Source organism: Sorex fumeus, unplaced genomic scaffold (assembly GCF_029834395.1).
Source record: "Sorex fumeus unplaced genomic scaffold, SorFum_2.1 ptg000046l, whole genome shotgun sequence".
Lineage (NCBI taxonomy): Eukaryota > Metazoa > Chordata > Mammalia > Eulipotyphla > Soricidae > Sorex > Sorex fumeus.
Genome location: NW_026606103.1, coordinates 12,839,320 through 12,911,408, shown reverse-complemented (window position 1 = coordinate 12,911,408; position 72,089 = coordinate 12,839,320). Strand labels below are relative to the sequence as shown.

The following is a 72,089-nucleotide window of genomic DNA, read 5'->3' as shown; positions in this document are numbered from 1 at the left end:
ATATGGCTGCTTTATATGTGAGTGTCCCGCTGGTGTATGGGGGAACAAGGCCATTTGTCATGTGTCTGGAGGGACTGTTTTGTGGAGGCACAGGGAAGACCCAGGCATGCTGAGTCCATGTCCCCTCCTGTGCTCTAGAATAAGTTTAGAAGTAATTAGACTTGGGCTGAGCTCAAACTGATGTGGACAGCTCAGCCCAGATGGTCCAGCCTGAACCTTGTTGAGTGAGGCTGTCTGTGTGTACTTCTGCCATAATGCGTCCTCCCCAGAGCTGGGCTGCAAGTGACTAACTGCCACAGTCAGAGCCTGACACTTCTGCAGACTTAAACTCTCTGCTGGCTGAGCCCAGCAGCTGTCTTGGGTCAGCAGGTTGGGAGACAGGTGACTTCAGCGTAGTTACGACTCAGCTTCCTGAGTTGTTCTGGATTGTTCTCCTTTTGGTGAAGTTTGTTCTTCCATGGTCTGGCATCTCATGGTGCCGCCCCAGAAAACATTTCAGCTCTGAGGTGAAGATTGATTGAGAATTGCATACTTCCTTCACAGACAAGGGATAAATGGATGTGTGAGTCTATGTGTGAGTTTGTGAGAATGAGTGTGTGTTTCTGTGTGTGTGTGTGTGTGTGTGTGATATGTGTGGTTTTCCTGAGAAAATTCTGTGAAGGTCTGTTCCTTGAGGAGAGGTGGGTGTACTGAGGCAGAAAGAGCATCGTCAGAGCAGTTGGAGACATCAGGGCCTCTGTCCTGAGCATGATGCGCACAGGCTCTGGGACTTCTCTAGGGCGAGTCTCTGCGTGAATTCCTCCTGTGTAATGATGGTTGCAGATAATTTTCTTTCCTGGCACCTGGTTTATGACTGATGTTTATTATCCTGTATCTGCCTCTGGGATAAAGTCTTAGATTATTTAGAAGTTGTTAACAATTTTCAATCTAACATGATCAGCAGCTCCAGAATTCTGGAAACATCCCCAAGTGTCTGACTGGTGAAATCTCTGGCCATTTTCACACCTGCTGCCATCCCTGATGGAACTCTCCCAGAACACAAGAACCCTAGCCTTAGGATCTCCACGAAGTATAACCCAGCTGGAGGGGAGGGATGGCCTTTGCCCGGGACTCAGGGCTGAGACAGGGCACACCACCTCATTCCTTTCAAAGGGCCTGCTCTAGAGATGGTTGGGCCAGTGAGGCCTTGCTCCCCCCTACACCGTCTCCCTCTCACTCCCCTCCCTCCTCTCCACAGTGTCTCCTTTGCTGCTCCCAGAGATGACCATGAACCTTGGGGTCTCCGGTTCTGCATTCCGGGTCTTGCCCTTTCTCAATCCAGGGCTCCCCCAGCCACCACCCTGGGAGCCGATCCAGATGCCCCCTCTGGTGACCTCGGCCATCGCTCCTGGCAACCCTTTGGTGCTGTCACCTTTCCCCATGATGCCTGTGGTGGCAGGAGCGGCCAGCCATGGTCCCCGAGTTCCTGAACCTTGCAAGGTCATCATGCAGGTCAGCCCAGAGGTGGGGCTTGTGGAATCAGCCCAGAACCAGCCTGTCACCCTGACACAAGCTTCACTCAACTGGGGGGGCCCAGAAGTTCCATCTGCTGTGAATGGGCATCCTGCACCCATCTACCTGGTGTCATCTGTGACAGAGACAGTATTGCCTACCCCAGCTACTACTGTCACCCAGGCTGGGACAGGAGACTATCCTCTTCAGGCTCCACTGCCAGTGGCCCAGGTGATTCCCATCATCCTCCCATCCATTGGTGGACCACTGCCCCAGTGGGTTTGTGGGGAGAGTGCTCCGGCCACCACCCGGAATCAGGCAACACCTGACACCTCCAGCAGCCCCAGGAGTGTCTATGAGAACTTTCGGCGCTGGCAGCGCTTCAAGGTCCTGACCCGGAGGTACCTTGCTCAGACTCCAGACACTGAGGCCGTTTCCTGCTTCCTCATGTAAGTCCCTCGGGTGTCCTAGACTTAATGGGAGCTTCACAGGAAGGGACTGGGGTGACGCCCATGGTAGGGTCCATGAGAGCATGACCTCAGGAATGCCATCCGGGGGTTTCGGCTCAAATCCCATAGTGACCAGTCATGCCCTAAAGCTTCAACTCAGTCCCCTCATCAGGGTTGGTCCCGACCTGTGGTCTGTAGGACAGACATTCTGTTCCTAAGACCAGACACAGCACAGATGCAACAGGGTTCAGACAGGCCATGACTGCTCGGCCATGGAATCTCATGACCTATCCCCAGAGCTGAGGGATCACACCAGCATGGCCACTGAGCTGGGGTGTGGGAGGCAGAGTCAACTCTGCGCGGGGAGACCAGGCCACCATCGGGGGTCTAGGCATGGGTGTAGGGCAGCGGGGGCTACTGGCAGATACAGACCCTGACCGAGCCTGTCCTTGCAGCCCGGTGCTGCGCACCCTGGCCCGCCTGAAGCCCACCATGAGCCTGGAGGAAGGCCTGCGCCAGGCCCTGCGGGAATGGGAGGGCACGAGCAATTTTGACCGCATGATCTACTACAACATGGCTGCCAAGTAAGTCAGTCCTGGGCAGAGAGTGGGGGTTGGGGCTAGCTGCGGGACCGGCCTTCAGGGGCTGCTCCCAGATGGCCAAGGGGTCCTTGGCATCCCCGTGAGGCCCTTCCCCTGCGGAAGATTGTCCCTCCTGGGGCCAGGACACTTCTCCCCACCCCACTCTGGGGCTCCTGACCATAGTCTGAGGGTCACAGTCCCTTATTTTCTGTGACCCTCAAAAGGCTGATGTGGGGAATCACTGGGGGCGCTGGGGTCTGTGCCCACCCATTCTCCACCCTCCTGAGGGCTTGGCCATGAGTGTTCCCTGTCCCTACCTCATCCAGTGTGGTCTAGGCCAGCCCAACTCAATGGGGTCTGTGCTCCCCATACCAGGTTCATGGAGTTTGAGGCTGAGGAAGAGATGGAAGCGCAGAAGCTGCAGTGGATGAACGGAGTACAGGGCCAGCCAACCCCTGCCCCACCCAGGCCTGAGCCTCAGGGGGCTCCAGGCCCACCACTAGGCCAGCAGCCAGGTACCGACCCTGTTCCCCAGCTAATTTTCATAGGCCCAGGAAGGTGCTAGGGTTCCTGCCCTGCCAGGGAGCCTTCACTCTCCCGGGGACACCCAGGCCTATGCTCAGTGGCCCCCCGTTCCTGGGTTTCTCCCTCTCCCTGAACACAGCACGTTGCCTGAGGGCGTCAAACTCACCTTTGAAGTGGGTTTGGATAACCTGGGGACACGGTTGACCCCTATTCCTTTTGAGGGCCCCCTCATCTTTCACGCAGTTATGGGATTCTAGTACACACAGATGTAGACACACACCTGACCTGACCCAGCCCACAGGTATCCGTCCCCATTTCTGTGCTCAGTGCTGTGTGTCTGCGGGCAATGGACGCGGGGTCCCCTCATGTCCCTCTCTCCTTCTTCCTCCTCAGCCTGTGTCCCTAAGAAATCCAGACCCCGGGCTCGGGCAGCCTGCCCCAAGACGCACAAACCACAGTGGGCCCCACAAACCAAGGCCCCCAAGGAGATCCCCCCTGAGACCGTGCAGGAGAACATGGATATCATGGACGAGCTGCTAAAGGCTCCCGACACAGTCTGCAGGGCGCCGCTTGGCCTAAGGGCAGCAGGCAGGAAGGAGCAGCTGGAGGAAACCGGGACCTGCCCTGACGTGGGGCTCCTGAGCTATGTGTATGAGCTGTGCTCCCAGGAGGCCTTTGTCACCAAGGTGGGCTTTGGGCGCTGCTGTAGGGTGGGGAGGGCGCAGGGTTGCTTCTGTCCAGGGCTTGGTAGTGACATATTTCTACTTGTGTTTGTGTGCATGTGTGCATATGTGTCTCCCTGTGTACAAACATGGCCCTAGTTTGTGAATTTCTGGGTTTGGTCGATGTGTAAACATCTCTGTGTGTCTCCATCTGTGTGCACTGTGTGGGCTCTGCGCAGAATCGTGGGGATACATGTACATGTGCCTAGAGGTGGAAGAGTGTGTGAATTTGTGTCATGTGTGTACATGACAGAGACTTTATGCAACAGTCCAAGACCCTGCACTGTGCTGAGAACGGGTGTGTTTGCATCTTAATTCCTTCCTAGTCCTTACGAGAACCCTCACACCCGCTTCCCCCTCCCAGGTAGAGGCAGTCATTCACCCCAGCTTCCTGACACACCTGCTCTCCCCAGAATCCCAGCTGGATCTCCTGGACCTGGCTGAGGAGCTCGAGGAGGAGGAAGGACTCACCCCCACACAGGTGAGGCACATAGGATCTCTGGGGTCCATGCAGGACCCAGGGGAATAATGTGAGGATTTCCTGTAAGGCAATGGTTAGCGGCTCACGGCAAACAGGAGGCATTTTGCATGTGATTGCTGGAAAAGAGAACCTGCAGGGTACACAGGGGACAGGTCCCAGGGCACTTAGAGCAGCAGGTGGGTCATGAGTCAGGGAGGGGCGCCCAGCACTGGGGCCTAGTCACTTGGTGCCCTCCCCGCCCAGGCCATGGGCAAGGGCCTCTCTCTGAGTCCTCAGGGAAGATGAGGACATGAATATGGGGTGAGAGAAGGGTTGGCGGGGGTGAGGGCCCTTAGTGGGACAGAGATCTGGGTTTTCTACTCTGGGAGGAGTCGCGGTCACTCTCTGTCCCACCCTGCACCCCCACATGCCCACACTGTCCTTCCTCCCTTCAGATTGTGGAAAAGCGTCTACGGACTGCGCCAGACAAGGAGGTCCAGAAGGCTTATCCCCAACACCAGCTGACTCCAAAGGACTCAAGTCCATCTGAGAGTGCAGCAGGTCACTGCAAACCAACCCCTACCTGGGGCCATAAGCCAGGGGCCAGCACTGAATCCTGCCCCCCTGAGACTGACTTTGGACACGCCTCAAGTCCTGTGCAGGCTGAGGCCACTGGGATGGCACCTCGAGCCTCTGTCCTCTCTTTGGGGAGCCTGGAATCTCCATCTCTTCAGGCAGAACAGGCCCCCTGTCCCGGCCTTGCTGCCCCTACTCTGGACATCAGGGTCTCCCTCATGCTGGGAGAGGCCCCTCCTGGCCAGGGGCCACATGGGGCAGCAGAGGGCTCCAGTGAGGAGGAGGAGGAGTTGCCCAGCCTGGCCTTCCTCCAGGCCTCTCAACACAGCCTTCAGCCCTGGGGCTTCCCCATGAGCCCTGGCTCAGACACTGGCCCCCGCTGCCCGAGGGCCTGGGGGGCTTCTCGGACCCAACCCACTCAAAGAAGGGCCTGCAATCCTGCTGCCCCTGCTACTGCCCCTTCCAGGAAGCGTCCTCTGTGTGGGAGCGCAGGACTGGGCACTACTGAGAAGACCCCCTTCCCTGGGGAGCACCCCAGGGTGTCTGGGGGCTCAGCCTTGACTGTGGAGCTGGTGGGCCCTTCCCTGCCCCCAAAGAGAAGGTTCTAGCCTGCTGTAGCCCAGAGGAGTACAGTACAGGATGGGTACAGCATCCAGTAGGACACCAGGGGGCTCCCTCCTGGGTCTGGCTGCCCCTAGCAGCCTTGTCTTCCACCTGATCTTCATCCAGCTAGGACTTTTGTGTATTGTTTGGCGGGCCCAGTGGTGGGGTTGTGCTGGAGCAGCCCCTTTGTGTCATTGTGTAAATAGTTAATAAATTTCATTTCATTGAAAACACTCTTGGTATCTCCTGTCACTCATGCTCCTTGGAAAATCCTGAGATGAAAACAGGTAAGGGCGTTACAGGGGTTGGGTCCTGTGAGACATTGTGATCCCTGTAGCAGGGAGGAGTCCTCCCCACCCATTGGGAGATGTGCTCAGTTTCACCAGACTCACCCAATTCTGTGGACATAGGCGTGGCTCACGTTTGCTGCCTTTTCCTTGGAATGCATCAAAAAGCACATCAAAGATTGAGGGCATCACGCTGGAAAAAATCACAGCATGGGAGAGAGCAACACAAAGGAGCTCCCACAGATGTGGGAGACAGACTCTTTCTATTTCTTCCCTGAGTTTGTGGGTCACACCCAACAGTGACTGCTCTACAGAGCTCCTTGTCCTAGGACTCACTCCTGGTATAGTTCAGGGGACAACGTGGTGCTAGACATCAGTAGAACGAGGGCTGTGCACATGCAACACAAGCACCTTAATGTGTATACAATTTTCTCAATTCTCAACATTCAATTTGATTTGTTTTAGTGTCACACAAAATGGTTCCTGGAGCTTACTCTGGCTCTGCCCAGGAAGTACTCCTTTCTGGGCTCAGGGGACCATATGGAGTTCCAGGAATCAAATCCAGGTTGGCCATGTTCAAAGCAACTGCCCCATCATCTGTACTGCTTCTTCAGCTCCAAAATACCTTTTAAAACAATTTCACCACACTTTAAAATAGAGCTCGTATCCTTAGAAGGTGTCCATAACCTCCTCCACTCAGCCATCACCCTTTCTCTCCCCATTGATCCTTGAGTCTTTAACCCCATATTCCTTTCTTCCTCTAGTTTCCCACACTCTCGCCATCTAGCGTTCTGTGGTTCTGTGGCCTCTTTCACTGAGAACAGCTTTTCCTGGTCCACCTACATCAGCTCATGTCCACAGTTCAAACGTTAACTACAGAATCATATTCCATGTGCAGAAGGGCTACATCTGGCAATTCCTTCAATGGTTGATGAACAATGAGCTTCTTTCTACTCCCTTGTGCTAGCTAACAGCAGATACGCAGACTTCAAGTGAGGTTCTCAAAGAATTTTATTGAGAACGCAAGCCTGGGAAAAACCCTCTCACTGCTGGCAGAGAACCCCAAATTTGGGATTGTGGAGTAGAGATTTTATGCACTGTGTAATGCAACCCAAGCACGAAGATTCTGATAACTGTATTAGCGATGCAAATATTTTTGTTATCCAGAGAACATTTGTCCTCTCTTGGTGTTTTCTTTACACTAAGACAAACAGCAAGGTCCTTAATCTTTCCTTCTCTGTCCCGTCTCGACTTCTGGAACTGAGCATGGTGTCCTGAACCTAAAGTTTTCTTTATCCCTGATAGCTCAGCATCTATATTGCCTTTGGTGCTCTGTTACTTTCTGCCTATTTGGAGAGAGTTCAAAATCACAGGTAGTTCCTGTCAGGAATAGGTTTTTTTTTTTGGTATGCAAAATAATTTTTTAAATTTTATTTTCATAAAGTTATTCACAATAATGGATTAGTCATTTAGTGAGTGAGTGGCTGGAGCGATAGCACAGCGGGTCGGGCGTTCACCTCACAAGCGGCCAACATGGCCGACCCGAGTTCGATTCCCTCTGCCCTTCTCGGAGAGCCCGGCAAGCTACCGAGAGTATTCGATATGCCAAACACAGTAACAACAAAGTCTCCAATGGCGACGTTACTGGGCCCGCTCGAGCAAATCGATGATCTACGGGAGGGCTTTTACTTAACTTTCTTTATACTGTAAGGGGAAAGAGGGGACTAGGAGGATGACAAGGAATCCAAGGACGATGACTGGAAGTAGAGGACTTTGAGATCTATGAGGAAACTAGGATGATGGAAGTATGATGACTGGGACTATGAGCAAAAGTACAATGATGGTTGTGCAGTACGGAGAGAGATGAGACTACATTTTGGGAGGAGAGAGAAATAAACTGGCTACTGACAAGTCTGGGGCCCAGTTCCCCTGTTCCCGCAATCCTTTGTCCATCTCTTGCTGTCATCTAGCCTGAAAGGTGGCTCTCGGCCACCAAACACTTGAGTCCCACTTGTGTGCCCGCTCCTTTATTTGGAAACTCGCACCATTCATGTATTCTTGATTGCTTTTCCCTCCCCATTGGAGATGTGTCTGAACATATCCCTAATGTTGAAATCCCAGAATATACCCCCTAACTTTTCTTCTGTGTGTTTTATGATTTTATAGACAACATTTCTCTGTATGTGTTTCTCTGTGTATTTTGACCATTTCTCAGAAATTTCCGGGAAATTTCTGACTCTGGGGGTGAGGGTTTCACTCCTTTAGCTTTAAGGGGACCTGCAGTGTTGGATAGTGACCTTTACTCCTGCATGCAGAACATATGCTCAGCACTTTGACCCAACCATCTCTCTGACCCAAGATCTTTATGTCCAGGCAATATCTTCAGACAGTTATCCCTGCCCCATGCTCTATATGATTTAGTGTCCACACAACTTTATGAGGGTTTTCTGTAAGACATCAATGCATCAGTCTGAAAAGTTAGTGGATACAATTTCTATCTTCCTGATTCTATTAAGGTATGTTTTGGGACCCAGCACATAGTCTATCTTGAAAAATGTTCCATGTGTACATTTGCACAAAAGAATGTGTATTCACATTTTGGGGGATGGAAAGGCCTGTATACATCTATTAGCTCTCTCTCTCTTCCATTTCTTCCTTCAAAGCCATTCTTCAAAGCCATTCTTCCTCCAAAGGCATTCTTCCATGTCTTCCTTCTGAGTTTTAATCTTGTTGATCTATCCAGAGGTGATAAGATGGTGTTGAATTCTCTAACTACTATTGTTTTGCTACCAATATCCTCCTTAAAGTTTCTTAGAAGTTGCTTTAAGTTTTTTGGTGGTCCCTCATTGGATGTGCATATGTTTAGGAGCATGATTTTCTTCCTGCTGTACATATTCCTTGATTATTAAAAAAATGCCCTTTGTTGTCCCCTATAATCTTTTTCAGCCTAAAATCTTTGTTGTTGGATATTAGTATGGCCACCCTGGATTCTTTGAGGGAGTTGTTTGCTTGAAGGATTGTTTTCTATCTTTTGACTTTGAGTCTGTGTTTGCTCTGGCTGTTCAGATATGTTTCCTGTAGGTAGCAGAATGTTTGGTTCAGGTTCTTAATTCATTTTGCCACTCTGTGTCTCTTAATTGACATTGAGAGAGATTATCGTATGGGGTTTTGTGCCATCTTTCTGTAGAGGTTTGTTGTGCTTGTAGGGATTTGTCTTGTCTTACAGTAGCCCCTTTAGTCCTTCTTTTAAGATTGGTTTTGAGTCTACGAAGTTCCTGAGTTGTTGTTTATTCATGAAATAGTGCATTTTTCCTTTGAGTTTATCATTTTTCTCCTTTCCTGAGGGGCTTGAATTTTGGTATCAGCTAAATAAATTCTCCCTATAATTTCATCTCCCTACCGAATTTTCTTCACATTATTTTCTAGGTTTAGCTCTAAAATAATTCTTTTTCTTTTACTTACCTTTTTATCTCTGAACTAAATATATTCTCCTGTATTTTTGTTGTCTAAAGGTATTAATTCGATGGAAGATGAGTGCTGGAAGCCAGGTGGGAGGGTAACAGGGAAGATGGTGGGTCTGTCATTGGATGGTGGAAAGGGAAGATATATTGACTGATCGGGGATTTCTATGAGAATGATGGGAGAATGGATGGATAGATGGACAAAGGTGAATGGATAACCAAGGGATAGGAAGGTGTGTGAGTGAATGTACACAAGGAGAGAGAGGCCAACGGAAGGGTGAGTGCTGATATGGAAGGTCGGGAGAAAACTGACTCATGGAGAATGAATGGATCCTGAAAGGGGAGTTGTGCTGGTGATTGGTTCTGCTCTCTGTGTTGCATGCATTGGTGGGGGAATTTGACATTTTTTGTGTTTAATAACAGGGTTGGGTATTTATTTATGGGAGGGAGATGAAAAAAATTAAGATAAGTTAGGAGGCATAGGGAAACAGGAGGAGGCTTTTCTTGCTGGTGGGTAGGGGGCTGAGGCAGTGCTGAGGCTCAGCTGGGCTGAAAAACCTTGTTCTTTGGGAGTGCTAGAGAGTGGCAGAGTGAGGTGGGGGTAACTGAAATGCCGAAAACCTCCTCTGTCCTTTGAGAGCCAGAGACTGGTAGTGAGTTGGAGGTTACAAGGACTCCTGGTGGGATTTTTAGGGAAAAGGATGATTGTCACATTCCCATTCTCCAAGATTAGCCCAGCTCTCAGGCACCAGGGAAGCTGTGACAGCTCAACTCAAAGTAGGTGACTAACATAGTGGAACTGTGTTATGATGTTTGGGTCACACCCAGCGATGAACAGGGGTTACTCCTGGCTCAGGCACTCAGGAATTACTCCTGGCAGTGTTCCTGGGACCATATGGGATGTGGGAATCAAATCTGGATTGGCAACATGCCAGGCTAATGCCCTATCCACTGTACTATTGCTCCAGTCCCTGGAAATGCATTATGATGTCGCTGGAAGTGAAAGTCTGAAATCGAGGTGCAGCCTCTGATTCCTTTAGATGGTGTATGGCACATGGTCGCTTTGGCTATTCCAGCTTCCAGATGCTGCCCCCATTCCTAGCCCAGTACCCCTTCTGGCATACTCAGTGAACAAATCTGAGTCTTCCTCTCTCACCGCATCTGTTCGCTCACCTAAGTCTCCTGCCTCCTTCAGCTGAAGGACCCTGTGATGATATAGGTCCCACTGACATGATCCAGGAACATCTCCAATTTCCCGGTCCTCAATTCCATCATGGAGTCCCTTTGCCATGATAAGTATGTGTCCCTTGTTGCAGGGATGGGGATGCTTACATTGTCACATTGTTTGCACCATCTTATTCAGGTTCTGTGCTCCGTCAAGACTGACACCCAAGGAGAGTAGATACAAGGGCCAGGAAGGATTGCTCCACAGTTGGAAACCTGCCTTGTGAGATGGGGGAGAAGGCAATTGGAATAGAGGAGGGATCAGTAGGTCAATGATGGTTGGATAGGTCGACCGGGATGCTGAAAGTAGATAAAGGACCGAATGTGATAGCCTCTCAGTATTTATATTTTAAACCATAATGCCCAGAACTAGAGAGAGAGAGAGTATGGGGGAAATTGTCTGCCAAAGAGGAAGGGAGAGGCTAGGCTCGAGGAATAATGGGGACATTGGTGGTGGAAAATGTGCACTGCTGGAGGGATGGGTGTTCGATCATTGTATGACTGAAACTCAAATATGAAAGTTTTGTAACTGTATCTCATGGTTTTGTAACTGTATCTCATTTAGAAAAGAGGCACATCCACTTCCTCCTCTCCCTTTCATCTGGAGAGCTTGCTGCCTCTTCTTGAGAACACAGAGCAGTGGGATGGCAGCCACTGATGTTCATGTCCTCATCTCTGCTCCCCTCACCCCTGCATCTTCATCTCTCCACGCCTCCACAGTGCCCCACTGCTGTGGTCTGCTCTGGGTGAACAAAGGCTCTCCACCTCAGTCTTCAAAACATGCTTTCCTTGCCAAGAACCGATGCGCAGGAACAGTGTCTGGTCTGCTGCCGCCTTCCCTCTGTCTACCTTTTTTAGGTCTCCTCCTCCTCACCCGTTGTTTCTTCGATCCCCACACCCAGTTATGTCTCCATTCTGCCCCCATCACCCTGTGGTCGGTTCCTCGACAGCTGTAATCTTGCCACTGATGAACTTTACGTAGGTGTGCATAGATCTATCCCTCTTTATGTGGCACATAAAGAGACATACTAAGGAGATAATAAATGCCAGACACTATAAAAACTAAGAACTGACTTACAGAGTGGAGTATCCTGAGTGGCAGGGGAAGAGAATCTGGGGGAGAGGAACTGACTGGGGAGAGGGGACTGGAGCCATGGCTGGGGTGGGCAGTGGGCCCTCTGGTGCTGGTGTGGTGGAGGGACACTGTGTCCATGGACATCTACCACTGTAGCAGTGAGCAGTGCTGAAAGGAGGTAAAGGGATACACATGATACCCTTTCAGTAACAGTATTGCTAACCATACCGCCTAAAAGGGAAATGAGATGGGGTGGGGGGAGACAGACAGACAGACAGACAGACAGACAGACAGGCGCTCTGATCTGGTGTGTAGGACACTGTGTCCATGGTCCCCTATCTCTGTAGCAGTGGACAGTGAGCAGTGGGCAGTGTGTGGTCTGGTGCTGGTGTGTAGGACTCTGTGTCTATGGGCCCCTATCACTATAGCAGAGGGCAGTGGGCACTCTGGTGCTGGTGTGCTAGAGGGACACTTTGTCCATGGAACCCTATCGCAAGAGCATTAGAAATCATGGTACCAAATGTTTTAGAAATATAAAGAATTGCTCATGGCGCCCCCAGATCATCTGAGCATCATATGGGTAGTCTCCCCAACCCCAAGAGAGGAACCAGTCCAGTGGTTGCACATGCATACTGAGGGGCGCAAAGGCCATGTGCTTCCGGACACACGCCCAGCCCCGCACCACTGCCAGGTTGTGTCCTGTGCTCTTGCAGGCCCAGCAGCCAACATAGCCTTCCTGGGGAACATAGCCGAGATGCCCTGGGCCTCTGCCCAGGCGCAGCACCCACAGAGGGGCAGTCCTGTATGGGGCAGCAGACAGGCACCTTCTGAGGCAATAAGGCCCCAGGAGGCCCCAGATGTCTTCCAGGGTTTAGCAGCACTGCAGGGTAAACTCACAGGCTTGGTCCCCGGCACAGTGTACGTTCACTGGAGCATTCAAGAGTGACTCCTCAGTACAGAGCCAAGAGGAGCCCAAGCACTTCTTGGTGTGTCTCAACTGAGCTAAAATTGTTTTAATATTTCTGCTTTGGGGGTATATGTTATTCACTTCCATCTCCACTAATGTGTCCAAACACCTCTGCCACTGATTTTTGTCATGTCTAGTCTGTCCCTTCCCTCTCTACAATGTAATTTTATATAAATTTAAATTCACTAAATATTTTAGGAAACACATTTTATGCTTAACTTTTCTTAAATAGTAGCACCATAGCACTGTCCTCCTGTTGTTCATCGATTTGCTCGAGCGGCACTAGTAATGTCTCACAACAAATTGTGAGGCTTGTTGTTACTGTTTTTGGCATATTGAATACATCACGGGCAGCTTGCCAGGCTATGCCGTGCGGGCGAGATACTCTCGGTAGCTTGCCAGGCTCTCCTAGAGGGGCAGAGGAATCGAACCTGGGTCGCCCGCATTCAAGGCAAACACCGTACACGCTGTGCTATCGCTCCAGCCCTCATTAATCGTAATAAGTGCAAATAATTAAAATGTTTAACACTGAAGATTTGTTTTCCTACTGTTTCTCAATTATTAGAGTTGTAAGTAGTTTTGAAAAACTATGTTGTAGTCTAATTCCCTGAGAATCTATAAGATCCTGAGTTTCAAATATCTTGTCACTGAAAATAAAGAATGGCTTTCAGACACCGGTTCTACAGGTACCAGGACCATCACGATCATGATCACTATCAGCCTGTTGTTTGTCGATTGCCTTGAGCAGGCACCAGTAATGTCTTCTTTCTAGCCCTGAGATTTAAAAAGAACCATATTCAGTGCTCTTTCAGGGGTAGGAGAATGAGACCTATCATTTTTTCTGGTATTTGGCATATTGAGTGTGCCACGGGAAGTTTGCCAGACTCTACCATGCGAGCAGAAGACCCTCAGTAGCCTGCCCGGTTCTTCAAAGTCAGAAGGAGATAATAAGATTAGTGGCCACGCGCTTCCGGGAACTGGGTTTTTATAGTCTCTGGGTCTTAGCCGTTGATGTTTTTTCATACATGATTATATTAGGATTCTTTATTTCCTCAGAAGGTCTTTGCTGCCTCCTTGCAGAGAGCCCTTCCTCACCAAGCACACACCTTTAAACCCTGATGATTCAGCTTGCTAGAGCATGCCTACTCAGGGCTGTTAGGGAACTTCCCCCTGGAAGCAGCCCCATCACCTGCCTGATTTAGAACACAGTTTCTCAAGAGACCCCAGAAGCAGTGGCTCAAGCCAGTCCCCACCAAGAATGAAAGCCTTGCCCTGAGTGCAGATTCAGCCTCTCACATAAATGGCGATTTCTTACTGTTTGTTTTGTTTTGGAGTCACACTCAGTTGTGCCCAGAGCTTAGTCCTGGCTCAGAGATCACTCCTGACAGTGCTCAGGGAGCCACATAGGATACCTGAAGTGGAGCCTGGGTTCACCATGTGCACAGTAATTGTCCTACGTGCTATACTATTTCTTCAGGTTCCCACTTAGGTATTTAAAATAAACAGTTCCTTCTGCTGTTTTGTACTCCAGACAGCATCCTAATGCCTGTTGGCTCTCGAAGAGAGATGTGTGTGCACACAGGACAGGAGACGCTGCAGGGCTAGAGACTCAGGAAGAGGGCGTCCAACAAAATCCTAGTTTCAAGGTATCTTATCCACACCAATAATTCTGCATTGATTACAGTCAGGTGATCTATGCTTATTTAACAGTCTGTATCCAAAGGGGTTTTGCTGAGGGGGTTTAATGTTCCTTTTTTATACATGTTTTTATCCTCCATTGTCAGATATAAATTAAGGGGCTAACTGAGATCTGGCTATTTCATGCTGAAGAGGATCACAATGAAAGAAGTGTGAACAGAATTAATTGATCTGGTGAGGAAAATATTCCTTCAACTGTAAACTACATTCTATCTTCAAAATCCCTGCCATGAAATTCACCTTCAGTCCAAGACATATTTTGCTTTTGCTCTTTCATTTTGAAGGGGCCACACTGGTTTATGTTCAGGGCTTACTCCTGGTGAGACCAGACGGGGTTCTGGCGACTGAACCCAGATCAGTCTTTCTGCTCTACCATCTCTCCAGAAAGTCAAAGACACAGTGGGATGTTTTTGTTTCTGTACTGTCATATCATTGAAAATTCTTGAGAAGTTCCTTAACTCAAAGCTGTTTCGTCCAATTATTTTAGAAAATTCTTTTAACAACCCATACCAACGGTTTAATCTAATCTTACGTAATAGTCTCAACTGAATAATCGCCACCTACTTAACTTCAATTTTCAATACTGAACATAGCCAAACCTATACCTTCACTAAAACAGAACACTAGTCATAAGCCTAACCAAAGGCTTGACCTAACCTTATCTATTAGCCTTAAGCGAACAATCTCCCTATACTTTACTCTCATCAAGTAATTGTGGGTGGAGTGATAGCACAGTAGATAGGGCGTTTGCCTTGCAAGTGGCTGACCCAGGTTCGATTCCTCCGTCCCTCTCAAAGAGCCCAGCAAGGTACTGAGAGTATCCTACCCACACGGCAGAGCTTGGCAAGCTACCCATGGCGTATTCTATTTTCCCAAAACAGTAACAAGTCTCACAGTGGAGATGTTACTTGTGCCCTCTTGAGCCATGAACAATGGGAGGACAGTGCTACTACAGTGCTTGTACTTGTAGCCCAGTCTATATCCTTACTCAAACAGAACTCAAACCCTAATAACAGTAAACCAAAAACAGCAAAGCCACGTTCTTATAATATCCAACCTAAAGGCTGGGCATTAATTTATCTATTATCCTCAACTGAACAATCTCCCTAGACTTTACTTCATTTTCAGTTTTAAAAGCAGTCAAACCCTTATCAAACAAAACTTTAATCCAAACCCAAACCTGAATGCAATCCACATTCTTTAGCAACCCACACCAAAGGCTCTGCCTAATTAGCCTCAAATGATCCAACACTCTTTCTCTAATAACCCCAGCCACGTCCTAATTCAAATTGTTATAATATCCCATATCAAATACTTGGCCTAAACTGCTGTCCTAGATGAACAATTGCCCTATGTATGATTTTCTCTTTTCAACTTTAAACATAGTTAAACCAATACTTACTTTACAGAACCCTACCCTACCCCAATTCTCATTGTTTTATTCTTTTTTTTTATTGGATCACCATTATATGTAGGTACAAAGCTGTTCATGATTTGGTTTCAGTCATACAATGTTCCACACCCATCCCTTCACCAGTGAACATTTCCGACAACCAATGTCCCCAATTTCTCTCCTGTAGGAGAACATTGGTTTGCCTTTCCTTCCCAGCCACAGGGAGTTTGGGTTTGTTGATTGCTCCCCCAACCTGTCAATTACATTTGCCTCCTGATCAGACTCTGCTGACTTGTAAATATTGTTTTTCTCTCTTAATGTCCTTTGCATAGTTAGCTACCTCAGAGCAATGGCTTTTTGTATGGACACAGGAAGACAGTTAAAAAGACATGCTTTTGTGACTTGGGATTTGATTGACTCCAGATAATATTACCTCCTAGACATCTGCTCTCTCAACTTAAGCCTCAGTTGCCCTTACTGCCTAGATCCCCCAAATCAGGGCCCTGATGAGGGACTGGATGGACCCAGGGCAAGCGGTAAGCTACCCTGGCATCCAAATGGGCCTGGTCAAAGTTGCCTAATACTAAACTATAAGTTAAGAACATGGTCATGGACAAATTCTGTCATGATCCAAAAGTAACAACTAGATTTGGGTCCTGCTGGGGTTAGGAATTATTGATCCAGCCTGAGCACTGTAGTCTGAGTCTGTAGAGAGATGTCCCCAGGAGAGTTGTCCTACAAGCCTAATTGTGTCTATTACTGTGTCAATACAGAATGGCAATTTTTAGAAAGTTGAATTAAGATGTTAATTAACTTTCTGGTTCAAAGAGAGGAGAAACACACCTTAATTGTTGTTTTGGCCTGGTGGGCTGCAGTGGTCAGTAAGGCGTGAAGAATATGTTGATTGTACCTGGTGTAGGGGGAGGCACGGTTTGGAAGGCTTGGTTGGAGAAGAGGTGGTAAAAAATGTGGTTGCAGAGAGTTGGTGAAAAAAGAAAGAGAGGTAGAGTCGGAGAGAGGCAGAGTTGGAGATGTGGGCAGAGCAAGAGACAGAGTTAGCGAGTGAGGGTTGGAGAGAGAATTGTGGAGTGTGTTAAAGAGAGATTGGAGAGAGCTGGAGAGAGTTGGGAGCAAGTTGTGGAGTGAGTCATGGCTAGATGGGGAGAAAGTGGTGGAGAGAGTTTGGGAGAGATAAGAGATGGAATAAGGCAACTGATTATCAACCAGGTTGGCCCTCGTTTTTCCTCTGTCGGCCTCAGTCAAAGGTCATCCCAGGTGGGGAAGCGGTTCAAGAGCACTGCACAGCCAGAGAGAGCCACCAGGAGAGCCCATGAACATCCGCTAATCTGTGATCATTCCTAGAGACACCTGGGTAAAAGGAGTTTCAACAGTCAGGGAAAGGAGCTTAGGGAGGAGCCCAGGAGAGGAGAGCACTGGGAGGAGTCCAGGGCAGGAGAGCACATAGGAGCCCTGAGTGACAGCAGGGCAGGCCGCCCACCAGGTGCGGGGTAGCCTGGGAAGCAACCCACTGCTCACTGCCTGCCTGAGGACGGCCAGCGGGGTCTGCACCAGTAACCGGCGTCTGCATGGTGACCGGGATCTGCACCATGACTGGAGTCTACACTGGGCGACCATGGTCTGCACCGGGTGACCCTGGTCTACACGGTGACGGGGTCTACACCGGGAGACCCGCGGCTGGAGCCGGACAGGAGGGAGCCGCGCTGGGACCCCTGAGTTCGACCCGGCACCGCCTCCTCACCCAGGGCCGCACCCTCGGCTCCCCTCCTGCGACCGCCCGCGTGCCTGGGGTCTTGCAAAGACCCCCGCAGCATGTACAGACACCGTAGGCTGGTCATACTCAGACAGGAGCGACCGGAGCCGGAGCGACACAGCCCGGCTAGCCCTGCGCCAGCAGCGGGACTGGACTTGGCGCTGAGGGTGAGGAACTTGCACTGCGCCTGCGCACTCTGAACCTCGCGCTCAGCGCGTCAAGCCCAACACATGATCCCCCAAGCACCACCAGGGGGCGATACGGAGCCAGGAGTAATTCAGACCTTCACCAGGGATATCCCAAAATGTCACATATTTCCACTCATATTAAATTGCCTGTATTGGGGGGCGGCGGTTGGGGGGCCGAATTTCCCTTCTAGCACTGCATTCTAAAGCCAGAATGTATTTTAATTACTTTTGCCACTATCGTCTAAAGCAACAGGTTTCAGGACTGGACAGATAGTTCAATGGGTAGGGATCTTCCATTGCACATGCGGACCCGAGGTCCTTGTGGACCCGAGATCCATGCCTGGAATCCCATATGGTCGCTGAGTCCACCAAGAGTAATCCCTGAGGAAAGCCAGGTGTGAACCAAAATCCAAACTATAAAGAGCAGGAGGTAGGATGCTTGCCTTCATGCTGCAGATCCAGTTCAGATCCACAGCACCACATGTGTTCCATGAGAGCCAGAAAAATAGGAGCACTGTTGGACGAGGTCAAATTGACCACCACCCAAATACTATTGATGCAGGTGCAGCAGAAGTGGCGGCAGTCGGTTTCTATGTTCATTCACGAATCCAGGTTCTTCAATATTTTCAAGAATGAAAATATTAAATACTAAACATTCTCAGGCTGGAGTGATAGCACAGTGGGTAGGGCGTTTGCTTTACCCACAGCTAACATGGCTCATCGGAGTTCGATTCCTCCACCCCTCTCCAGAGCCTGGCAAGCTACTGAGAGTATCTCGCCCGCCCGACAGAGCCTGGCAAGCTAACCGTGGTATATTCAATATGCCAAACACAGTAACAACAAGTCTCATGATGGAGACGTTACTGGGCACGCTAGAGCAAATCAATGAACAATGGGAGGACCATGACTGTGAAAGATTGTCAGAGTTAGAAAGTAGAAAAGTTTATTGATAAGTAGAAGAGAAAGGAATAGGAGATTCCCAGAGTGGGAGAGAACTTAGTGTGGGCCTGTGGGTCTTTTTGTGAGACTTTTACAGAAAAAAACAGGTCTTTGTGTAACAGAGAATGCAGGGAATCTACAGGGTGGTCATGCTGATTTATCTTTCGGATCATCTGCCTCAGGTATTGTTCCTTATCTTAGCCTTGTGACTCCTAATTCTAGGACAGGAGAATATGGTCCTGGGGAGCTCCAGGAATGTTTAAGATTTGTCCTTGCAGATGAGGTGGAGTAGATCAATGGGGGAAATGGAACTGCTGGTGAGGGGAAACAGTGGACACGCCTCTTGTTGGCAAGGGTAAACTGAGGATTCCTCTTTTACTATCAAATGGTGATATATTCATGAAGGTGTTACTTGGTTACATGAAACACGTTATTAAGTTTTTCAACTTTGTTTATATCTAAGTTACAGGATATATCAGTTTGGACTCATTAGTGAGTGAGAAGCAGACTGTCACTATTTATTTGGTGAATGAAAGCTCAATTGAGTCACTTAACACTCTTCTATTCTACTAGATTTTATCAAGTATTTCTTTAACGTTTTCTCGTTTATTGGTCATTATTTATCTATACAACCTCTGAAATGTAACTAATCAAAGAAACATTATGGTAGGGCTGGAGCAATAGTACAACGGGTTGAGCACTTGTCTTATATGCAATTTAACCAGGTTTGATCCCTGGCACTCCATATGTTCCCTTCAACCTGGCCAAGAGTGATATGTGAGCACATATCTGAGAGTAATTCCTGAGTCCTCCCAGGTGTGGCCCCCAAAACAAACCAAACAAAAAGAATTTTTATGGATCAGTAATATAATGGACTGAGTGCATGCAAGATTCTCAAGTTTAATCCCTGAACAGATCCCGGCCCCCCCAAGCACTGCCAGGAATAATGTTGAAAAACAAAGCAAAAAACACCCATAAACTCAAAATTATTTATTATGATGTGGATTCTGTCTTATCTGGAATGAGAGGCTATGTGTTAGATGACATCCTAGGGATCATCCACTGGGTGGAGTTATCACTACACCATAGTAGATCTCTAGACAGAGACATTAGAGATTTGCTTAAACAAAGGATTATTTTGTAGACATGTGAAACGGTGATATTTCTGAACAATTTCTCAGAGTGGAGCTTAATTTATCTGAGTTAGATGACCAGATACTTAAAATTTAACACAGAGCAAGGTCTAACTTACCATCTCCTTTTCAAGTTCACTGCCTTAGCAGTGGTAGGTTGGTGAGTGGGTTTGAAGTAGAGCATTAATCACTTTTTGGGTTACTAATTGTTTTTTTCCGTCTTTAGTATTTTGCCATTCTGGCCCCGGCTAATTTGAGTTGTATTTACTAATGTGATTGTGTAGTTTCCCCATCTTAGGGGAACATTTGCTTTTGTTTCAATATCTCAGCTGTGCTCCTGTTCTTTCCTCCACCTAAACATTTTCTAAAAAGTGTAACTTCACCATTGCAATGAAGCGTTAGTTAACTCTCTCATCCTTCTAGAGGCTTTTCAATTTCTCTGACTCCTTCTAATCCATAAGTACCCCTTTGCAGTGCATCCACATAAGATATAGTTCTGAACTCTGGAGTACTGTTTGTGGCTGACTTTACAGTCATATAGCTCTGTGTCAGGTGAACTTGATCTGGCACCATTTAATTATTTCTAAGCCATTTTGGGGGTTTGATGGTCGTGGAAGGAAGTACAGTAACTTTATACATGCTAAACATTAACATTAACAATTATAAAAAGCAATAATCAAATAACAATACCCATATTTGATGTGTGTGTGTGTGTGTGTGTGTATGCTTATGCCCAGGCATTGTTTTAGCAGAAGAGAAGTGTTTCATTTCTGGCTGCATTTTCTCCCAGTAACCAGAGTAAAAGTGAACAAATGTGGGAGTGCAACTTAGCTTTCAGGATGATATGTTCATGGTTTTATCCCGTTTTAATTGTTTTAAAATGAGTCTCACTCAGTCTTGTGAAAAAATCAAGTTTCTCTGATGAACTCATTCTAAGGATATTTCTTGGGGATATTGGGCCATGTATGTTGCTACTACCTCCCAAATGGTGCTCTGAAGATCTGGGACCCTTCTTGGCATTTCCTGGACAGCTGGGCATGAAGTTCATTTCAGGATGCTGCTTGTGCCCTGAGAGTTTGGCCAGGCAACGCTGTTGGTTGTCAAGGGCCTCGAGACCAGAATTTACAGGTCCCAGGGATGAAGCTGGAGATGGGTGGGGGATTTTGTGATGTCAGGAATCAAACCAAGTTTCCTTTCATGCAAGGCTTGCACCTTAATCCATGTACTGTATCCTCAACCCTATTCTAAGAATCCTTAGATTTATTTATATGATTTAAATCATAGTTTTAATTATTCAAAATAACGTCTCCCCCCTAGCACAGCGGCAGGGCGTTAGCCTTGCAGGCAACCAACATGGCTGACCCGAGTTCGATTCCTCCGCCCCTCTCGGAGAGCCTGGCAAGCTACCGAGAGTATCTCGCCCGCACGGCAGAGCCTGGCAAGCTCCCCGTGACGTATTCGATATGCCAAACACAGTAACAACAAAGTCTCCAATGGAGACGTTACTGGGCCCGCTGGAGCAAAATTGACGAACAATGGGAGGGCTTTTACCTTTTACCTTTACCTTTAACCTCCCCCCCGCCCCTTAACTTCTGAAAGTCTTATATACTGATTGGAAAAGCTAGAACATACTGAAAATTATATGAAAGGCAAAAAGATCTATAAATCACCTAGATAATTGCTGTTAATTCAACTTTTATTTCTAACTAGTCTTCCATATTTTTGCACTTTGTATCTTTAAAGTGTTCAAAGAGAGACGCCTGCAGAAAAGCAGCTCTGAGTCTCAGTCTTTCCCTCTTCACCGCTCACACTGCACTGATCTTGTCCCAAACCCAGCAACATGAAGAAACAATGCAAAGCCCCACCACATGGGGAGGACAACAAAAAGAATGCAGAAGAATCTGTCAATACTGTTCACCTAAGGGACCTCTCAGACAAAGAATTCAGATACGAAGTCATGAAAATTTTCTATCAACTCAATCAGACAGTTAGACAGATATCCAGTAACATGACAGAAAAAATTGACAAATTGCGCTAGGAAATGAGAGCAGAAATGTCACGAATAAAAGATTCCGTAGATGAAATGAAAAACTGAGTCTCTTCTCTCAAAAATAGAATGACCACAGCTGAAGAGAGAATCAGTGAGCTGGAAGATCAGCTGCACCAAGCCAACAGGCAACAACACACAGTGGCAAGGCACCTCAAATTAGCTCTACAGAGAATCAGAGTCCTAGGAGATGATTCCAAGAGGAACAACATTAGAATCATTGGACTACCAGAAGCTCAGGGAAACAATCCCAGTGAAAAAAACACGGTGAAACAAATCATTGCTGAAGTATTCCCAGAGCTCCACAATGCAGCCATTCAGGTTCAAGGAGCCCGAAGGGTACCAGCTAAAAGAGACCCTAACAAAAACACTCCAAGACATATCATAGTTAGAATGATTGATGCTCCTGATAGAGATACAATACTGCAAACAGCAAGGTCAAAGAAGAAAATCACATACAAAGGAGCATCCCTTAGATTCACAGCAGTTCCATTAGGGGGAACCCTCCAAGCCCGAAGGCAGTGGCAATCTATAGTGAAAAAAAAACTCACTGAAATGAATGCTTCACCAAGAATACTCTATCCAGCTAAACTCTCACTCAAAATTCAAGGAGTGGTACAGTATTTTCTAGACAAACAGCAGCTCAGGAACTTCATAGACTCAAAACCAAACCTAAAGTAAGGGCTAAAGGGGCTACTATAAGACAAGACAAACCCTACAACCACAACACACCCTTACAGAAAGATGACACAAAACTCCATAACAATAATCTCTCTCAATGTCAACGGTCTAAATTCACCAATTAAGAGACAGAGAATGGCAAAATGGATTCAGAGACAGAACCCAACATTCTTCTGCCTACAAGAAACTCATCTCAACAGCCAGAGCAAACACAGACTCAATGTCAAAGGATGGAAAACAATCCTGCAAGCAAACAGCTCCCTCAGAAAAGCTGGGGTGGCCATACTAGTATCCGATAGCATTAATTTTGCATTGAAAAAGATTAGAAGAGACAACGAAGGCAATTTTCTCTTCATCAAGGGACACGGACAACAGGAAGAAATCACACTCTTAAATGTATATGCACCTAATGAGGGAACAGCTAAATATTTAAAACAACTGCTAACAGATTTTAAGGAGGACATTTCTAGCAACACAATAGTAGCTGGAGATTTCAACATCATCTTATCACCTCTGGATAGATCAACGAGAACAAAACTCAGCAAGGAAACGTTGGCTTTGAAAGAAGAAATAGAAGAGGGAGGGCGTATAGACCTGCACAGGGCTTTGCACCCAAAAAAGAAAGAATACACATTCTTCTCCAGTGCGCATGGAACATTTTCCAAAATAGACCATGTCCTAGGCCACAAAATATACCTAAATAGAATCAGGAAGATAGAAATAGTATCAACAATCTTTTCAGACCAAGATGCACTGAGAATAGGAGTGAATCACACACAAATACGGAGAACCAAATCAAACACCTGGAAATTAAAAAACTCAATGCTTCAAAACGAGTGGATCAGGAGGGAAGTCAATGATGAAATCAAAAGATACTCGGAAACAAATGAGAATGAAGACACGAGCTACCAAAACTTATGGGATGCTGCAAAAACCGTTTGAAGGGGAAAATTTATAGCTCTGCAAGCATATCTCAGGACAGAAGAAAGGATGCACATAAACAACCTGACTTCACAGCTCAAGATCTTAGAAGAGGATCAACAGAAGGAGCCCAAATTGTGCAGAAGGAAAGAGACTATAAAACTTGGAGCAGAAATCAAAGACGTAGAAACCAAAAAAAAAAAAAAAAAACAATTCGAAAGATCAATGAAACCAAGAGCTGGTTATTCGAGAAAATAAATAAGATAGATAAACAACTAGCAACACTCACAAAGAAACAGAGAGAGAACCCTAATAAATCGAATCAGAATTAAGAATGGGGATATCACAACAGAAACCAAAGAAATTCAAAAGATCATCAGAGACTACTTTGAAAGTCTGTATGCCACGAAACAAGAGAACCTAGAAGAAATGAATAAATTCTTGGATTCCTATTATCCCCCAAGGCTGAAGCAAGAAGATACAGTGTACCAGAATAGACCTATTCACATCAAGGAAATTGAAACTGTAATCAAAAGTCTTCCCAATAACAAAAGCCCAGGTCCAGATGGATTCACTAGCCAATTTTTCCAAACATTTAAAGAGGACCTATTGTAGGTTCTTCTCAAGATTTTCCAGGAAATTGAAAAAACAGAAACTCTCCCAAACAGTTTCTATGAAGCCCATATCTCTCTAATACCAAAAGGAAACAAAGACACCACAAGAAGAAGAAAACTCAGATCGATATTCCTGATGAACACGGATACGAAGATTCTCAACAAAATAATAGCAAATAGAATTCAACAACTCATCAAAAAGATCATACACCATGACCAAGTGGGATTCATCACGGTGATGCACGATAGTTCAACATTCGGAAATCCGTCAACATAATCCATCATATCAATAAAAGAAAAGATGAAAATCATATGATCATATCAATAGATGCAGCGAAAGCATTTGACAAGATCCAGGAAGCTTTTATGACGAAAACCCTCACCAAAATGGGGATAGAGGGGACTTTCCTCAATACAGTTAAAGCCATCTACCACAAACCTACAGGAAACATCATCCTCAATGGGGAAAAACTGAGAACCTTCCCACTAAGATCAGGGACGAGACAAAGATGCCCACTCTCTCCACTACTGTTCAATATAGTACTGGAACTACTTGCAATATCAATTAATCAAGAAAAAAATATTAAGGGCATCCAGATAGGGAAGGAAGAAATCAAGCTCTCACTATTCGCAGATGATATGATACTATACTTAAGAATCCTAAAACCTCTACCAAGAAACTCCTTGAAACAATAGACTTGTATAGTGAAGTTGGAGGCTATAAAATCAATACACAAAAATTCATGGCTTTCCTATACTCAAATAGTGAAAGAGAAGAAAGTGACATAAAGAAAACAATCGCATTCACAATTGTACCCCAGAAAATCAAGTACCTAGGAATCAAGTTAACTAGGGAAGTAAAGGACCTGTACAAAGAAAACTACAAAATGCTTCTTCAGGAAATAAAAGAGGGCATGAGGAAATGGGAAAATATCCCCTGCTCCTCTTTACAATAGCCAGAAACTGGAAGAATCCTGAGTGCCCAAGAACAGATGACTGGTTAAAGAATGTGAATGGAATTGACCGGACAGAGGTCAGCACTGGTGTCTGCACTTCCAGAGACCGGCCTGTGCCCTTATGGCCCATTGACCTTCTTCGGACTGCCTGTAAATAAACCATTAATAGTTCTGATTCTAGAGCAGTTTGGGTACACTGCGCTGTCTCTCTGCTCTCTCTTCTCACATTCTCTCTCTCTCTCTTTCTCTCCCTCCCCTCTTCTCTTTCTCTTTCTCTCTTGTCTGTCCTCTTTCTCCCTCTCCATTTCTTTCTCTCACCCCCTCTTCCTTCTCTCTTCTCTCTCCCCCTCTCACTCTCCCCTGTCTTCTCTCTCTCTCCTGTCTTCTCTCTTTTCTTTCTCTCTCTTCCCCCCTTCTCTTTCTCTCCTCCCTTCTCTTTCTCTCTCCCTGTCTTCTCTCTCCTCTTTTTCCCTCCTTTTCTCTCTCCTCCTCCTCTCCCCCCTCCTCTCTTCTCCCTTTCTCTCTTCTCTCTCTCTCCCCTCTTCTCTCTCTCTCCTCTCTCTTTCTCACTTTTTCTCTTTCTCCCACTGATTTTTGTCCCACACCTAGAGATACTCAGTTACCACAGGCTCTGTACTCTGGAGTTGCTGGTGGTATTGCTCAGGGAACTGTGAAGCTTTGGCCTGCATGCAAAGCATGCACTCAATCCATCAAGGTCACTCCAACCTCTGCCACACTTGTCTTTGTTTTAGAGAAGACAGGAGACATAGTGCATCAGATATGGTGCCTTTCTTGCCTGTGGCCTACCTGGGTTTGATCCCTGACACTCCATATGGTCCCCTGTGCAAACCAGGAGTGATCCCTGGGCATGGAACCAGGAGTAAGCCTGGAGCACCATTGGATGTGGCCTCAAACATGTGTGTGTGTGTATGTGTGTTAAATAATTTTTATTTTAATTGAATCCTCATGAGATAGTTACAAAATTGTTCATGACTGGGTTTCAGTCATGCAATGTTCCAACACCCATTCCTTCACCAGTGCATATTTCCCACTACTAGTATCCCCAGTTTCCCTCAAACCATGCCCAGCCTCTCTCTATGGCAAGCACTTTCCTTTTTTCTCTCCTTTGGACACTATGGTTTGCAGTACAGATACTGAGAGGTCATCATGCTTGTTCCTTTACTTACTTTCAGCAGTTCTTATTCAGTTCTTATTCAGAGTGATCACTTCCAACTGTCTTTGTCATAGGGGTTCCTTTTTTATCCAAACTGCCTTCTCCCCAGCACTTGAAGCCAACTTGCAACCATGACCTGTCCTCCTGGCCCTTGTTTCTACTGTCCTCAGGTGTTAGTCTCATATTGTTTTTCTTTTAATTCCACAAATGAGTGCAGTCATTCTATGTCAGTCCCTCTCCTTCTGACTCTTTTCACTCAGCATGATACTATCCGTGTCCATCCATTTACATTAAAATTCCGTGCTTCATTTTTCCTAACAGCTGCATAGTATTCCATGGTGTAGATGTGCCAGAGTTTCTTTATCCAGTCATCTGTTCTCAGGCACCGAGGTTCTATAAACACACTCTTATTCCCTCCCCTGACCTTCCCCCTTGTTGTTGTTGATCTGCCATATGGGGTCCACATGCAGCCTTATTGTGGCACTCGCAGTTCTCACTGTGATGCTGGCAGGGGTTGCGGGCAGGGTGCAGGGCTCACATAGTCTTCTGGGGTGCTGATGGGGCATCATTTGTCAGGATAAATCACTCACTCTGCTGGGGTGCTCCTAGCAGGTCGAGTATTAGGCTGCAGGTTCTTGGGTTTGTGCTCCTGTGGCTGTGGTGCATGCATCTCTACTTGCCGGCATGCACCTCTGGCTGAGCCATGCAGGCTCTAGCTGCAGTGCTCACAGGGTGAGGGGTCACTGTGGTGCTTTGTTTAGAGTTCCCAGGGCTCACACTTTCTGACTGTGGTGCTTGGGTTCTTGGTTATTAGTCACAACATGTGACAGTGGTTTGGGTGCCAAGAACATTCCTGGCACATGTAGCAACATGGAATTGGAACTCATTTGACCATATACCTACAAGGCAAGCATCTTAGCCACTGTGCTATGCGTCAAGCCCTCCATTTTAAAATGTTTTGGGGTATAATGTCACCATCCTGTGTCCATCAAAGTGACAGTATCCCTCAGCCATAGTCCCCTGGACCTTTCAACCCTGCCCTGCCTCTTGGTGTGCTCAATTTGGGAGTTAGAGTCTATGGGTTTGTCTTTGACATTTCTCTCCTTGTGGTGTATTTCTTTGAATACCATATATAAGTGAGATCATCCTGTATTTGTCTTTCTCATTGTGAGTAGTGATTTCACTGATCTTTTACATGATCTGTTTTCATTTCTATTTTCCTTACTTCCACTGTAATTTTTATTTTTTTCCCTTCATCTACTGACTTTGGCTTTAATTTGTTCTTCTTCTAAGTTCCTTGAGATATGCCAGACACAATAACAACAAAGTTTCCAATGGAGACGTTACTGGGCCCGCTCTAGCAAATCGACGATCAACGGGAGGGCCTTTACCTTTACCATCTACTGACTTTGGCTTTAATTTGTTCTTCTTCTAAGTTCCCTGAGGTATGCAAAAAATATTTATCATTGTTAAATTTGACAGTGCTAGAGAGTGAACCCTTTAGCTACTTCTAGAAGACCTTAGATGTGAAGATGTTCCCTTCACAGCACTGCAAGGGGAGGCCCAGGAAGCTTTCTCTGTGCTGTGCATTCTGACTTTGCTCTGAGTGCTTATGCACCAGGTGGAAATGGACGTGGGTGTCCCTGATGGTCCACATCTCCAGTCCTGTTTTGTTTTGGGGTTACTTCTGGTGCTGCACTTAGGAATCACTCCTGTTAGTGCTCAGGGATCGAACCCAGGTCAGGACACGGGTCCTACCTGCCATGCTCTCATTTCCTATTTTTTTTAATTTAACTTTATTTTTTTAATTGAATCACTGTGAGATACTGTTACAAAACTTTCATGATTGAGCTTCAGTCATACAATGATTGAACAACCCATCCTCCACCAATGCCCATTTCCCACCACCAGCATCCACACTTAAGTACCTATTCTTAAGTGTGGGACAGAGGTGCTTGTTTGACTTGCATTGATCCAGCAGACAGAGACGCATGTCTTCCTCTCTCCCTGAAACCTGTGTTTTTTCATTGAAATCTCGGCATCCCCTCATAGCATTCATGGTATTCTAAGAGGTTGTCTTTCTTGCCCCAGTGTCTGCCTCTCTAGAGGATATCGCAATCACTCCCTCCTTTCACAAGCACTGCAAGTGTACCTGGAGCTCACAGACCCAAGTCCCTCCTACTGCCCTTCCAGATAAGTCCAGACTCTCTAGGATTACTCTTCAGGCTTAGTTTCCTTTGGACTCCCTCCCACATCTCTGATTCACCATTGCTCAGTATTTCCCTCATCCACTTACTCAAGCATCTTGATAACATATGTATCCTCTGCTCTTGGAATCTGCCTTTTGTTCTCTTTGGCAGGCCTTAAATTGAAGAGTAAGAGTAAGTCCTCAGCATTTAGCCTTCGGAGGGTTTGATCAGAATGTCCTATCCACCACTTTGTCATAGTTCTTTTACAGCCCTCATTTCTGCCCTGGAGTAATTTAATTGCACATATATCTTCCATTAGGTTGTAAACTCTTGGAAGACAGGGATGTTGCCATCCATTATGATTTCCCCAGTACTTGATATGGTGCTTTTTGCTTGTGTGGTAGTGTGCAGGGGCTGGCAGCTCCAGGTTCTGTTCTTGGAGTTGCTTCTGGGGGTGCTTGAGGGATCTTACAGTGTCAAGGATCCAACCCAATTCAGAGTCTTCTACATAACAAAGCATGTGCTCAGTCTCATTGAGCTGTCTCTGATATGGTACTTTGAATGCATTTAGTATTCATGGTTAGTGGAGTTAAAGCTCAGTGTACTTGTGAATCAAGGTTTGTTTTTAATAAATTGAAAGTTTAAATTGTTATATTAGCCAAATAGTATTGTTTAAAATGGAACTTACTCATTTTTTAAAATCTCTATCCCAAAGCAGCTCAATGAATTCTACATTAACCTCCATTTTATAGAGGTAAAAAACAGCAAGTATCTTGCAAAAAGTTCCAGAGTGAGGGGAATCTGTGGCTTAGAAGATCTTGTTTTTCTAACTGAAAAAGGCCCTCGTAATTCTCAAAAAAAAATCCTGAGAAGTCAACCAAGATTGGTTAAATGAAGAGAAAGGATGAAAATGGGAAAGAATTACAGCTCTCCATATGCAAATACATCCTGTCTGTCTGTCTGTCTCCATTTCTCTCACTCCCTCCCTCTTCCAAATCTTGGTTCAGCCTTGGGAGAATATAGGAGTCCAGGAATTTATCCATTTCTTTAAAGTTCTCTTATTTCACGGCATAAAGATTCTCAAAGTAATCTCTGATTTGAATTTTCATAGTTTCTGTTGGGATGTTACCTCTTTCATTTCTGATTCAGTTTATTAGAGTTCTCCCTCTCTCTCTTTCTTTGAGAGTCTTGTCAATGGTTTATTGATCTAGTTTATTTTTTCAAAGAACCAGCACTTGATTTCATTGATCATTTGGATTGTTTTGGGGATTCCAGGTCTTTTTTTTAAAAATTGAATTACCTTGAGATACACAGTTACAAAGTTTTCATGATCTGGTTTCAGTCATAAAATGTTCAAACACCTGTCCCTCCACCAGTGTACATTTCTCACCAGTGCACCAGTGTCCCCAGTCCTCCCTCCATCCCTCCCTCCCTCTCTCTATCTCTCTCTCTCTCCCTTCTAGCCCCCTTTCTCTTTCCCTCTCTCTCTCTTTTACCTCCCCCATCTCTCTCTCCTTCCCCTTTTGAGCATTATGTTTTGCAGTATAGATACTGAGAGGCCATCACATTTGATCCTTTACCCACTTTAAGCACACATCTTCCTAGACTATAGACCAAGCATTATGGCTACTTAATACCTGGATTGCAGACCACAACACCCTAAAGGAAAGAGAGAGTAAAAGGTACTATCCACCTGCCACAGAGGCAGGAGTGGGGGGTGGGATGGGGATTATGGGGGGAGATGCTGGGAACATTGGTGGTGGAGAATGGGCACTGGTGGAAGGATCAGTTGATAAGATAACTCTAGAATTAATTCAAGAGGAACAACATAAAAATAATCATTGTCCCAGAGGGATAGGAAGGCGACTCTTGTGAAGATGCAACAATCAGAAACATCACTGCTGAGAAGTTCCCAGAGCTGGAGGGGGCAAGCACCCAGATCCAAGAGACTTGAAGGGTACCAGATTAAAGAAATACAACTAAAAATACTCAAAATACAAACTACTCAGAATGATGAATGTCTTAGATAGGTATAGAGCACTTAAAGATTAAAGAAAAAAATGACATGCAAAGGAGTGTTGGTACAAATGACAGAAGATTTCTTACATGAGGCCCCAAGACAATGGTGGGAGATAATTAAACTCAATGAACAACTTTACCCAGCCAGACTCTCATTCAGATTTGAAGGAACTATACACAACTTCACAGATAAGAAACAGTTCAGGAACTTTATGACTCAAAACTGCTGTAAAAAGAGAATGAAAAGGGCTACCGTAGATGAGAGAAATCTCACAAATAGACCAAATTTCTACAAAAAGACGGTACAAACTCCAAGGCAATAATCACACTCAATGTCAGAGGCCTAAATGTACCAATTAAGAAACATCAAATGTCAGTATGGATTAAAAAATTGAGTCCAACCTTCTACTGCTTGCAAGAATTAAATTTAAGCAGTAAGGGCAAACAGATTCAAAGTCAAAGATTGGAAGACAATATTTCAAGCACACAAGCCCTAAAAAAGGCTGGGTGGCCATACTGATATCAGACAACATTGACTATAGTATTAAAAGTTTTTAAGAGACCGAGAAGGCCATTTCTCAGTGATGAAGGGATATGAACATCAGAAAGAACTCACATACTCCTAAACACATTTAAAATTCATAAAATGACCAATAGACTTGAAGGACATTGATGACAGCACAATAATAGTTAGAGATTTCAACACCACTCTGTCACCACTTGATAAATCAGCTACGCTAAAACTAAAAGAGGAAATACTGGAATTGACTGGAATTGAAGAGAGAAACAGAAGAGAGGAACTTAGTATATATACACATATATTATATAAATATATACACACAATATATATGTATGTGTGTATACACATTCTTCTCCAATGCACGTAGGGCATTCTCCATGATAGACCACACGTAAAATCACAAAACGTAACTCCAAAATTATTTAACATTCTCAAGTCAATCAATGCAATGCACTACATCAACACAAAAAAATTAAAAATCATATCAATAGATGCCAAGAAAATATTAGATAAGAGGATGAAGAGGAAGGAGAAAAGTAGCTTGTAGAAGAGAGCTCAGAACTTCCCCAGTCTCTGAAGGGAAGCTCCAGAAGAGAGATAATGCAAGCTATCAAAGGAGGAACACCTAGATTACTCTGGATTATAGACCTGAGAAGGAAGGGAAGGAAAAGAACCTGAGAAGGACAGGGAAGGAAAGGAAGAAGAGGCAGATAGGAGGTAACATGGGCAAAAGGACTCAGACACATTGGTAGTGTTACTGTTTACATATTTTATTTAGGAATGCAAAAAATAAAAAGAATGTCAAAATTATAATGAATAATTCAGAGGGTATTAATCACTAACAATTTAATGATTTAATTAAAAAATATTCAAAGCTCTTTTTAACTGCTTACCTCCCAAAGAGTTGAGGATTTCAGCAGATGGCTTCTCCTAGGAGGTTTTTTTTTGTAGAATCTTTAGAATTTTCTAAATGTGGTATCCTATTTTCTGCAAATAGTTCAATCTTGACTTTTTTCTTTCATATCTGGATGCCCTTGATTTTTTTTTTTTGCCTAACTGCTATGAGCAGTACTTCTAGTAGTATATTAAATAGGAGTTGTGAGATTGGGCAATCTTGTCTTGTAACTAATCTTAGAGGTTTTTAGTTTTTTGCCATCTATAATACTTGCTGTGGGCTTATGTGAGATGACTGATTATATTGAGAAAATTTCTTTCAACTTCCATTTTGTTGAGGGTTTTTTATCATGAATGGGTACTGGATCTTGTTGAATGCTTTCTCTGCATTGATTGATGTGATTATATGATTGTCATCTTTTCTTTTATTGATAGAGTGTATTATGTTGATTGAATCACAAGTGTTATATCAGTTTTGCATCCTTGGGAGGAGTCCTACTTGGTCATGGTGTATGATCTTTTTGATGACCTGCTAGATTTGTTTTGTTAGTATTCTGTTAAGGATCTTTGCAGTTATGCTCATCACGGATATCAGACTATAATTTTCTCTCTCTCTCTCTCTCTCTTTCTCTCTCTCCCTCTCTCTCTCTCTCTCTCTCTCTCTCTTTCTAACTTTTTTAATATCTGTGCTTTGTTTATGAGGGTGATATTTTTCTCATAGAAATTGTTTGGGAGTGTTTCTATTTCTTCAATTTTCTGGAAGAACTTTATAAAGATTGACAGTAGGTCCTCTTTAAAGTTTGGAAAGTATTCACCAGTGAATGCATCTTGGCCTGGGCTTTTGTTTCTGGAAAGAATTTGATTACCATTTCTATTTCTTCAATAGTAATAGGTTTGTTCAGGCATTCCAAATTTGGTACAGGCTTGGGAGTTTATAGGAATACTAGAATTTATCTGGTTCTTCAAGTTTCTCTTGTTTTGTTGCATGAAGATTCTCAAAACAATCTCTGATGATTCTTTGAATTTCTGTGGTTTCTGTTGTGATGTCCCCCCTTCATTTCTCAGTTTATTGGGGCTCTCTCTCTTTCTTTGTATGTCTTGATAGCAGTTTATTGTCTTTCTTTTTTTTTTTCCAAGAACAAGATCTTGGTTTCATTGATCTTTTGGCTTATCTTTTGTGATTCCAGCTCGTTCATTTTTACTGTTTTTTTTTTTATTTCCTTCTTGCCACCTGGTTTAAGCTCCTTTTGATGGTCATTTATCAAGATCTTAAAGTGAGAAGTTAAGCTGAATATGTGGGTCTTGCTTCCTGATGAATTCTTACAGTATTCTTACTAAACATTCCTCTTATAACAGTTTTAGATACATCCCACAATTTCTGGTAACTTGGTCTTTATTCTCATGTCCAACGTTTAGATTCAGCCTTCTGGAACTGTGAGTTACCCGGGATAGTCTTTGTCTTGGTCGACACAATAAAGTCAGACAGTCTCTCACCCTGTGCGTTCCATTCTAGGCCATGGGTCCCAATGTGGAGTTCTTCAGCTGAACTTCTCGGTCCTATCTTGGCATTAAAATCACAAACAATGATCTTATAGAAGGTGTGGTCTTCTTTATAGAAGTTCTCCAACTGCATGTAGGACTTCTCAATTACTCCTTCATCATAATTGGATGTTGGTGCGTTTACAACAAAGATAGAAACTGCCAGTAGTGAGCCACATCTATTCAAGTGTAATTGTCCTATTCAGGTTGTAAGGCATTCGAAAGAATCAATGCTGTGGCCAAGTTCATGTTGACAAGGACACTGACACCTCCGACGCCTCTTTTGTCACATGTTCTGCCTTATTATCTGTCATCTACAAGCTGTTCACTTAAGTCATCCCGAATAGGATTGACAGAACACTAGATGAAGGAAAACCATGCGAGCAAGCCAAGTTCTGCAAAGGATTCAGCACAATTGACCGCATCCACACGATAACCAAGCTCATTGAGGTTTCTTGGGAGTTCAAGATGCCGCTCTCCCTAAGGTTTATTGATTTAAAGAAGGCCTTTGATTCTGTTGAGACCGAAGCAGTCATTGAAGCCCTAGCCTATCAGGCATTCAAACTCAATACATCAATCAGGGTCCTCTGTGAGCTGTATTATGGATTCACTACCAGGATCTCACCATTCTACAAAGAAGTGATCATTGATGTCAAGAGAGGGGTTCAGCAGGGTGATACCATTTCACCGAAACTCTTCAGTGCCACCCCCGGAAACGTCATGCGATGACTGGAATGGGAAGGAATGGGAGTGAAGATAGAGGGTCGGCAACTACATCACCTCCGCTTTGCTGATGACATCGTTCTAAATAACACCAAACTTTAGCCAAGTGGCACAAATGCTGGCCGACTTTGACCATGAGTGTGGAAAGGTCGGTCTACAGCTGAATCTCACGAAGACAATGTTGTGAAAAACAGTCTTGTTCCTGATGTTCCAATCGCTCTCAACGGAATGACCATCTCCAAATGCAACAGTTATGCGTACCTATGTCGAGAAGTCAACATGACGAATGACCTGGCACCTGAGTTGCGCAGGAGGAAGAGAGCGGCTTAGAACGCCTTCAAGAACATCAAAGAAATAACTAAGAGGACAAAGAACCTCCGGCTCTGGGCACATCTCTTCAATTCCACTGTTCTTCCTGCATTAACATATGCCTCAGAGACCTGGGTCCTATGAAAACAGGATGAGAATGCTATTCGGGTCTTCCAAAGAGGAATAGAAAGGGCTATGCTTGGAGTGTCACTTTTCACTCAAATGAGAGAAAGAATCTGGAGTTCCAACCTCCTTCGATGGTCAAGAATCAGGGATGCTGTTTTGTTTGCCAAGGCGTCGAAAATCAGATGGGCTGGACATGTAATGATATTTGGAGACTGCCACTGGACTAGAGCCATTACTGACTGGATTCCACGGGACGTCAAAAGATTGCGTGGCCGCCCACCTACAAGATGGTCAGACTTCTTCATCAAGACCCTGAACAATCTGTTTGAGGCTCTTCATGTTCCTAGAACGAACAGATGCCATTGGGCTACACTAGCACATGACAGGGACAAATGGAGACATGACTGGCATCCACTCAAGCAAATCGATGAGTAACAGGAAGTCAAGTGATCAAGTGATATCCTTAACAATTGTTTTCTAGCCTTTGACTTTGAGTCTATGTTTGCTGTTTAAATATGTTTCTTGCAGACAACAGAGTGTTGGTTTCAATTTTTTAATCCATCCTACCATTCTGCTTCTCTTAATTGGTATATTTAGCCCACTGACTTTGAGAGAGATTTTCGTTAAGGGGCGGGGAGGGCTTGTGCCATCTTTTTGTAAGAATTCGCTATGACTGTGGGGGTTGTCTTATCTTAAAGTGACCCATCTAAATGGCTTTAAGTCTATGAAGTTTAGCTGTGAAGTTGTGTTTTGTTCCTTCAAAATCTGAATGAGAATCTGGTGGGTAAAGTATTCTTGGTGAGGCATTTGTTTCATTGAATTTTATTCACTGTATTTCACCACTATCTTCAAGCATGGAAGATTTAATCCGATAAGTTGGTTGTACATATTAAGGATGCTCCTTTGTAAGTGATGTCCTTTTGTGATGTTTTCTTTCAGTATACTATCTCTATCATTTTCAGCATTCTGATTAAGATGCATCTCATGGTATTTTCATTTTTATTTCTTTTAGCTGGCACCTGTTGGGCCCCCTGGATTTGGGTGCATGTGCTGTTCAGCTATGGGAACTCAGAAATGATGGCCTTGACAGTTGCTTCTTCATAGGGTTTTTTCCCCTGTCCCTCTGGGAACTCAAGGATTCTTACATTGTTGTTGAATTTATCCCAAAGTTCTCCTGTGATCTGTTGGTTTATTTTGAGGCTATTTTCTATCTTCTGGTGTCTTCTGGAGATTTCCTGCACCTCATCTTGGAGTTCACTGATTCTGTGTTCATAAGCTGTTACTCTGTTAATGAGGTTTCCCAGTGAGTTTTTCATTTCATCTTCCAGGTTTTAGATCTGGCATTTATGCTTGTATTTTCATTTGTATTTTACTTATTTCTGCTCTCATATCCTCTTGTGTTTCATTGGCGGTGCACTCCATTGTTTCTTTGAGTTTCCTATGGATCTTCATCAATCTCATTCTAAATTCTTTATCAGAGAGGTTATATAGTTCATTGTTACTGGTTGGTTCATCTGGGCTAGAATCTGCACTGTTTAGTGGGTTTCTGTGTTGCTTTACTATTGTGACTGTTGTAATTTGAAGTTGTTTCTTGTGCATTGTTGTAGTTAGAATGTCTGTGTATGTCTATGATTAATTATGGAGAGGTGAAGAAATACATGGCTGTTCCTCTTCATTCCACGACGATGCTCTTCATAGGTGGGGTTCAATACTGACCTGGGGAGCAAATTGGCGTCCCTGAATTCAAACCAGAGTCCCGGATGCCTTCCTGGCCTTCTTTTTAGTTTTCAGAGAAGATGGGCAGAGAAGATGGCTTCATTACTGTTAGTTTATTATTTGTTTTTAAGATAGTTGTTTTCATTGCTTCATTTTTAGCCTATGTTTTCCAATATGCTTCCATGATTACATCTGTAACTTGGAGAGCAAAATTTACTTCAAGAATTGTTCTACCAGCAGAATTCCCATATTCAAATAAAAAAAACCCATACATTTAATATGCTCAAACCAATAGCATTAAATATTTTTATATTATTTTTCTCTAAATATACAATACCAAGTGAACATTACCTATACATTTACTTATATTCAACCCTTTTTGAATTAATACAATAATTTTATCATTCTCTTTGGAAAATAAGCAAAGGAATGAGTTTTATTAGAATAAACATAATATAGCTCTATCAAATCATTGAAATATTTTTGGTAACATTTTGGGTAATATTTAAATTACCCAGGGCTGGAGTGATAGCACAGCGGGTGGGGCGTTTGCCTTGCACGCAGCCAACATGGCTGACCCGAGTTCGATTCCTCTGCCCCTCTCAGAGAGCCTTGCAAGCTACCGAGAGTATTTCGCCCGCACACCAAAGCCTGGCAAGCTACCTGTGACGTATTCGATATGTCAAACACAGTAACAACAAAGTCTCACAATGGAGATGTTACTGGGCCCGCTTGAGCAAATTGATGAACAATGGGAGGACAATGACAATGACAATGACAATGACCAAATAGTAATTTAAATCCAATTAGTAATTTAAATCCTAAATAGTAGTTTTAATAAGTCAACTGTCAGCTCTAGAAATAAGGAAAAAATTTAGAGGAGTAACTATAGGCTTGGATTTTCTTTTTTTTTTTTTTATATTTTATTTATTTATTGAATCACTGTGGGAAAAGTTACAGAGCTCTCGGGTTTAGGTCTCAGTCATGTAAATATCAAACACATTTCCCTTTACCAATACTTATTTTTAACCCCGAACCCCAATAGACCCCCACGTCCCCCCACCCCTCCCAATTCTTGTGAGGCAGATGAGTTCTAGTTAATACTCTCTCTACTTTGACTAGATAGATTGTTTGGATAGAAGCTGCACAATTATTGTTTAGAGTTTACGACCCACCCCCCACAATCAGATATGCTGAAACAGCGTTGTGAAATGATTTGCTTTCTACAACTTGGTTTAAGAATAAAATGATGTCGCGCGGCCGCAATTGCGGCCGCGCAGTTTTGAATTTCTGCTATTTTACTTATTGACCCTGGAAGAATTTCTATTAAAAGTTAGATAGTTAAGAGATTGGTTTCTGTGCCCTGGAGTCGTGGCCGTGCCGGAGAGCCGCTCGTGGGGGGCAGCTGGCGACCTCGGTGGGGCGTGGGGGACGGCCCACAAAGCCCCCCTTCCCATGAAGTCCCCGCCGCTCCCGCTGAACCCGGCTCAGACCTGCTGTCCACAAGGCTCCCGTGCGGCCGCCATCTTTCTTTCCAGAGAGGAGCGGGCGGGCAGGCTTGGATTTTCTAAAGGGATTGCAACATATAGACTTCCTTGACATTTTTAGGTTTTCAAAAACAAGTTTGATAATGCAGTTTTAATGTGTCTGATATTATGTTATATTGATAATGCTATATAACAAACTGTGATATAGAATTGAGCAATTCAAAAAGATATAAGTAAATGATACTTCAGTAATACTAATTGTAAATTAGAATTAACTTACCACAAGTCAATTTTTTTGGTTTTGTCTTGTTTTGTTTTGGCGCCACAGCTAGCTGTGCTCAGGGCTTCTTCCTGGCTCTGTGCTCAGGGATCACTTCTGAGGGTTCAAGGGACCATAGATGGACCCATGTCAGAAGCCTGCAAGGCAAGCTCCCTTTCTGCTGTACTGTCTCTCTGGCCCTGTCAATTTAAAATTTTTTTAAAGAAAAGTCACTCTATTTCCAGCTATAAATCAAATAATAACTTACAGCAGATCTTTAATTCAAAAAATCATTAAATGCCAATAAATTTATTTGTATTCTTAAAAATTAAAAAAAAAACTTAAGGAAGCTTACTATTTTCTTGTGTTGTTGTAAAAACATCCATCAGGTTTGAATTTGCCATCTTGCAGATTTTGTTTCATCATATCAACTGAGTCAAGAAGATCCATAGCACTGAAATAAAATAAAATTTTTTTAAAAAAGCTCTTTAATTGTTCACATTTTTACTTGCTCAATTCTAAAAAGTACTATATAAATGAATTTCTTAAAATAAGGGTGTTTGCCTTACAAGCGGCCAACATGGCCGACCCGAGTTCGATTCCTCCGCCCCTCTCAGAGAGCCCGGCAAACTACCGAGAGTATTCGATATGCCAAACACAGTAACAACAAAGTCTCCAATGGAGATGTTACTGGGCCCGCTCAAGCAAATCGACGATCAACGGGAGGGCCTTTACCTTTACCTTTACCTTTACATTTAAACTGAGTTGTGGGGGAGGGGTGAAGCAGCTGAACGATGAAGAATCTGCTCCTCATGTACATGGGCCTGGGCTCTATCACCAGCACAGAAACAGCACCACCAATACAATGAAACTCTTAGAAATCTTGCTGAACAGTTCCCAAAGTTAAAGAATGCAGTCATCCAGATCCAAGGAGCCAGAAGAGTGCCAGCTAAAAGAGACCCGAATAAAAACACTCCAAGGCTAAGCGAAATGAGTCAAAAAGAGAGGAACAGACATAGAAAGATTGCGTTTATCTGGGAATCTAAAGTATCAAAATAAGAGACTAACACCCAAGAATAGCCGAGATAAGTACCAGGAGGTTCACTCCATGACTTGGAGGCCAGCCGCACATGCTGGGGGGAAAGGGAAAAGGCAGCTCAGATAGAGAAGGGAGCACCAAATAATGGGTGTTGGGAGGATCCTCCCAGGATGGGAGAAGCATGCTGAAAGTAGACTATAGACCAAACAAGATTGCCACTCAATGCCTCTTTTGCAAACCACAATACCCAAAAGGAGAGAGAAAACAAAAGGGAATGCCACAGGGGTGGTATGGGATGGGGGTGATGGGGCGGTGGGAGGGATACTGGGAGCACTGGAGGTGGAGAATGGGCACTGATGGAGAGATGGGTACTCAATCATTGTATAACTGAAATCCAAGCACAAAAATTTGTACTTCTACAACTGTACCTCATGGTGTTTCACTAATAAAAATTAAAAAACAAGTCAAAAAATAAATATTTGAACTTTAAATTCAATTACTATGCCATATAACTCAATTTTCAGGTTTATTTTAGGGGCAGAAAAATCTGAATCAAGTTTGTCATCATCAGATATACTATAAAATATAAAATAATAGGAAAAAATTTAATTTTTTAAACTGAGCTATATTTTAAGTGATTCACAGTACTAAGGGGATCAAGTGTAAAGGAATGTTTTATTTACTTTCAATAATTCCTAGGTTCTCAAAGATTTGCTCAAATGAAATGTTCACTCCTAAATCATACTAAATAATACTATTTATCTTTGTTCTCGGAGAGCCTGGCAAGCTACCGAAAGCATCTCGCCCACATGGCAAAGTTTGGCAAGCTACCCGTGGCCTATTTGATATGCCAAACACAGTAACAACAAGTGTCACAATGGAGACATTACTGGGCCCGCTCGAGCAAATCGATGGACAACTGGTGGACGTTGCTACAGTGCTACCTAAAATTAATATTACTTCTTTTTTTGGAGGGGGCATACCTAGCGATGCACAGGTATTACTCCTGGCTATGCACCCAGGAGTTACTCCCGACGGTGCTCAGCGGACCATATGGGATGCTGGCGACCGAACCCAGGTTGGCCGTGTGCAAGGCAAATGCCCTACCCGCTGTGCAGCTTAATTTGTGGCTCCAGCCTCAAATTAATATTGTTTTAAGTCCAAAAAATAGGTCAAATGAACTCCTCTCAAAACTCAAATATAACTTTTATAAGTGGAAGCACACTTCAAATAGTCTGATAAATTATTTGAATAAAAGTATAGCTTTAAGGAATGCATGCAGGTAAGAAATGCTGAAGAGAAAAAGCACATCACACTGTATTCTGATATTGGAGAAAACAGCATCATTTTCTCAAATGACTGCTGCCATTCAGTTGTCTGGTGATGGAGACTGAATGTGTACATGGTCTGTTTCACCAGCAGGGTGAGCTCGGTCCTCTGCGATAAACGTTTCTATGTAAATCTCATGGAAGCTAAAAGAAATCTTTTCTATAGTTACAAGCATGGGTGAATACATGCATAAAAGCAAACTATTAAATATGATTGTTGACTAAAACTAATTTATTATTTACTATTAAATATGATGGTGTAAAAATTTCATAGAGCAGCCCTACAAAAAGAGCTTTAAAAAGTAATTACTATATTAAGATTCTACCACATGTTTTGTAGTCACAGTGTCACCAAAGTAAAATTATATTTTACTGAAGTATTTAAATCTCTCCTATTTTTCTTATTACTAATCTTTATTGTTTTCTCACTTGTACTTGCTAATTTTTGTTTTGCTTTTCCTATTTTTTTTAATTCCACGTGCTTGGTTTTTCATCTTTTATAGGATTATGGTTTAGCTCTATACTAAACATTAAAATAAAGTCAATTATTTTCAGTGTAAATATATAGTATACAAAGCATATTGAAAATATTTCAAATTTTAAGTGTACAATAACTTTAAGCAAATATTATTACCAAATACAAATTTTATTTATTTATTTATTTTGCTTTTTTTAGGTCACACCCAGCGATGCAAAGGGGTTACTCCTGGCTCATGCACTCAGGAATCACTCCTGGCGGTGCTCAGGGAATCATATGGGATGCTGGGAATCCAACCAGGGTTGGCTGCGTGCAAGACAAACGCCCTATCCACTGTGCTATCGCTCCAGCCCCCAAATACAAATTTTACATATAAAATATTTCAGAAAATGTAACCACAATTCTGAACAAACTGCCAAATATAGAGGATTATTTCATCAACATAAAGGAGAAAGTGCTTAATAACTGACCTAGTAGAAGAAGGCACTATGACCAAATGTCTTCCAATGCAGCTTCAAATGGTTGGGTATAAAAGTTTATCCATAGGATTATAAGATCAAGTTAACCTACATATGTATTAAAAAGGATGTTTAAGTCAATACAGTTCAATGTCACCTTAAAAATCAAACACATTAGTTTATAATGCGAAACTTACTCAGTATTGTCATGACATTATAAAATAAATAAAACTGCATCCTTAATAACAAATTGCAATCTTCAGATTAGTTATGTGGATAGATTATTGCATTATTCACAGAAAAATTTTAGAAAACAAGAAAGCGTACATGCTGTCTGAAAACCCAGAAAACAGGAGCAGGTATTAAAAGCAGAAATAATGGTGCCTCGCCTGGACTCCTTAACCCCTACTCCTCTATACCACATGGACGCTCAGACTGCAGAAAGAGCTGTCAGAAACCTAAGAAACTGAGATGGGACATTTTGGCTTTCAAGTAACTTTTAATACCTAATAATATATATAATTTCTTAGTCTTTTAACAAAGAATACACTGAACTAACAACATTTTTAAGTTATGCAACTCAGATTTATGTAAAAACAATTGTTTCCGATAATGCTCAATAACATTAAAGGTATATTACAGAGATAGGTATATTATTATGGCCATTCGCTTTGAAAGAAATTCTGAGAATAAACATAGCTTTCAACGTTAATTCACACAATGAATATACGACCAACTTTAATTTTATTTATTTATTTATTTTTTGCTTTTTGGGTCACACCTGGAGATGCACAGGGCTTACTCCTGGCTCTGCACTCAGGAGTTACTCCTGGCGGTGCTCAGGGGACCGTATGGGATGCTGGGAATAGAACCCGGGTCGGCCACGTGCAAGGCAAACGCCCTACCCACCGTGCTATCTCTCCAGCCCCGACCAACTTTAATTTTAAATGGTATATCTGCTGACTAAAAAATATGCAAAACATTTAAAACACATACACTTCAGCAAAATTAATGGATACTTCTTTTCTATAAAATTATGTAAAGGGTTTAAATTAACTTTTATCTTTGACTTTAGTGAATTTAAACTATGTGTAATAATAATATTATCATCCATATAGGAAAGGAAAAAATCAAGCTCTCACTATTCGCAGATGATATGATACTATATCTAGAGAATCCTAAAAGCCTCTACCAAGAAACTCCTTGAAACAATAGATTTGGACAATAAAGTCGCAGTACCCAAAAATTGTGCCCCAGAAAATCAAGTACCTCGGAATCAGCCTAAGGAGTAAAGGACCTCTACAAAGAAAACTGCAAAACGCTACTCCACAAAATAAAAGAGGACATGAGGAAATGGAAACATATCGCCTGATAATGAATAGGAAGAATTAATATTGTCAAAATGGCAATACTCCCCAAGGCACTATACAGATTCAATGTGATCCCTATGAAGATAGCCATGAAATTCTTCAAAGAAATGGATCATCAAGCACTCCTAAAATTCATTTGGAGCAACAAATGCTCACGAATAGCTAAAGCAATTCTTGGGGAAAAGGGTGGGGAGGCATCACCCTCTCCATTCTCAAACTCTACTACAAAGTGGTAAGAATAGTTGTAATAAGTACCAGAAGGTCTGCTCCACATCTTGGAAGCCGGCAGCACATGCTGGGGGAAAGGGCAGTTCAGACAGAAAAGGAAACACCAAGTAAAGGGTGTTTGGAGGACTCGCTGGGGATGCAAGATGCGTGCTGAAAGGCTGAAAGTAGACTATAGACCGAACACGGTGGCCACTCAATACCTCTATTGCAAACCCCAACACCCTAAAGGAAAGAGAGAGAAAAAGGGAATGCCCTGCCATAGAGGTGCGGTGGGGTGGGGGTGGGGTAGTGGGCAGGCTACTGGGTTCATTGGTGGAGAATGGATGGGCACTAGTGGATGATGGGTACTTGATCATTGTGTAACTGAAACCCAAATACGACAGTTTGTAAGTCTATTTACAAACTAGTTACCATGTAGCTGTACATGGTATCTCACTAATATATATATATATATATTATCATTACAACATATAATTATAAATTAAACTCATAAAAATTAAATTTAAAAAATTCAAGGAGATTAATCTTTACAATATAATTAAGGGAAAAGTTTTATAGAAATACGAACTACCTAGTCATGCATGGTGTCCAGTATTTGATTTAACCAGTCATATATAACTTAAAATCTTCTTGAGATGCACATGTCAGTCATTTCTTGGAATTATTTAAAAAAAGGAAATCTATCAAAACAAAAAATAGATTAATTTCTTACATTTCAGATATTTATCATTTTTCTCTAAGAAAGCATCTTTAAATAAACTAGTAACTTGATAAAACAGAACTGAGCTTGAAATTCACTAGAACAAATTAACAGTAGGCACAAACTAGGCAAATTTTCAGCAACTGATTAGTTTCTCATATTTTATGTGTTTCTAATTTCTCTAAGAGTTTCTTTAAATAAACTACTTCATAAAAAGAATTGAGCTTAAAAATTCACTAGGACAAATGAATACTAGGCACAAAATGGGCAAAATATCAGGTAGTGCAACAGGCAGAGTGCTCTCATTGAGCATGTAGCCAGACTTGATCTTCAGCACCCTGATCATCATCAGGACTGAGCCCTGAGCACAGGGACAGGAGTAAGTCCTGAGCATGCCCAGGTGTGGCTTAATCAAAGCCCACCCACAAATGTTTTCCCTCAATTCCCTGTTCTGTCACAATCACATCTCAGGGTTCATTCCCACTGCTGACTGTCAAATACACTTACTTTGCTTCTTCATCCTCCACATGAGGACGATCATCTGGCATTTGTCTTTTTCTTCTCAGCTCACTTATTATAACAGCTTCCAATTCCATCCAAGTTTCATCCAGGTGAAGCTTTCACCTCTTCTCACAGTTGAGCGGTATTGCACGTGTGTTTGTACAAGCTCTTTATCCACTCATCTCTTGTGGGCACTTGCGTTGTTTCCAGATCCTGGCTGCAGTCAACAATGCTGTGATGAGTACAGGTGTGGAGATGTCCTTCAGGCTGAGCCAAACCAGTCTCTCCAATGAAAAATGAGGTTCCTATCTGGCACACCCCCACTGGCACTTACTCATTTCTGGCTTTGTGTTACACATTTGTGAGTCCCCATGTGAGTGATGTCTTATTTTCACTTTGATTTGCATTTCCCTTATAATCAATGATGACGAATTTCCTTTGCCTCTGGGTCAATTTCACATCTTGAGACCATGTCATTCCTTTCCTTTCCACATTTTTGAATCGATTTTTCTGATGGAGAGTTTTTTTTTTTTTTTTAGTGAAACATCATGAGGTACAGTTGTAGATTTACAAATTTTTGTGCTTGGGTTTCGGTCATACCATGATCAAATACCCATCCCTCCACCAGTGCCCATTTTCCACTACCATGGATAATATCCCTCCCCCCCATCCCCCCATCCCCCCGTGCCACTGTGGCAGGGCATTCCCTTTTGTTCTCTCTCTTCTTTTTGTGTTGTGGTCAGCAAAAGAGGCATTGAGTGGCAAACATGTTCAGTCCATAGTCTACTTTCAACATGCATCTCCCCTCCTGGGAGGATCCTCCGAACACCCTCCATTTGGTGCTCCCTTCTCTATCTGAACTGCCCTATCCCCTAGAATACCCGGCTGGCCTCTAAGCTATGGAGTAATCCTCCTGGTGTTGATCTCAGCTATTCTTGGGTATTAATCTCATATTTTGTTATTTTATATCCCCCAGATGAATGCAATCTTTCTATGCCTAACCCTCTCTTTCTGACTCATTTCGTTTAGCATGATACTTTCCATGTTGTACCACTTGTGTGTAAATTTCATGATTTCATCTTTTCTAAGAGCTACATAGTACTCCATTGTGTAGATGTACCAAAGTTTCTTTAACCAGTCATCTTTTCTTGAGCACTCAGATTTCTTTCAGTTTCTGGCTACTGTAAAGAGTGCTGTAATGAACAAACAAGTGCAGATGTCACTTCGACTATACATTTTTGCCTCTCTGAGATATATTCCCAGGAATGGTATTGCTGGGTCAAATGGGAGCTCAATTTCTAATTTTTTGAGAAGCGTCCATACTGTTTTCCAAAAGGGCTGAACTAGTCGGCATTCCCACCAGCAGTGAAGGAGTGTCCCTTTCTCGCCACATCTGTGGCAGCATCAATTGCTTTTGTTCTTTTGAATGTGGGCCAGTCTCTGAGGTGTGAGATGGTATCTCATTGTGGTTTTGATCTGCATCTCCCTTATGATTAATGATGTAGAGCATTTTCTCATGTGCTTTTTTGCCATTTGGATTTCTTCTTTGAGAAAGTTTCTGTTCATTTCATTGCCCCATTTTTTGATGGGGTTGGATGTTTTCTTCTTGTGGAGTTCAACCAGTACTTTGTATATCCTTGATATCAACCCCTTGTCAGATGTGTATTCGGCGAATATTCTTTCCCATTCTGTAGACTGTCTTTGTGTTTTGGTCACTGTTTCTTTGGAGGTGCAGAAGCTTCTTAGTTTAAGAAAGTCCCATTTATCTATCTCTGTTTTCACTTGCTCAGTCAGTGGCGTGGCATCTTTGAAGATACCATTAGCTTCAATGTCATGGAGGGTTTTGCCAACTTTGTCTTCAATGTTCCTTATGGTTTCTGGTCTGATGTTGAGGTCTTTAATCCATTTTGATCTTACTTTTGTACATGGTGTTAGGCAGAGTTCTGAGCCCATTTTTTTGCATGTAGTGATGGAGATCTTTAAGAGCACTTTATGTATCTTAGATATTAGTCCTTTATCTTGCGTATAGTCTCAAAATCCTTTCAATCAGCAGAATGTCTTTTAATTGTAGGGCACATTGCTCACAGAATGCAGAAGTGTTCTAGTTTGATATAGTTCCGTTTCTGTTTTTATTACCTTTGCCACTTGAGTTCTTACATTTCAGACTTCACTGTGGTCATGATTTTGGAGAGTCTTGCCTATGTTTCCCCAATGGATTTTTCAAGATTCAAGTGCAATATAAATATTTTAATTTACTTGAGTTGATTTTTGTTTACAGGGTGAAAGAGGGGTCTATTTTTCCCTTATTGCTTCTGTTTTATTCTTTTTCTTATTTTTCACGATTGTCTGAGATTTCTAACACCTTACTCTGAATGGAGCAGGTCAAGATCTCACAACGTTTCATAATTGCAAGCACTGTGGGAAAGCACAGGGTCACTCCAGACCCAAGTATGATGAAGGCTTGCACCTAATTTCATTTTTTTTAATTGTGACTATCTAGTTTTCCCGTAATCATTGGCTAAAGAGGTTTCCTTGCTCCAATTCATGCACTTCTTCATAAATAAATTGCTTATGCATCTGAGGGTTTCTCCCTGACTTCTCAATCCTATGCCATTGAGAAGAGACTTTTTTTCTTCCGGTACCAATCAATTTTGATTGCTAAAGCTTTGTGTCAGAATTTAAAGTCTGGGGACACAATGCCTCCCATTTTTCCTCAAGATTGCTTTGGCTATGTCAGGAGTTTTGTAGCTTAATGCAAATTTTAGAAAAATTTACTCCATGTCCTTGAATAATGCCATGGAAATTTTTTTCACAATTGCTGTTTCTGTAAACTACTTTGAGTTAAGATAGTCATCTTCAAGATGGCAATTATTATGATCCTTAAACCAAGAATATTTTTCTATTACATTAGTTCATTTTAAATTCCTTTCAGAAGTTTTGCAGTTTTCACTAAATAGGTCTTTTACCTCCTTTGTGAAACTAAGGGGTTTCTGTTTTTTACATGATTGCAATCGGGTTTATTTCTATTCTGGATTTGGGTTTTTTTTTCGTTGTTGTTTGTTTGTTTACATGTAAGAATAAATTAGAATCCTGTGCACTGGTTTTGTAGCCTGCTACTTTACTATATAAATATATTGTTTTGAGGAGTTTTTCAGAGGAGCCTTTTTGGGTTCCTACATACAAAATTCCTAACAGTGCTTTGTAGGTTTTAATAAGTAAATCTTTCACCTCCTTTCTAAAAATTGATTACACATTACCTAATGTTTTTCATAACTATAAGCAGGATTTTTAAATTAAATCACTCTTTTATCATTGTTTACATATAAAATCACAAAAGATTTTCCTGTTTGCTTTCGTAAGCTGCAACTTTCCTGTAAAGATTTATTGCTTCTAGGAGTGTTTAGTGAATGATTGGTTATGCAGTCTTAGGGTTATTGATATGTCATTTGTAAACAGTGAATTTGATTTCTTTGCCAATTTGAACACAAATTTAAATTTTTTTCTTGCTTAATTTCTGTGGCAGCAGCTATCAGAACTGTATTGAATAATAGTGCTCTCAATATATTGTTACATCCATAACAGCGTTGGGAAGTCAAGCACTAAAGAAACAAATTGTGATTGAAGCCGACTTCAGGTTAACCATGTCACCATAACACTAGAAAATACTTTATCTGTGAAACAAACAAACAAAAAACTATAATGTATTTACAGAATAAAATAAGGGATTCACACTGTGCTAACATACACCTACAGAGAACAAAGGCAGTAAGAAAAATACAAAACCCAAGAAAAGTGAGACAGAAATAACATTTTTCCCTTTCTGATATTTGGGCCATTCTCAGTGGTACCTGAGAGTGACTCCCAGTTATTTGCTTGGGGACTTCCTGTGGACCTTTGGGGGCCAAGCAGTGCCAGGGACCCAGCACAGGAGATTCATGGCAAAACATGCTCTCAAGCCATTTGAGTCATTGCTCTGAACAGAGGATTATTTTTTAAGGGCAATACGGACTCTGTCCCCAGTGGCAATTACTTTTAATATAAGTTTACTCTTCCCCATAAAAAAACATAAATGGCCAAATACATTAAAAAAAAAAAGGCCCTCCCGTTGTTCGTCGATTTGCTCGAGCGGGCCCAGTAACGTCTCCATTGGAGATTTTGTTGTTACTGTGTTTGGTATATCGAATACATCACGGGTGGATTGCCAGGCTCTGCCGTGCAGGCGAGATACTCTCCGCAGCTTGCCGGGCTCTCTGAGAGGGGCAGAGGAATCCAACTCGGGTTGGCCATGTTGGCTGCATGCAAGGCAAATGCCCTACCGCTGTGCTAAATTTTTAAAAACACACAAAAGCCAGTAACCTACTTTATATTGTATAAAGAAATTCTCCAGCTCTAGCGACACACAAAGGTCAAAAAAATGGAAAAAGATTTTCCATGATGGGAGAATTATGCTGAAAGTAGACTATAGACCAAACATGATTGCCACTCAATGCCTCTTTTGCAAACCACAGCACCCAAAAGGAGAGAGAGAGAATAAAAGGTAATGCTCTGCCACAAAGACGGGGGGGGAATGGGGCTATGGGGGGATGGGGGGTGGGAAGGATACCAGGACCCATGGTGGTGGAAAATGGGCACTGGTGGAGGGATGGGTATTTGATCATTGTATAATTGAAATCCAAGCACAAAAATTTGTAAGTATACAACTGTACCTCATGGTGTTCCACTAATAAAAGTTAAAAAAAAATTCCCATGCAAATAATAGCCAAAAAGGAGCCACAAATGTAACCACAGTAATATTAGACAAACACTTACCAAGAAAAGCCTGTATGAGTGTTTGGATGAGCGCATGCGGCCAAGAGACCTGAGCGTTGGTGCTGGAGAAGTAGGAATCTTTAGAGCAGTGAGTGAATCCATGGAACTGTGAGGTCTGGAAAACGGGTCTGCAGCAGGAAATGAGGCAACCAGGACATTTGCTCCCCAATGAAATGGGTTCGTGTTTCCACGAACAGCCTTCACCAGGCATAGAAGAGGATGTTATCTGCTTAGATCCCAGTAGAAAAAGCTCCAGAATTTGTGTAATAGCTTAGAAAGGTCAAAGGAGTGAGGAGCTCTCTTAGATCTCCCATCCTGTCCAGCAGCAAAATCCTGCTCTTTTGTTTCCACAGGGCAACCAACAATCACCCTGATACCAAAAGCAGTCAGAGACAGCACAAAAAAGGAAAACTACAAACCAGTAGCCCTGAAAAATAAAGATTATATGAACCTATCAATAGGTGCAGGGAACACATTTGACAAAATCCAACATCCATTAATGATTAAAAACTCTCAATAAAAAAATGGAGTTGGAGAAATTTCCCTCAATATAGTTAAAACCATTTAACACAAATCCATAGAAAGCATAGTACTGCATGGAGGAAAACTAAAAGCCTTCCCTTTCAGATGAGGCACAAGAAAAGGATGGGCTTTCTCACAATTTCTATTCAATATTGTACTGGAAGTTCATGCCATAGTAATCACGCAAGAAGATATTAAGGTAACCAGATAAAAAGTCAAGCTCTCTTGATTTGCAAATTACATGATACTGTACTTAAAATCTCTGAACACTCTACCTAAAAAAAAACCCTCCTAGAAACAAGAGAATTGAATGATAAAGCAGTAGGCTAGAGAAAAGACACCTCTCAGAGGAAGATAGGTGGATGAGCAGTAGGCAAATGAAAAAATGCTCAACATCACTTATCAGAGAAATCCAAATCAAGACAACAAGGACACATACCACCTCACACCAGTGAGAATACAATCTGTTCATAGACTAGAAGGATTAATGTAGCCAAGATGGCAATAATCCTCCAAAGCATTATACAGATTCAATGAAATTGTATGATTCAATAAATCATTATAGATTCACTTCTTTATAAAAATTGCCCCTTGAATGTTCCTGACATTTATATGGACTGACAAATCCCCACCAAAAATAGCCAAAGAAATCCTAGGGAAAAAGAAAACTGGAAGAATCACTCTGCCCAATCTCAACTATACTGCAAAGCTGTAGTAAGTAAAGCAGTGTGGTATTAGAATAACACCACAGACCTTGGTATGTAAAATAATAAACAGACATTAAGACCAGTGAAATAGAACTGAAAACCCAGGAACAGATCCTCAGGTATATGGACAGCTAATCTTGAGTAAATAAGCAAAACATCTTAGGTGGAGCATGAGAACTTCTTCCACAAATGGTGCTGGGAAAACTAGTTGGTCAATGCAAAAAAAAAAAGAAAAGAAATCAGAACCTTTTCTAATACCATGTACAAAAGTCAAATCAAAATGGTTAAGTACCTCAACACCCAAAAAAAACATAGTCAGAAGAACACTTACGGACACTTGAAGCTAGAGGCATCTTTAAGGAGCCAACTGCCGCTGGCCAAGCAAACAGAAACACAGATAAGCAGGACAATATCAAAACAACTTATCTGAATGAAAACTGTTACAAAAACACAAAGATTCCCCCCAAACTGGAAGATAATTGACCATCATTCATTTGATAAATTGTTAATATCCAAGATGCATATAAGCACTGATAGAACCATGGGAAAAATCCAACCCCATAAACAAATGGAGAGAAGAGATAAAACGAAACTTCTTCAAAGACATACAAATGATCAAAAGGCATATGAAAAAATGCTATACATAAGTAATCATTATGGGAATGGAAATCAAAACAATGAGATAGCACTTTACACTACAAAACTGGCACATATTAAAAGATGAGGAAGAAGAGGCTGGGCTGATAAAATCTCAGGGCCAAAATAGGCTGCCAAATTGAAGAAGGACAAAAATGACTGTACTTTCAGTGCACGTCTGCTGGCATCAGATGCATCCATTGAGGACCTGATGGTGCAGGTGCGAAAAATCAAGTAGAACATCATTTGTCTGACCGAGACGAGAAGGCATCAATCACATCATGCCATTTTTGACACTGGGGAAGAGCTGTTCCTCAGAACATGTGACAAAAGAGGCGTCGGTCTTGTCAGTGTCCTTGTCAACACAAACTTGGCCATAAACATTGATTCATTCGAATGCCTAACAACCCGAATTGGACAATTACACTTAAACAGATGTGGCTGGAGAAGTTCTATAAAGAAGACCACACCTTCTACAAGATCATTGTCAGTGATTTTAATACCAAGATAGGACCGAGAAGATCAGCCGAAGAACTCCACATCAGGACACATGGCCTAGAATGGAACGAACAGGGTGAGAGATTGTCCGAGTTCATCATGTCGACCAAGACCATCTATGGTATCTCACAATTGCAGAAGGCTAAATCTAAACGTTGGATATGGGAGTCTCCCAGTGGATGATTCCACAATGAAATTGACCACATCATATTCAATCAATGGTCTTGCCTGACCGATATTGCTGTCTGCGCTCTCCCCTCGCTCCAAAGAGGTGCATAATAGCAAAAGGATGCTTAGCGCGTGTGTGCATGTGCAAGAACTACGGGCAAAGGCCAGATTCCTGCACAAGACCAACCGGAGCTCAATCCTTGAGACCCCAGGTGTCCCTGAGGCCTCCAGGAGAGACCTCTAAAATGCAGAGCCAGGGTCAACCCAGGGCACTGTAGGGTGTGGCCGCAAAACAAATGAAAAAAAAAAAACAACTGGAGGCAATTGAATGTAGCCTAAAGCTGCAGTGCTGACCCTCTCATGGCCCATAGTCGTGGCCATGTCCCTGTGTGTGGCAGCTGCAGACTCTGGAAGTCAGTTTCCACACCAAAGTGTGGTTCATTTTGGGGATCCTTGTATGGTCACCATCCTCATGTCCCTTGGGGGAACTTGCAGCACTTGGTGCCCTACACGAAGCCTAAGTTCCAGAGGCCCATCATCAGGATGTTGCCCATGTCACACCCACATGTCACACAGCTGGGTGTCTCTGAAGTATCACCAAATATGTGGACACCTTATGGTAGTGATAGGAGGCCTATGTCCTCTACAAATTCACGAGCTTCCTAGTCAACTTCCTGAAGAGCTGTTTTCAACCTAAAGTCATGTGGAAAGGCAAAGAGAAGCACAAGTCCTCACTTCCCTTCTTCTGCTTCCTTCCGTGCTCCATGGGAGAAATTCTGCTGCCCTGGTGCAAGGGGGTTGTGCTACAGTATGTCACGATCAGACTGGCCACCACAACCACCGCTGAGATCTGTGAGACGTGCAACATCTATGTGAAGGAACATTCAGCTTGCAGAGAGCTTGCGTGCATTTGGTCATCATCAACGTGCCCCTGTTCTTTGCCATGTATAGCCTCCTGATATTTTATTAAACACCAAAGGAGGATCTGAGCCCATCTAGCAAATGGGGATGTTCTTTCATGTGAAGCTTATTATCTTCTGGAAAACAGTGGTGATTGCTTTGTTGGTAAAATTTCATGTGATTTCAGACAGCAGAGACAGAAACATTCTGCATAGAAATGTTCATTGCTGCCATAGTCCACCACTACACCTTATATGGGAGATCAAGAATTACGAGTGTGCAACTCTTTGTTCCTCGAAACGTCACTTTTTCCACTTCACAACCACACACTGGTAATTACCACGAGCTTGGAGACACACTGATGGCACAGAATGTGCTCAGTACAGTTAGAGGTACCTGAAGACCTTTAAAATGACAAAGAACATCACATAAAAGCCGAAACTTCGGAATCCATAATCCAGTGCTGCACTTCTTTATGCTTTTTCTTTCTTCCTTTATTTCTCTATCTTCCTTTCTTCCCTCCTTCATTTCCTCCTACCGTGCTCCCCTCTCCCTTTCTCCTCTTTTTCTTTTATTCTTTCCTTTTTCCTTCTTCCCATCCTAGAGCAATGCAGAGGACCATGGGTTGGACAGCCAATCTATGGAGAAGACATCAGACATAAGGACGGTCGGTCCAGGTACAAGTTCCAGTTCTGCACAGACTCATTAGGCTCACCTTGACCTGCCTCCAGTGAGGCTCCCACACTCCCACAGGCAGAGAGGGAGTGTCCCAGTGTCTGCCCACAGGAACTGAGGGGGGGGTGTTCAAGAAAGAAAGAAAGAAAGAAAGAGAGAGAGAGAGAGAGAGAGAGAGAGAGTGGTCTGCCATAGAGGCAGGCAGATGGGGGGAAGGAAGACATATGGAGAACATGCATACTGGCATACTGCTGAAGAAATGGATGTTGGAACATTGTATGACTGAAACCCAATCATGAGAAACTTTGTAACTGTGTATCTCATGGTGATTCAATGCAATAAAAAATATTTGAAGTGCCCCTCAAATCTGTGTGTGTGTGCGTGAGTGTGAGAGAGAGCAAGAGAGCGAGAGAGAGAGAGAGCGAGCAAGCGAGAGAGAGAGAGAGACTATCTTTTTAGTCACTGTATCTGTGTATATTTGAAATACTGGAACGTTAAAGCCAGGTTAAAATAAAAATTAAAGGCCCTTAGGACAAGCTGGAGTTCAGTTGTGAAGTGTCATGTACCAATATTTAGAACTATCTGGTTTTTGATATATTTTTAATGATTCTAGGATGACTAGACTGAGGACTCCAGCCAGCTACTTAGTGAAGTTGAAAGGAGAGCAAGCCAGCCATACCCTGGAGAACTTAGGGTTTACTTGTGAAGAGTTAGCCCTGATACTAACTGGAAGAGGCCACTTTAATATGGGAGCAGCCTGGAAGCTGTCTTTCCTTGCAGTTTCATTAAAGAACAAATCAAATAAATCAAGATAATTAATTGTAATCACCATTTTAATTAAATTGTTAGTATGTATGTTAAAGTAATTGATTTAAATTTGTCTTGAAAGTTTTACAATTATGATGTTGAAATTAATAAGTAGCTATTGTTTTGTGAGAACTTTGGTGGAACAAGGCTTCCCAGAACTAGACTCTAAGGAAAATTTTGGATAGGAAGCAAGGGAAGTGCTCAGGAATAATCATTCCATGAAAAGAATGGAATAATAAAACATTGCATGATATTTGCTTTTATATAAATTAAGATCCATTTGGAAGACATTGTCGTTTTAAAAAAATCTTTACTATTTTAATTATATGACTATAAAGTTAAGTATATAACTTGTAGTTAGTTATATAATACAATAATTTATGTTATATTATTAAATAATTATTATAGCACTGTCACTATAACTCTGTCCTCCCGTTGTTCATCGTGTTCATCAATTTTCTTGAGCGGGCACCAGTAACATCTCCATTGTGAGACTTGTTGTTACTGGGTTTTTTTTTTTTTTTTGCATATCGAATACATCATGGGTAGCTTGCTAGGCTTTGCCGTGCGGGCAGAATACTCTTGGTAGTTTGCCGGGCTCTCCGAGAGGGGTGGAAGAATCAAACTCAGGTTGGCCATGTACAGGCAAACACCCTACCGGCTATGCTCTCACTCTGGTTCAAATAATTATTATGTGCTACATAATTTAAATTAAGTATTTGACTACAAAATTAAGAGAGAGAGAAGGAAAGCGCCTGCCATAAAGGCAGGCTAGGGGAGGGGCAGTGACAGGAGTTTCCCCCGGGTCATTTGTGGTGGGAAATGGACACTGGTGGAGGGATGGGTTTTGGAACATTGTATGCCTGAAAACCTGGTCATGAAAGCTTTGTAACTCTGTATCTCATAGTGATTCAATTAAAAACTTCAAAAAAGCCAATAATTTAACATACCTAGCAATATTTGATCTCTGAGATTTTTGGTAAGTTTAAATTGTTAGGCTGATTTGGTAACCTTAGCAATAGCTCCATTCCTCGATGCTCCTGAAGAGACTGGAGGAAGTCTCCAGCTCAGGAATTTATTGTTTCTTCACTATGGATTACAGATGAAAGGGAAGAGAAATGGGGGCGTTTTAAACTTCAAACTGCTAGGTTACCCTGTGACTTTGGGTGATTTCTAAAATAAAGGATTAAGTTTTAAAAAACGGGACACAGTTATAAGAAGAATTTTTTGTTTGTTTCTGAATTTTTTATTGGATTCTGCAAAGCCAGAGAGCCCTAATAAGAATTTTTAGGCTATACTGCTATTTTGCCTAGAACATGAAAATGCATTTCATTAACACAAATCATCTTATATGGTAGTTTTGACACCTGGTCTGAAACACAGTCATGACCTAAGTCTTAAGTATAAATATGAAATTTTTATAGTGCTTAATATGTGATTAAATTAAATAATTCTTGATATATGATAATATATGTGAGTTTTTAAAACTCTTTAATATGTTTTCCTAGAAATTGTGGTTTTAAGGATGCAAAATAAACCTAGGTTAATTTACAACAGGAGCAAAGCTTTTTTTGTGTTTTTTGGGTTTTTTTTTCTTTTTGGGTCACACCTGGCGATGCACAGGGCTTACTCCTCGCTCTGCACTCAGGTGTTACTCCCGGCGGTGCTCAGGGGACCATATGGGATGCTGGGAATCGAACACGGGTCGGCCGCGTGCAAGGCAAAGGCCCTACCCGCTGTGCTATTGCTCCAGCCACGTAGCAAAGTTTTGCTGGAGCAAAAGTGTAGTATGTAATAGTTAACTCTTAAGTATTCTAAAGATTTTGGCTATTTATAGAATAATGTTTTTGTGTTTGGTTTTTGTTACACTTGAAAGTTTTGTAATTTTCAGTGTACCAATATTGTCTGGTCTATGCATGTGAAACGGTGCTGTGAAACGGTGGCTCTTAAACCAAGTTTGCGAATGTCTCCAGTATTTTAACTCAGAACTGTGATAGGATGAGAACCCACGTGTCCATGCTTTTCTGTTACTACGTGAGACCACAACTTGGGCTCTTCATAGAAAGGTTCCCCTGATGAAGTAAAATGAAGAAAGAAAAAGGAGCACAACCTGATGACAGTTAGCTCCCCATCCCTCTTTGCAAAACTGAGAGCTGGGATTATGAAGACATCACCATCTCAGGATGGCGATGGTTGGATAGTATGATATTTTTAAGAACAGTTCTGAGTGCTTTATGAATAGGGAATTTTAGGAAAACAAAATATGTCTTAGGGTAAAGGGAACTTAGGATTTTAAATACTGTAGTAGAAGTTATTGTCTCGTGGGAAAATGGCCTTTTTAAAAAGGAGGAAAAATAGAAAGCTAGAAGAAATATTTGACTTCAAACTAAGGTAGACATAACTGATTTTAAATATTGTCCCCTTTCATAAAATTGTGTTAATTTTCAAGCACTGTTTTAAAGATATAAATATGAACAGTGTCTAACATTATCTAAACTGTGTACTGCAGATGGGGAAAATGTGGTTAAGCTAAATTTTACATCAAATAGAATGTTTTTACACAATTTTAAAATTTAAAAGAAATAGAGGAGGCCCAAGCGATATTACAGCAAGTAGAGTGTTTGCCTTGCATGTGACAGGCCAGTTTGATCCCTATATGGTCCCCTGAGTCCTGCCAGGATCCCTGAGCACAGAGCCAGGCACAAGACGTCAGCTTCCTCACTCCCAACCTTTCACTGAAGTAAAGAAGAGAAAAAGAGAAAGTCAAAGAAAAGGAAAAATAGAGTTGTCATGCGTGTAACAAAATGTTGAAGATGAGCATAAAATTAAATAATTTGGTGCATGATCATACCAAATGTTTGTTTGAAATGAATTTAGAAACATTGTGTTCTTTCAGTTAATTACCTGAGTATTACACATCAGGATGTTAGTGAGATATTTGCTTGTATCTTTCCTTAATGCCTTTTGTGTGTTTTGCTCATGTCAATTTCTTGTTGTGTTGGACAAGGAATACTTATAAAGCTATGCTTTTTCTATAAATTAATGTGTGAGTGGATTAATTCTAAAATACTAGTAATGCAGGTGGACTCTGATTAAAGAACCTGGGCACTCATCACATTCACTTATTTTAAGCTTGAGTTGCCTTACATTGGTCTTAAATCCTAATACCTCCTTGGATGGCCCTGAGACAAGTTCTATACTAGCCTGACTTCTACACCGGAGTGTGTCTGGACCCACATGAATTATAACTGGATAATGGCTCTTCTTTGGAAAAGGCTTAAAGAAGCAACTGACAAGGAAACTAAGGGGTTGGGAAAATGAAAACAAATTGGCCTGAAGCCAATTTGTAGTTTGGGGAACAGGACCAGGTGTCCTTACACATCCAAAACTCCAAATCAACAACCTAAATACATGTCTCAAAATCTGGAGAAGGAACTACAAATAAAATAGCACTGTAGCACTGTCCTACCATCGTTCATCTATTTGCTCCAGCGGGCACCAGTAACATCTCCATTGTGAGACATGTTGTTACTGTGTTTGGCATACCGAATACGCCACAGGGAGCTTTCCAGGCTCTGCCGTGTGGGCGGGATACTCTCGGTAGCTTGTCTGGCTCTCAAAGAGGGACGGAGGAAGTGATTCCAGGTCAGCCACGTGCAAGGCAAACACCCTGCCCGCTGTACTATCGCTCCAGCCCACAAATAAAATACAAAGACTGAAAGGATAAAATTGAAGTCAAGAGAGGAAATCAATAATATAGAAAGCACAAAAGAAATTCAAAGAATCAATAAAACTAGCAGCTGCTTCCTCAAATGATAAGCAAGAGAGACAAACCTTTCACTACACTCACAATCAAGAGAAAAGAAAAAAATGTTCAAATAAAATAAACCAGAGACCAAAAGTGTAGATCATTACAGATCCCTTGGAATTTCAGTATGTAAGAGGTCACTATGAAAAACTTTATGATATTAAGTTGAAGAATCTGGAAGAAATGAACAGATTCTTAGAATCAGCACTGTCTGTCCTCCTATTGTAAATTGATTTGCTCGAGCGGGCCCAGTAACGTCTCCATTGTGAGACTTATTGTTACTGTGTTTGGCATATCGAATGCATCATGGGTAGCTTGCCAGGCTTTGCCATGCAGGTGAGATACTCTTGGTAGTTTGCCAGGTTCTCCAAGAGGGGCGGAAGAATTGAACCCAGGTCGGCCTGGTTGGCTGCGTGCAAGGCAAACACCCTACCCGCTGGGCTATCGCTCCAGCCCTCTTAGAATTATATCATTTAAAAAATCTGAATGAGAAGGATGTAGTGTTTATTAATAGACCGATCATGACTAAGTAGTCTCATCAAGAACATCATTCCAGGTCCAATGGGGTTACTGGAAAGTTCTATCTGACTTTCAAAGAAGGTTTTTACTAAAATGGAAGAAAAAAATCATAGATCATATTGGTGAATGCAGAGATAACTTCTGACAAGTTTCAGAATCCATTCATGTTGAAAAAAAGAACTTTATTAAAATAGGGGTGGAAGAAACCCTTTTCAAGGCAGTAATGACCATCTGTAACAAGCCCAAGGCCAAGATCTTTGTTTTTTTTAATTGTTTTTATTTTATTTTCATGATTTTTGGTAACACCCTTCAGTTTTCTTACCAAACTCAGGAGTCACTCTCCTGACTGATGCAGGGACCATATTGGATGCTAGGGATTAAACCCGGGTCAGCCACATGCAAGGCAAGCACCTTAATCACTGTGTTATCCATCCAGCCCAACAGCCAGTATCATTCTTAATAATAAAATATGCAAAATATTTCTTCTCAGATAAGGTACAAGGATGTCCACTATCCTTTCATCCTCCACTTTTATTCAATATTGTATTAAAAGTCCTGGCTACAGCAACAAGGCAAGAAAAATGAATCAAGGGACCCAAATTGTGAAAGAAGTCCAATCATTACTATTTGACCATGACATGATAGTATATTTTGAAGACCCTAAAGAGTCAACCAAATGCTACTAAAATTAATAAATCAATACAGTAAAACTCGCTGTAAAAAACCCAATGCACAAACATTGGAGTCATTCTTATATACAAATCAGTGAATGAGAGGAGTAAGCCACCAAGGAGTCTATCCCATTTATATTAGTGTCCAAAATAAATATATCAGTTTCCAAAATATCAAGAATCTCTGATTAAACCTAACAAAAGATGTAGATCTACATCATGAAAACTTTCAACCACTTAATAAAGACATAGAAGACCTTAGGAAATAAAAAACAATTCCATGCACAATTACAGACAGAAAGACTAAATTTATTAAAATTATTAATCTACCTTAGCTCATATATTCAACATAATGCCCATCCAAATTCAGATGACATTCTGCAAAGACCTAGAAAAGTCAGCAATATAGTTTGTACGGAATCACAAGAAACCACAAAAAGTCAAATCCATACTGAAAAAGAAGAGATTTGTAGGTATCTCTTTACCTATAATTTGAAACTACATTTATAAAACTATACGGATCAAAACTGCAAGGTACTGGCCTAAAATTAGGCTTTATTCAAGTTACTGGAATAAAGGTACTGCAAGGTACTGGAATAACGTTTGGTTTTATGATCAATGTTAAGAATTGAATACTCAAGGTAAAAAAATATTTATAGACATAACTTTGATAAAAGGAGGTGAGAACATGAAAAGGAGTAAAGATAGCCTCTTCAAGAAATGTTGCTGAGAAAATTGGATAACCACAGGTAAAACATTAAAGCTGGATCCACATCCAAAAGTCAAATCAAAGTGAATAAAAGATCTTGAGATCTGACTGGAAACTAAAGTACATTTAGGAAGATATAGGCAGAATAGTCTGAGATTTCAACCTCAAAGATGTCTTCAATAATATGATTGGCAAAGGAAACAGAATGAAAAATAAACAAATGGGACTATATTAAAATGTTTCTGCATGGAAAAATGAAAGGCTGAAACTAAAAGACAGCCAACGAAATGTGAAAAAACTTGCATTCAACACATCATAAAGGGTTGATCTCCAGGATATTTAAACTACTTAAAAAGATCAAAGAAAAATATCCAAAGACCTTATCAAGAAGTGGGTGGAGGAAAGGACTGAGCCATAGTATAGGAGGTAGGGCATTTACTTTCCCACAGCCAACCCGGGTTTAATCCTCAGCATCCAGTAAGGTTCCCTGATCATCGCCAGAAGTAAGTAATGAGGGCAGATCCAGGAGTAACCACTGAGCACTGAGGTATCCCCTCAAAACTGAGATGGGCCTAAGAGATGCTGCATTTGGCAAAAGAACCAATTGATAGTTGAGCAGCAGGAGCTGTTCTCTATCCTCACATGGGGCCACCGCCACCCATGGGGACAAGATGCCTAGGTTTCGCACCATCACTGGACCTGTCAGCTGTGCCCCAGCAGTTTGTCTTTTAGTCCTGGTTTTGCTACTCTCTAGCCAGGGCCATGTGTCTGCTGGTGAGAGTCCTGTGCTCAGTACCTTGTAACTATCTGGATGTCTGAGCCCTGTCTGTACCTGAGCTATCCTGAGCATCAGAGCCTTGCCTCTAACTGCCAGAATCTGGGCACGAGTGATACTGTGCCTCGTGTCAGGGTACACCATACTACCTAATCTATTGGGAGGACAGTATCCAGAATGCATGTTCTCAGAGAGAGAGACAGAGAGTCAGAGAGAGAGAGTCAGAGACAGAGAAAGAGACAGAGACAGAGACAGAGATACAGACAGAGAAAGACAGAGAAAGAGAGATAGAGACAGACAGATAGAGAGAGCACCCCAACTCGGGACTTCCTTTAATCTGCTGCCAAATCCTACCCTCAGCATTCCAATTCTGTGTTCAGATTGACTCCCTGTTCCATGGGCTGAGATTGGCTCCCTGTTCCTGGGACTCTACACCTCAGCTCCTGCTGTGTCTCCCTCCCCCCGCCCTGAGTAGTGGTTACCTTAAATTCTTTTAGGGATTGTGGCAAAGGCCTATCTTCTAAAACTCCTTCCTGTTGGCATGTGGACGCTCGTTTTGCTTGGGACTCCTAGGTGCCACACTTGTTCCCTAACTGGAACAGTGGGGTAGGAGTCAGTGTCCCTGATGGCTGGTCAGATAATTAGTGGGGCTCCAAGACTTGAGAGACAGACACGCTCAGACCTGTGACAACTAAAATCTATTTCACTAAGACCAGGGAACTTTGGAGAGAATATTCCCATATGAAGAAACAGAAAATATAAAAACATCCCTTAACACCCATAGAAACATATAGAACCATTTACAAGTGAAGAACACATTTAACTATTAGCCTTGAAGAGATATTTTTCATCTTCTAGATTTTGTGCTTCATAGTTCTTGTCCTTGTAGTTTGTGTTGGAATCTAAATAATTATTTCTGTGACCTGGGTTTTAGTGGGTAGTCTTCTAATCAGTGACTATTATCATGGAAATGGGTTTCTGCAGAAGTTTTCTCTATTTGTACATTTACTTTTCCAATGCCCTTCCTGATGGCAGTAATAACATCTCCCTTTGGAGCTAGTTCTGAAGTTCTCAAGTGCAACAGCAGTTCAGGCTCGATTCCTGTGTCCTCTGTTCCCTATTTCAATCGACTTTCTTTCTCACTTTCAGTAGTTCTCCAAGGCTAACCCTTGAAACCAAGCCTACTATTTGAAACTTTCTCTGTATGTCCAGGGCAGTCTATGCTGCCAGTAGGCACAGACACGCCTCATTCATGGGTGCTCACCATCAGGCATTAAGGATGCTGAGTCTGGTGAGGGAAGGAAGGTATTGTCATTTGGATAATTTGCTCCTGTACAGTTATCAGACAGCTAACCTTTGATATAAGGAAAAAGCTTCTAATGCAAGCTGTGAGTTCCAGGACTAGCCAATATGAAACCAGAGAGCACTGAAAAATGAGCAAAGAGACTTAAGGTGGTACAAGAAAATGTCTCCTAAACTGACTTGAGGAACTCAGGAAGGCTATATCCTCAGGCTTGTGTAATTCACTGAATGGTGACACAGCAGCCACCGAAATATTTCTTCTACTTGTATGTTTTCAGATGGAGAAACCACCAAATGGTTCCAGAGGACACACTATCGGGCTGTCCAATGAACAACTGGGGAAAGTTTGATTTGAAGTTTCTCCATAAAGAAGGACTCAGCCACTTCTGTACCAAGTCTGGCCACAACACAATTTGGGAGGTCAAGTATGGCCAGCACAAGGAAGTATAAACCATAGTGCTGTCTGGGAACTCTATTAGTTTTGTAAAAATATGGGTAAGCACATTGTTCACCTTATGTTCACCTGCTTTATGCTTTATGAGAAAAACCTGGACTTTGTTGGAATTGTAAATTGGTACCCTCTTTTCTTGCCAAATACCATGAGACTAGAACAATGGACAACCCCTAAGAGCCCTCTTCCTGCAGTGCTCATAGCCCCAGAGTTGTTTCTCCCTTATCCATACCCACAAGTGGACCTGTTGACTATCAGGAAAGCAGGAGACTTAGGATTTATGGCTTTGTGCCCATTTCAGGAGGCTCCCCAGGGATGCAGGAAATATCCAGGATCCATGTGCCTTTCTCCTTGAAAGTTATAGGCCAGATAAAGCCAGATCTAGGGAGATTCTCGAATGACCCTGAGAAGTACATAATGAAGTTCCAGGGCTTTCTGCAAATGTGTGAAATGGCATGGAAAGTTATAATACTCATCTTAAATCAAAACTTAAAAAGAAACAAAAGAGTACTGTACAAAAGTACATAACTTGATTATTTACTTAGCTGAGTCATATAATCATTTCTGGAGAATTCAGAATCCTTTGATAAATAAAATATATTCCACAGCGCAGTGGCAGTCTCTCCTGTAGACTCAGGATGGAATTACAACCAGCCAACTGCTGCTTGGTGCCTAGACACTGTGAGTTACAGAGTAGGGAAAATAACAAGAAGCAGAGACTGACCCCTTAATTATGCTTTGTTGATCATTATTGAGCAGGAACCAGAGAAAACACCCACAATATCTTTAGAGTGTCAGGGAAGCAATTAGAAAATACACTACCTAAATCTTGATCCTATGCAAGGTGAACTAATCTTATGGAAAAAAATGTTTATGCAGGCTGCCCCAGATATACGGAGAAAGTTTCAGAAGATAGGTGTGGGTCTGGAGGTTGTCCTTGGAGAACTATTGAAAGGGGCTTTGGCAATCTATTGCAACAGAGAACAAGAGGGCACAGGAAGAAATAGAGCCCAAGAGTGGTTTTGCATTTGAGGACTTCAACAGAAACTCAAAAGGGATATGCCACTTCTGCCATCAGGACGGGCACTGGAAAAGTGAATGTCCAAATAGGAGAAACTTCTGCAGAGACCCCGTCCATGATAATAACAAGCACTGGTTACAGGACTACCCACCAAGTCCTAGGTCCCAGAAATAGTTGCTCTAGAATCCAACACTGCAAACCACAGGGACAAGAAGTTTGAAGCACAGCAGCTACAAAATAGATATATATTTTCAAGGTTAATAATTGTTTTCTTCTCTTGGAAATGGTTCTATGTCTTTCTATAGGGGCAAGGGAGTACTTTATACTTTCTATTTCTTCATATGAGAATATTTGCTCTAATGTTCTTTGGTTTTAGTGAAATGGGATTTAGTTGCCACATGTCTAACCATGTCTGTCACACTAGAGTCTTGAAACCCCAATGATCATTCGACCACCATCATAGAAACTAACCACAGCTTCACCAGAGCTCCAGTTAGGGAACAGGAGTTGTATCCTAGGGGTCCAAAGAAAGACCAGCACCCACATGTCAACAAGAAGTCATTTCAGAAGATGGGCCTTTGGCCCAATCCCTAAAATAAATTTAGGGTAATAACTCCTGACATTAGGAGTTAATGCTTTAGGGGATAAATTAATAATTTAGGGGAATTCTTCAGCAGAAGCTGAGGTGTAGAGTGCTAGGTCACTTTCAATCTCTGCCTATGGACCAGGCAATCAGAACGTAGAATAGGATGGCTTGGGGTGGGACTCGGCAGTAGATAAAAGGAAGCCCCCCTCCCTCTGTCTCTGAGCACACATTCTCTGGACTCTCTCCTCTCTCCATGGATCAGGTCTTTCCTAGACATGGGGCTCAGACCCAGGCAGGGCTCAAGATGCCCTGTAGTGACAAGGCACTGAGCACAGGACTCTCACCCACACACACATGAACATGGCCAGAGAGTAGGAAAGCAAGGACTGCATGACAGGAACTGCTGGGATAGAGCTGTGAAGCCCATTTGATGGTACAGAACATAGGATCTAATCTGCCTGGGCAGCTGTACTGGAGACAGAGGAAAGCTTAGATGAGATAGAGAGCAACGCAGGGACAGGACCCAGGCATTGTTCGTGGGGGGGCAAGTAGACAGCTTGGGACAGGACAGGGAAGTCCTCCACGGGTCCAGAAAGTGTCAGGGACAGGACATGGCTATCATTCACAAGTAAAGGTGAGGCCTGGACATCTAGGGAAGGACCTGGAACCATTTATTTTTCTGTACAAGAAACTAACTTTCAATCTTCTGAGTTTTAGGTGCAAATATTTCATACAATTCTCCCAAACCCACCACCGCTTTCTTGCTAATGAGAGTGCAGCAGGTATGGCATTTGCCATTCTTTAGCTCTTTGGGTCACACTGGCAATGCTCATGGGTTACTGCTGGCACTCTAATTACTCTTGGCAGTTCTCGGGGCACCATACAGGATACTGCAGATCTAAGCCAGGGCGGTCTTGTTCAGGGAAAATTTCCCACCTGCTGTACTATTATTACTATTATTACGCTGGAGCGATAGCACAGTGGGTAGGGCGTTTGCCTTGCATGCAGCCAACATGGCCGACCCGAGTTCGATTCCTCCGCCCCTCTCGGAGAGCCCGGCAAGCTACCGAGAGTATTCAATATGCCAGACACAGTAACAACAAAGTCTCCAATGGAGACGTTACTGGACCCGCTCGAGCAAATTGATGATCAACGGGAGGGCCTGTACTATTATTACAGTAGGGCATTTGTTTTCTACACAGCCAACCCAGATTGGATCCCTGGCAATTTATGTGGTCCCCTAATCACCAATAGGAGTGTTCCCTAAGCGGGGACTGTGGAGTAAGCCCTGAGAAAAGAAGATAAATAAAGGATAGAATTGGTGAAAAAGAAGAAGGAAAAGAATGGTGGGAGGAAAGGCTAAAAGAAGACAGAATTGAAGGAGAAGGGAATAAGCAAGAATGAAGAAAGAAATCAAAGAAAGAAAGTTAGAAATAAGGGAAAGAAAAACCAAAAGAAGCAAGTATCAAAAGTAAGAAAGGAAAGAATGGAAGGAAGAGGAGAAGAAGGAAGGAAGGAAGGAAGGAAGGAAATCCAGAAGGAAGGAAAGAAGAAGAAAACTGGAGGATTCCAGGACTGAAGGAAGGGAGGGAAAGAAAGAAATTGGATGGAAGGAAGAAAAAAGAACGAACGTATTAAAAAAGGGGGTAAAATGAGAGGGGAGTATGGTAGGAGAGAATGAAGAATGGAAGAAAAAGGAAGGTAGAGAAATAAAGGAAGAAATAAAATAGAATAAAATAAACAAAAGAAAGAAAAAGAAATGGGGAGGAAGTGAGGGAGGAGGGAATAAATGAGTGAAGAAAGAAAGGAAGAAAAATAAAAGGAAGAAAAAGAAACGAGGATGGAAGGAAGGAATGAAGGAAGTAAGGAAAGAAAGAAATGGAAGAGAAAGAAGGAAAGAGTTAAGAACAGAGGTAGGAAGGTGTAGAGAGAGCAAAAAGGAAAGGGAGAAAGGAAAAAGAGAGGAAGGAAGTAAAAGAGAAAGATGAAGGACGTAGGAAAAGAGGGAAGGAGAGAAAGGGAGAGAGGAATAAGAAAAAATAAAGGAAGAAAACAAAAGAGAAAGAAATAGAAAAGAAAGATGGTATGAAGGAGAAGGAAGGAAGGAAAAGGGAAGGAGGAAGTGGAGGGAGGGAAGGAAGGAAGGAAGGAAGGGAGGGAAGGGAAGAGGCAGGGAGGGAGGGAGGGAGGAAGGAAGGAAGGAAGGAAGGAAGGAAGGAAGGGAGGGAGGGAGGGAAGGAGGGAAGGAGGGAGGAAAGGAGGGAGGGAGAGAGGAAGGGAGGGAAGGAGGGAGCCAAGGATGGAGGGAAGGAGGGAGGGAAGGATGGAGGGAAGGAGGGAGGGAAGGAGGGAGGGAAGGAGGGAGGGAAGGAAGGAACAAAGGAAGGATAGTAGGAGGGGATGTAGGGAGGCAGGGAGGGAGGAAGGGAGGGAAGGAGGGAAGGACGGAGGGAGGGAGGAAGGGAGGGAAGGACGGAGGGAAGGAATGAAGGAGGGGAGGGAGGGAGGGAGGGAGGGAAGAAGGAAGGAACAAAGGAAGGATAGGAGGAGGGGACCAAGGGAGGGAGGAAGGGAGGGAAGGAGGGAAGGAGGGAGGGAGGGAAGGAGGGAAGAAGGGAGGAACAATGGAAGGATAGGAGGAGGGGAGGGAGGGAGGAAGGGAGGGAAGGAGGGAAGGAGGGAGGGAGGGAGGGAGGGAAGGAGGGAGGGAAGGAGGGAAGTAGGGGAGGGAGGGAGGGAGGCAGGGAGGGAGGGAAGGAAGGAAGGAGGAAAAGAATGAAAGAAAACACCCCCCCTCAGTTCCTGTGGGCAGACACTGGGACACTCCCTGTCTGCCTGTGGGAGTGTGGGAGCCTCACTGGAGGTAGGTCAAGGTGAGCCTAATGAGTCTGTGCAGAACTGGAACTTGTACCTGGACCGACCGTCCTTATGTCTGATGTCTTCTCCATAGATTGGCTGTCCAAGCGATGGTCCTCTGCATTGCTCTAGGATGGGAGGGAGGAAAAAGAATAAAATAAAAAGGAGAAAGGGAGAGGGGAATACAGTAGGAGGAAATGAAGAAGGGAAGAAAGAGGAACACAGAGAAATAAAAAGTATTGAGGAGTACAGCACTGGATTATGGATTATGGCTTATGGATTCTGAAGTCTCAGCTTCTTCCATGTGTTCTTCTGTGTCATTTTACATGACTTACGTATATGTAACTGTACTAGGCACATTCTATTCTACCAGGACTTCTTCAAGCTCTTGGTGACTACCAATGTGTGGCAGTGATGTGGAAGAAGTGACTGAAGTGTCTGGTGACGAAGACAACAGGTTGAATTGCTCATCTTCGTCCATTGGAACAGTTTTACTTTTTGGTTTCCCCCTTAACGTTTTGCTAATGTTCTTCGCCTGCTTAGAAATGTCACTTTTGATGTCAGAGATATCCCATATTTCTAGGAACAAAGAGCAACATGTTCCTCGTTCTTCGTCTCCCATATAAGGGGCATAAGAGAAGGTGTAGTGGTGGACTATGGCGGCAATGAACATTTCTATGCAGATGATAAAGTCCTGCAGCCCCGTGGCCACTGTCTCTTCTGTCTGCCACTCCCAGGTGGAGTTCTGGGAAATTACACCAAATTTCACCAGCAAAGCAATCAACACTGCTTGCCAGAATGTGACAAAAACGACAAGCTTCACACAAAGGAACTTTCCTATTGCCTGGATGGGCCTCAGCTCCTCTTTCAGGGCTTTATGAAATATCAGGAGGCTATACATGGCAAAGAACTGGGACACGTTGTTGATGATGACCAAATACATCCAGGCTCTGTGCAAGCTGAAGGTTCCTTCACTGTACACCTTGAATATCTCACAGATCACGGCGGCGTAGGTGGTGATCAGCCTGATCAGGATGTACTGCAGCACTCCCAGCTTGCACCGGTACAGCAACACCTCTCCCACGGGGCAGGGCGGGCAGCAGCAGAAGGGTATGGGGGGCTGCGTCTTCTCTTTGCCTTGCATCATAGCTTCCAGGTTGGGGTACTGGCTCTTCAAGTAGTTGAATAGGAAGTTCATAAAGTTGTAGAGGACATACGCTTCGTAACACTCCCGCATGGTGTCCACGTAGATGGCGATGGACGGATACTTAAGAGCCACCCAGCTGTCTATGCTGTACACGGGCACCATCCAGAGGATCCTCATGATGGGTTTCTGAAGCTCGGGCCTCGTGTAGTGCACCAAGTGCTGCAGAATCTCCCAGAAGGTCACGGGGATGGTGAACAGCACGAAGATCCCGGCGATAAACCACGCCTTGGTGTGGATACTGACTTCCAGCTTCTGCAGGTGCCACACACCCAGGGGGATGGTCACGACCACGGCCAGCAGATAGAGGGTCAGCACTAAGGGTCGGATCCAACGCCTCCAGTTCTTAAGTTTAGGCACGCACGTGTCGAGCATTTCTCAAAGGCTGAAGGCAAAGAGCGCAGAAAGTCTCTGAGGCCCCTGCGCTGAGGTCCAAGGTCATAGGTGGATGCGCATTCCATGTAACAAAGCAGCAGTGTGACATCAGGGGTACCGCTGGGCGCCGCCCCCGCTGTACCACTGACGGCCGCCGGGGGCGCTGCGGCCAGCATCCTCGCTGCTTGCCTGCATCTGGCCCCTTACAAAGTCCTGGGACCCCTGGCGCGACCCCTTGCCCCTGAACCCCTGCACTCTGTCTGGCCTCTAAAGGAGAGCAGTGACCTACATTGAGATGGTCCCGGCCCCTTCTCTCGGGGCCAACCTTCCACCCTGGCTCTCCTGGTTCAATCTTGCTGATGATGTACAGGGGTGAGGCCCAAGAGGGTCCTTCACTCCCTGGGAACTCCCCGGACTGTTTGTAGACTCTAGAGCTGCTTCTGCAGGGCTCTAAGGAAATCTGCCTGGAGCCGCAAACCCCGAGTCCAGTTCATCAGAGCAGAGCGCCCTGGTTGCCTCATTCCCGGGCAGATCTGCTTTCCCGGCCTCAGGTTTTTGTGGAATCATCTACTACATACAGTGTTCCTGTCTCATTAAGCACATTAAGCAATTAAATAAGTGGAGGGAGTTAATCCTTCCCCTAATGCTGATCATCCTGGCATTCTTAATGATCGTGGTATGTCCTGAATGTGTGATCGCTGCAGAAGCCTCGTTTGGAACATAAAACCCAGCAACAATCCAATATAAATACTGATTTCAAGTGCTGGATTGATAGAACAGCAAAAGTGTTCTTGCCTTGTAGATAGCTGACCTGGCTTAGATCCCCGATACACAGTATGGCTGCTCTGACCTCCACCAGGAATCAGGCCTGATCATATGGATTGCATTACACCCAGAGCACTTTCAGATGGGACAAAAAAAAAAAACACTGATTTTGTTCTCCAAAGCTCATAATGAATGCTGATAAAATGTAACAAGATTGAAAAGATTTCAAAAATTTATCCTCTGAACAACCTGGCTTAAAGTAGAAATTAGGAAAAGACAGATGTTGGAAAAGCATCAATACCCTTGTAAGTTAAACAGTAAACTTCCAAAGAAGCATAGGCATGTGGAATACAAAATTCAAATCAGCATTTTTAGTTGCATAAACATGTGAAACAAATTAGTGTGATTAATGCAGTATCTCCAGGAAAAAAAAACTTATTAGTGCACTTCTAGTGAGGTGTAGAGATATATCACAGGGGTTAAGAGACTGGCCTTGCACATGTCCAACCCTAGTTTGACCCCCAGCACCACATATGCCCCCCAAAAATGCCAGCAGCAACACGCACAGACTGAGGCAGTAGTAGTCAATAAGTACCACCAGGGACTTGTGGACTCTCTGAGCCCAAAGGGCAAGTCTTCAAATAGATCCCCAAAGTTTCTACCCTTAAAAGCTAGAGAAAGGGCTGGGCGTGAGCTACACAAGATGGAAGGCATGACTTGTATGGGCACGGCCTGGGCTTAATCCTTAACAACCACAGGGTGCCCAGCACTATCCAGAGACCCTGAGTACTACAGGAGTGACTCTGGAGAATTTCTGAGGAGAACCCAGGAAAAGTAAGAAAGTAGGCCATGAAGAACTACCATATCAAAAGTAGATGAAGGAAATAAGAAATAAAGACATGATTCAGCTGACACAGAATATATAATGTTGAAATATTAACACAACTGAGAAATCTCAAGACAGACTCACCGAGAACAACAGAAACTTATCTCCTACCCTGTCAGATGAGAACTAGAAACTCATCTCATACACTGTCAGACTACAGTTACAACTGAAAATCTTACCTAAGGGCTCTGGTTTAACTGTAACTCTCCAATTCCATAACAGTTAAAGAATGTTACAAACCTAAACCCAGTAACAAAATCTCCTTCAATCCCTACCTACTCTATGTAATAGACATAAAGGCTATACAAGTAAGCATCATATGAATAAATTACTTTCAAAAAATAGCTTCCATATTCAACCTGATTTCAAACTCTTTGTGAAAATAAGAAACAGGCACAAGTTTACAGCATTTCAAGATACAAAAAGGTATTAAATATGTATGCTTCTATGCATAATACTCCAATTACCTAGCAAGGGTTGTGGTGGCATAGTGAAGGGATGGACTAAAAGTATAACATGGTTCTGGAGGTGGGAACATGGCAATTGTTGGCCAGGAAACTGTTCTAACTGTTTGTCAAACCCATAGCTGGTATTAAAACTATTATAAGCACATCACCTAAAATGTCATATTTTTTTAAAATTTCACTAGTGTTCCCCACTTTTAATTTTCTCAAAACTATGCTCCAGCAATAACCACTTTACTTACCTCTTAATAAATACTTAGTTTTCATTTTTACAGAAACAGACACAGGGAAAGTTCATTTGCTATTACAATTACAAAGGAGCAGTTTATCTTAAACCCAATTTTGTAGGTTCAGAGAGATATAACAAGAGTAAAGGTGTGTAGCTGAACACAGTTTTATCTCCAGCTCCATATATGGTCCCCCTGAGCACTGCCTGGAGTGATCCCTGAGCACAGAGCCAGCAATTAGCCCTAAGCACCACCAGGTGTGACCCAACCCCCGCTCCCCACTCCTACCACCAACACCTCATTATGTAAAAAGCCAAATCCATACACATGACTAGTCTCAGTGCTCATAAACAAAGAGAGAGGGGAAAATATTAGTCCCAAGGGCTCCTGGGTGGAGAAGTCAATAAAGCACAAGCAAGTCAAATGGGAACAAACAAAAAGCCTGGAGACAGAGCTGGACCTTGAGAAAGCAGGAAGGACAGCAGCCCGGAGCAGGTGACACAGTAACCCCAGGTCATGGCAAGGCCAGAGACTTGCAGACACCTCCCTCCTCTGGGCACATCATTAAGCACTGACCCCTTTAACTCTTCCACAAGAAGAAAACATCCGACCCCATCAAAAATGGGGCGACGAAATGAATAGAAACTTTCTCAAAGAAGAAATTCGAATGGCTAAAAGGCACATGAGAAAATGCTCTACACCATTAATCATCAGGAAGATGCAGATCAAAATAACAATGAGATATCATTTCACACCACAGAGACTGGCCCACATCCAAAAGAACAAAAGCAACCGGTGTTGGCGCAGATGTGGAGAGAAAGGGACCCTCCTTCACTTCTGGTGGGAATGTCAACTGGTTCAACTCTTTTCAAAAACAGTATGGACGATTCTACAAAAATTAGAAATTGAACTCCCATTGGACCCAGCAATACCACTCCTGGGAATACATCCCAGAGAGGCAAAAACGTATATCAAAGTGACATCTGCACTTGTTTGTTCATTGCAGCGCTGTTTACAATAGCTAGAATCTGGGAAAAACCTGAGTGCCCGAAAACAGATGACTGGTTAAAGAAACTTTGGTACATCTACACAATGGAGTACTGTGTAGCTATTAGAAAAGATGAAGTCATGAAATTTACATACAAGTGGTACTACATGGAAAGTATCATGTTAAGCGAAATGAGTCAGAAAGAGAGGGACAGACATAGAAAAACTGCATTCATCTGGGGAACATAAAGTAACAAAATAAGAGACTAACACCCAAGAATAGCTGAGATAAGGACCAGGAGGTTTACTCCATGGCTTGGAGGCCAGTCACACATGTTGTGGGTAAAAGTCAGCTCAGATAGAGAAGGGAGCACCAAATAAAGGGTGTTGGGAGGATCCTCCCAGGATGGAAGATGCGTGCTAAGAGTAGACTATCGACTGAACATGATTGCCACTCAATGCCTCTTTTCCAAACCACAGCACCCAAAAGGAGAGAGAGAACAAAAGGGAATGCCCTGCCACAGAGGCAGGGTGGGATGGGGGGTAGGGGAGTGGGAGGGATACTGGAATAAGTGGTGGTGGAGAATGGGCACTGGTGGAAGGATGGGTATTTGATCATTGTATAACTGAAACCCAAGCACAAAAATGTGTAAGTCTACAACTGCACCTCATGGTGTTTCACTAATACAAATTAAAAAGACCCAAAAAACTGTGTTTTTCAGGAAATTTTGACACATGGTAAATCCTAAACATATGCTACCAGGTGAATAAACCAGCAAGAAACAGAAATGCTATGTTGATTCAGCCTAGACAGGTACTCTAATGAGTCGGAATCTTGAAGACAGAATGAAGAGTTGCAGGTTCCTGGTGAGAAGAGGGAGGAGCGTGTGCCTTATTTACAGAGCAGTCTCCACCTTGAAGAGGCACGGGGAGAGGAAGATG

General features: G+C 43.0%; 2 protein-coding genes and 1 non-coding gene across 3 annotated transcripts; 1 reads left to right on the top strand and 2 right to left on the bottom strand.

The window, feature by feature from the left end:
• Positions 1 to 1,485: 1,485 nt before the first annotated feature.
• LOC130031236 (NUT family member 2G-like) lies at positions 1,486 to 4,234 on the top strand (the record flags this gene model as incomplete). The annotated part of the gene is made up of 6 exons (XM_056122499.1): positions 1,486 to 1,641; positions 1,768 to 1,940; positions 2,396 to 2,524; positions 2,897 to 3,029; positions 3,505 to 3,732; positions 4,133 to 4,234. Coding segments are annotated over exons 1-6 (921 nt in total), but the record flags the coding sequence as incomplete, so codon positions are not given.
• A 41,925-nt stretch (positions 4,235 to 46,159) lies between these two features.
• On the bottom strand, positions 46,160 to 46,286 carry LOC130031320 (small nucleolar RNA SNORA9). The gene has a single exon (XR_008793667.1). It is a non-coding gene; the product is annotated as a small nucleolar RNA SNORA9 (small nucleolar RNA).
• Positions 46,287 to 66,600: 20,314 nt separating this feature from the next.
• Positions 66,601 to 67,818, bottom strand: LOC130031235 (transmembrane protein 184C-like). The gene has a single exon (XM_056122497.1). The coding sequence runs from the start codon at positions 67,816 to 67,818 to the stop codon at positions 66,601 to 66,603; it is 1,218 nt and encodes a 405-aa protein (XP_055978472.1).
• Between the last annotated feature and the right edge of the window lie 4,271 nt (positions 67,819 to 72,089).

Bases quoted from the DNA above. Each gene is read 5' to 3' on its own strand.
- LOC130031235 (XM_056122497.1), bottom strand. From the start codon at position 67,818: ATGCTCGACACGTGCGTGCCTAAACTTAAGAACTGGAGGCGTTGGATC.